The following is a 72,089-nucleotide window of genomic DNA, read 5'->3' as shown; positions in this document are numbered from 1 at the left end:
GGTCTCTCTGCCGCCTAAAGCGCTCCTGTCGGGCGGGTGGTAGCTTCTCCAAGATCCTCTCTACATTTGAGTTGGCGTATAGTTCATGCCTACCCTTTTCCCTCTGCGCTCCCAGCATCCCTACCAGGGACTGCACTCTGATGGACAGGTCGTCCAGTGCTCGATTGTCTGTTGCTGGGGGTAGGCGGTCGATGTGCCTGATCTCCTGGATCACGTAATCCCATATACGTCCATATCTCTGGTCCAACGCTACCAGCGCTGCGGTGTATGGGGTCGTGGAAGTGGCGTAGGCGAGCGCTATGTTGTGCGCGCGGGGTACCTTTAAATGCTTCAGTAGTATCGCGTATTTATGGCGTTCATCAATGACATCCACCAACATTGTCTCCAGACACATGCGGAGCTCCGTATACTGGGCCCGGTTCTCCTGGGTGAAGTCTGGTACCATAGGTGTGCCAATGTATGACGCGGATTGTTGATACATCGGCGAGCGTTGGGGGAGAGGCCTCCTAGGCGAGTCTCCTCCTGCTCCTTGGCGTGGGCTGGTACCGGCTGTGTACCATGGCCCGCTGGTCCAGGTGCTGTTCCTCGGTGCGGGTCGTGCGTCGTGCTCACCCGTGAATAGCGTCGGGGGTCTGTAGCGCAGCTCCGCGGGGGTATAGCCTGGGCTGTACTGGACCTCCTGGTCCGGTAGAGTACTGTGCTGTCGTCGGGCGTGGTTCTCCTCCTCTTCCTCTTCGTCTTCCGTTAGGTCATCCAGGGCTTGTAGTCTCTGATTTAGCCTCTCCGCAGTGTATGCTGCTCCTTCCCGGTGGCTGGGTCTCGCTTGGACCGGTTGGGGAAGGGGGTCTGCGGGGGGTATAGACCTCGTCTGTTGGTCAAGTTCAGGGTCGCTTACTCGGCTAGGGGATGCCGCCCTGGAGTGATGTCTAGACGAGTTCCTGGAGCCTCTGGTGGAGGGAGGGGGTGTTGTCCTTCTGATCAGCTGTTCTATTAGTTGCGCTTGTGCTCTGTCGCGCTCGGCTTTGCGCTTGGTGAGATCCGATTCTCTCTGGGCACCGGTGGCGGCGCGCTGGGCGTCGGCCCGGTCTCTTGCCATATTCTCTTCCATCTGAATGCGTCTTATTTCCAGGCGTATGTGCTCTTCTTCGCTCCGTTGCTGTATCTGCAATCGATCGCGTTCACCCTGGAGTCTATCGCGTTCAGTAGAGGCTTTCAGGCTTACGAGGAATGCCTGCTGTAGTGTCCTCTCTGCCTCGCTGGGAGAAGACGGTTGTATAGGGGAGCCGTCCCTTGGGGTACTCCGTGCGGAGTCTTGGAGCTCTATCTCCACGGTGCTCTCCTCATCTTCTTCCGTGCCGAGTTCTCTCTCGGTAGTGTTGTCTTCCTCCCGGGACTCGTCGGGGACTACTTCTTCGGTATTGGCGGGGTGTAAAGTCATGTCTGGTTCCCCCTGGTCCCCACCGTGAGCTTGGTCAGTTACATTAGAACCCATAGGGGCCTCTATGGTCGGGGTAGCCTGGTCGTTAGGGTTAGACATAATTTTACTTTCTAGTTTTACCGCGTTTACTGTTGGTAGAAGACTAGGTTGTTGACTGACAGCGTAAGCCTCTAGGTACTGAGGGAGCTGTCGTTTGCGCCGCGGGCGTTGTTGGTTAGGAGGATCGTTTCGTGGAGTGTTCATCATAGGCCATTTTAATATTAATAACACTATATTAATATTACACTGATTACCCTCCGGCTCGAAGGACCAATTGTAACTGAGGGGTACAATTCCCTGACTGTATGGTTAGATATGATACTTACTACCACTACCTCTTGTACTTTAGACTCTGGCCACCCAGTACTAGGTATGAATATGTTGAACACTCCCACCTGATAAACGGATCCAACACAAATGTACCAAATCGAAAGTTTGAGTTTTAATACATAGCAAAAGGTATGTACAACGATCACTTAATTACATTTATGATTTGAAATAGTATGCACTTTTATGGCAAATGAGTATTCGTAGGTAGATCAATATCGAATGTCCAATCTCTGATTGCGCAGGAAGCAAATATACAACCTGGAATATTTAGGGAACAATAGCGATGATACTTGAATGATTATATAGCTGGATACACTAGGGGAAGGTTCCGACTGCTTGTAGGACAGCTGGAGGGGGGGGGGGGGGGGGGGTTAGAGAGTCACTGGCTGGATCCCGTCTGGCCGAGGGTATCTTGGGAGAGTCCACAGTTGTGCGACACGGTGCCCAACGATCCTCGATCCACAGATGAATGCAGTTGGACCCTCTGTGGCCGGCGTCCTCCGGTCCACGACGGAGAGACGTGAGGCGACCTCACTGTGCAGAGCGCCGTCTCACCTGTCGTCCTCTCCGGGGGGGGTATTTCCAACACACCGCAGTGTTGGCCTTTATCCATAGAATAATCAAAGTACTCAAAGCATAATCCAAGCCGGGGAAGGCTAGCCGTCGTCGGTAGAATAATCCAATATACAGGTCCACTCGCTCTTTGGCCTGGAGCTCCTCGGGTGCAGCTTCACGTGGGGTCAACCACCCTGGATAAGCGTCCAGCTGATGCCCGAAACGATGGGGGTGCTGATTACTATAGAACTCTTACCGCACGAGGCACTATATATGAATAGACTATTATTAGCTTAATAGAATACGTCCAACTCGACGATATAGTGCCAAATATGACTATTCAAATATTAATATACACGATGTCTCAATGCCGATACTGGGCCGAATTGGCCTTACTGCCCACACGTGGTTCGCGGGGAGGCTTTTGCGTCTGTCACTCTGTTGGAGGGTAAGGAACTGGACTAAAAGAAAGTTCTACTTTAATAGCGCAGTATATATACGCACTATGAATAAATAGTACCATTAGTGGTGCGGTAGACATATTCCTACGCGGAACTAGGACTTGTCCATACATGTTGAGCGGTACGATTGAACCTGGTCTGAGGGGTATGGCGACCTGGCACCAAGGTCTCGTCCAATAGTAGAATGGAGACTATTATGGGATGTTCAGTAGACTAGAAGGGATATTCAATGCATATTGTACAAGGAATATACAAGGGATATCAGGGGATATACAAATACAATTAAATATATATATATAATAAATATATATATTCGGTTTAATCTGATCCTTCAGAACACCAGCGCTCCACATTGCTTTCAGTTTAGCTGGTCGTCCACAGTAATACACATTGGCCGTATTACCGGGAGGGAAGCTGAAGGGTGGGGATCGGGCGTTGTGGACAGCGACTCCTACAGGTCGGTTGGTGCGCCTGCGCAGTAGAATCAGGAAGTGTCGGGGGCAGCGTGAGCCTCCCACGCGTTACTCCTCGCCACTGAGAGATCGAGCTGCGCAGGTGAAAAGATGCGACTGCTGTTACCTCAAGTACCGGAGGGGACTTGTGCTATGTATGACTTAGTCCACATTGCAGCCGGCTTGTGGGAGGCAAGAAACAGCGTTCGTGACAGGGGAGGGTTGAATTGGATGATACGAAATTGGGATGGGAGAAAAATATAGAAAATGGGAGAAAAAGTGGATAAAAGAAAAAACAGTCCAGCTGCAGTTCCGTACTTTAGGTTTAGCTGGGGCCAATCTTAAGTTTCTCAAGTTTCTTTATTAGTTGTCATACAGAAGTACAGAATACTTTGATACAAAATGCTTCTTTCTGTTACATTTTGTATAAAAGTATTCTGTACTTCTGTATGACAACTAATAAAGAAACTTGAGAAACTAATAAATTAAATTAATAATAATTATGAATTATGAGTGAATTTGTGTTTCACGTGTTGTCATAGAGAAACCTCCACTGCTGGGTTCCATCCTAGAGGCTAATCTTTCCTGTGACAAAATGGCATCCAATGTAATAAAAAAAGTCAACCAACGAACTAGATTCTTGTACCGGATCTCCTCTCTGGTAAACAAGAATACCCCGAATACTCTGGCAGGAGCACTCATTCAAGGGTACTACGATATGCTTGCACCTCATGGTACCAAAGCACCTCAAAGGCGCTAAAACCAAGATTACAAAGATCACAAAACAAACTGGTCAGACTACTGCTTGACCTTACTCCTAGAACCCACCTCACCCCTGCCCACTTTGACAACCTAGGATGGCTTAGAGTAGACGACAGAGTACAGCAACTTGCAATGGGCCTGGTCTACAAGATACACTATACGACTAAGGTGTCAAAATACTTCCCAAAGGTCAGTGAATACCACTACCACAACACCAGAGGGAGCTCCACAAATCATGTTAAACCCAGATTCGGCTCAAACAAGGGACTAAACACATTTCGCAATTATGCCACATAAGGAATGTGAATCACTACCCACTTTCAAAACCACTCTCAAAAAGCACCTACGGGAGACTGCAATTCAAAACTGGCCCCTGTAAATGTCTAAACCCAACCCCCTCCAATGTACAGTTTCCCTGACCCCACCTACCCCCCCCCACCCAACCACCTCCAATGTACAGTTCCCCCCACCTACCCACCTCCTCCAATGTACAGTTTTTCCCCCTCAAATGTATATACTCTCTTTTTAGACTCCTTTTGTACTCATAAACAGTACTATATATTTGTAGATCTGGTATGTCATAAATGTCTAGATATACAGTACTGTCTTACCTATATGTCATATGTTATGATGAATTGAAAATGGGGGACTCTGATGTAAACAAGACGAAAGTCTTTCTCTGGTCTGCATCCCCTTAACAATTGTGTGTATTGAGCTGTACTGTATTGTACCCATTCTGCAATCTGTTAATACAATTTTCAATCAATCAATCAATCAATCAATCAATACCTGGGTTGTTTTTTGTATTTACTGCAAAGTGGAGGGACTGGGAGACCCATTATGTTACTGACCACACACTCGATATCAGTGATGACTGTTGGAGTGCTATTATTATTTAACATGCATTTAAAATAAATACATAAATTCCAGTCTATTCTGTAAGCCTATTAATTCACCCAACGCATGCCATGGACGTATCTGTCGAGAAGCGATACTAATACATACTTATACCACCTACCTACACCTAATCGTGGAAGAAGAATGCAAAAATACAAATAAATCCATAGATTCCATCGGGGTGGGGCCCCGTGGGGGACAAAAACATCAACTACATTTCTCTGAAATCATTCTGCCGCTGCAGCATTGGAGTATGAAGACGCCACACCGCCCTCTAGCGGCACAAAGTCAACATTACAATGTCAACGAACGAATGAATGAATGAATGAATGAATGAATGAATGAATGAATGAATGAATGAATGAATGAATGAATGAATGAATGAATGAATGAGAACTTTATTTAACAGATTGCAGAATGGGTACAATACAGTACGGCTCAATACACACAATTGTTAAGGGGATGCAGACCAGAGAAAGACGTTTGTCTTGTTTACATCAGGGTCCCCCATTTTCATTTCATATGGACATTTATGACATACTCAACATACATGACATTTATGGCATAGGGACATATAGGTATTTAGTACTGATACATTTGTGACATACGGTATTCAAATATACAGTACTGTTACTCATAGATCCTGACAGAGTATATACATATGATGGGGAGGGGACTGTACATTAGGATGTTTGTAGTATACATATACGGCGGGGAGAGAATATATACATGCGGTGGGGAGGAGACTGTCTATTAGGAGGAGGTGGGGGTGGGGGGTTTGGACATTTACGGTGGCCAGTTTCGAATTGCCACCTCCCGTAGGTGCTCTTTAAGAGCGGTTTTGAATGTGGGTAGGGATTCACATTCCTTTACAGCTTTGGGTAGGGTGTTCCACATTGATGTGGCATAATTGCGAAACGTGTTTAGTCCCTTGTTTGAGCCGAATCTGGGTTTAACATGATTTGTTGAGCTTCCTCTGGTGTTGTGGTCGTGGTATTCACTGACCTTTGGGAAGTATTTTGACATGTACATGGGTACCTTAGTCGTATAGTGTATCTTGTAGACCAGGCCCATTGCAAGTTGCTGTACTCTGTCGTCTACTCTAAGCCATCCTAGGTTGTCAAAGTGGGCAGGGGTGAGGTGGGTTCTAGGGGTAAGGTCAAGTAGTAGTCTGACCAGTATGTTTTGTGATGTTTGTAATCTTGTTTTTTAGCGCCTTTGAGGTGCTTTGGTATCATGAGGTGCAAGCATAGTCGTACTACCCTTGAATGACTGCTCCTGCCAGAGTCTTCAGGGTCTTCAGAAGCCGTCTGTCTTGCTGAGTTTGTTATTTGAACCGAAGAGAATGGACTCTGTTTTGCCCTCGCTGATTGTAACAGCCAAAATGGATTTAATGTGCAGTGGATTTATGTGACCAGTGAAGAAACACACTCCTCAATGTCAGTTTCAGTATTTAATAAAAGACAAAGATGAAGACACCCTGAAACAGACACAGACAGCACAGTCAGCTGACAAAGTATATCCTGAATACACAATCACACTATAGTAACACATAAATATATATATCTATATAATGCATATATAATATAATATAATATGTATGAGCAGTAATGGTGCATAGCATAGAGCATCTCACATGAATGAGTGAACGAACGTCTCTGCAGGAGGCGAAGTGAAGAATGACAACTAAGATGGCTGCTCAGCGTAGTGCACGGCATATCCGGTTGGATACTGGTAAGACGCTGCCCTCTAGTGGCCGGCGATAAACTCTTCATCCCCCCCAGACCGGAAAGCTAAGGGTCGGAATAGATTAACGGTCTAAATCCTGTATCCAGCTGCCGGACTCGGGCTCGTAGCGCGCAGGCGGCCTCCTCACGCGGCCCGGCCGAGTAGGCAGGGGCAGCGTCGGTGGCGACCGCGGCACCGGGAGCGGCGTGCCCAGGAAGGCACCGGCAGGAGCGGTGAGGTCAGAGGCCGCCTCATCTGCAGGCGCCGTAGGGAAGGCGCCCATAGCCGCGTCGCGGGGCCCATCAGCCGGCTGCTGAGCAAACCCCTGGGGCACCGCGGGCGGGGGCTGACGGGTGGGGGCCAGGGTGGGCACAACGGGTGGGGGCAGGCGTCCCAGGGCAGCAGGTGGCGGCGACGGCGCAGCCGACTGCTGATGGGCGCAGGGTGTGGCCGGTGTGTAGGCGCGGAGGAAACGCCGGTTGCGCAATGTCAGACGTCCCGAACCGTCGACCCTGACCCGATACTGGTCGTGGCCCAGTGACTCCACCACCACACCCGACCTGTCCCATTTGTGAGGGCTCGGGCCCTGCTGGTTCTGGAGGAATACTCTCTCGCCGAGTGCCAACGGGCGGAGCGGTCTTGAGTGAGTCCCCAGAGACTCGGTGGTACGGGACATACGGGTCCGAAGGGCGTCCTCCTTTGCCGCCCATGCCTCGCGCCACAGCAGGCGGATATGCGGGTTCGAGAACTTCTCGAGGCGGTTCACGAAGGAGAGCGAGCCCCGAAGGGGGCGGCCGAAGATGATCTGCGCTGGCGAGAGGTTGCAGTCGGGGTCAGGTGTGTTTCTCAACTGCAGCATCGCGCGCAGGAAGCGGTCCTGATCAAGGCTGCCCGACGGGCCGGTGTTGGACATCAGGAGGCGCTTAGCAGCCTTCACCGCCACTTCTGCCCTCCCGTTCGACTGCGGAAAGCTGACGGAGGACACGCGGTGCTTGACGTGCCATAGGCGGAGGAAGTCCTCAGTGTGGCTCGCCTTGAATTCCGGACCGCCGTCGCTTGAGAGCTCCTCCGGTACGCCGAAGGTGGCGAAGAACGAACGGAGGTGTTGGACCAGGCCTGCTGAGCCTGCCAGGGCAGTACCAGCCGTAGAGCTCAGGACCTCCACCCAGCCCGAGAGCCGGTCCCCGACAACTAGGTAGTGGCGGCCCCCATAGTCGAAGAAGTCCGCGAACACCGCCTCGAACGGAGTGGATGGGGGTGATGATGGCAGGGGGGGTGTAGCCGCCTGTGACGGAGCATTGCGGTTGCAGTCTGCACACCCGTCCCTGGTGGCTTGAATGTCCCCTGACATCCCGGGCCAGTAGACTATCGCTCGGGCATGCTGCCCCATCGCTGAAGTCCCCTGGTGGGCGGCGTGGAGATGCCGAAGGACTCTCTCACGGAGGGATGGGGGAACCACGATGCGGTCCTGATAGAGCAGAACGCCGTCCTGTGCGTAGACGGACTCACAGACTGATGACAGGCTCGCCAGGGCGGGGTCGTTGACGTCAATCCCACCCTCCTGCTCGATGAGGCGGAGGAGGTGGCCAAGGCCCTCGTCAGCCGCTGTCTCCCATGCGAGGAGGGGCCAAGAGACGGCACCGAGCTCTCGTGCATCGTCACGGATGGAGGCCATGAGTGCTGACTCCACGGCGTCATGCTCGCTCGGCAGCCACAGTGATATGCCGTTCGTCGAGCCAGAGGGGGAAGGGTGCCTTGAAGTGGCGTCAGCGGCATAGTTGCTCTTGCCAGGCAGATGCACAATGTCAAAGCGCCACGGGAGGGTGCGCTGCTTGAGTCTAAATAGACGCGAGTTCGTAATATCATCCAGCGTGCGGTCGCCAAAGATCTTCACCAGCGGCTTGTGGTCGGTGACCACGACGAGGTTGTCGGACCCCTGCGTGAAGTACCGCGTCTGTTCCAGACCCCAGGCCACGGCCAGGGCCTCTCCTTCGACAGCCGCATAACGCTGCTCCGCAGGGGACAGGAAACGCGACCCCGCGAGGGTGATCCTCCATCCTCCTGAGCAGCAGTCCGGTATGCCCGAAGCACAGTGACAGTGTTGCTGGAGCAGGAAGTAGCCAATGCCGAGCTTGGACCAGTCAGGGCGGAGGCAGGTACGCTTCTGCATGTCGTAGATCTCCACGCCCTCACGGATGGCCCCAATTATGGCCTGCTTGGACGTCTGGAAGGCCTCCTCCAGAGCGGGGGACCATCGGAACACACAACGTGGGCTGAGGAATGGCTTGAATGGAGCCATCGTGTCACGCAGCTGGGCATAGTTAGCCACCTGGTTAACAAGGCCGAACCAGCTCCTGATATCCGTCGTGGAGCCCGGTGTAGGGAAGTCCCGGATGGCGTCCAAGTATTTCGGGAGTGGTTCGATGGTAGACTCCGCCACCCTGAAGCCAGCGAAATCGACGCACCTCTCCGCGAATTGAAGCTTATCCGGGTTCAACACGATGCCCGACCGGCCGACACGCGTGAGGAAGTCGATGGTCCTCCACCAGTGTTGCTCCAGGTCAGTGTCATAGTGGATGACGTCATCCACACAGCGTTCCTTGCGCTCATAGTCCGAGAGGACGGCGTCGAACCGTCTTAGTTGTCATTCTTCACTTCGCCTCCTGCAGAGACGTTCGTTCACTCATTCATGGTGTCTTCATGAAGAAACACACTCCTCAATGTCAGTTTCAGTATTTAATAAAAGACAAAGATGAAGACACCCTGAAACAGACACAGACAGCACAGTCAGCTGACAAAGTATATCCTGAATACACAATCACACTATAGTAACACATAAATATATATATCTATATAATGCATATATAATATAATATAATATGTATGAGCAGTAATGGTGCATAGAGCATCTCACATGAATGAGTGAACGAACGTCTCTGCAGGAGGCGAAGTGAAGAATGACAACTAAGATGGCTGCTCAGCGTAGTGCACGGCATATCCGGTTGGATACTGGTAAGACGCTGCCCTCTAGTGGCCGGCGATAAACTCTTCAACCAGGGGGTGGCGCTTCTTTTATTTAAGCGTCAGGTACGCCTGTATGAGGAGGAGTTTTGACCCGGAAAGGGCAATGGTTTTTGACCGCACGCACGACGCAGGCCACAGGTCGAAATGTTTGTATCTAATTAGTTATTGTGTTCATTATTATTTTATCAGTTTATGAAGACATTCTGTTTGACGGTGAGGGAAAATAAATACCATTTTCCCAGTAAAGCTGCATGCACGTATCATTGGGACAAAGGACTGTTTTGGTATCAGACCAGGAAGTAGAACGGCGCGTCAGCCAGTCTAGCTACGGGATCAAAACTGCTCAGTAGCCAGTGATGTACCTGAACGCGTTCAATGAACGATCGTTCATGGTTTTGATAGTCTATCAGTGAGCTGGATGCAATCCTACCTGGAGGGGAGAGAGCAGATGGTGGAGGTAAAAGGTACCCTATCCCCCCCCCTCACAGTAAGCTGTGGTGTTCCACAAGGAAGCATACTAGGTCCGCTACTGTTCCTAATTTATGCAAAGGACATGTCGTCAGCTTGTGACTGCAACTTGTTCCTGTTTGCGGACGACTCAGCCCTGCTGGTCTCTGACAAGAACAAGTTACAGGTTGAAAAAACCCTCAGCTCAGCACTAGGCAAAATCTGCATATGGCTCGCTGATAACAAACTATCATTACACATGGGCAAAACAGAGTCCATTCTCTTCGGTTCAAATAACAAACTCAGCAAGACCGACGGCTTCTCAGTTACAGTGGGTGACAATATTGTCACAAGGAAAGAAGATATTACCTACCTGGGTTCCATCCTAGAGGCAAATCTTTCCTGTGACAAAATGGCATCCAATGTAATAAAAAAAGTCAACCAACGAACTTGATTCTTGTACCGGATCTCCTCACTGGTAAACAAGAATACCCTGAAGACTCTGGCAGGAGCACTCATTCAAGGGTACTACGACTATGCTTGCACCTCATGGTACCAAAGCACCACAAAGGCGCTAAAAACAAAATTACAAACATCTCAAAACAAACTGGTCAGACTACTGCTTGACCTTACTCCTAGAACCCACCTCACCCCTGCCCACTTTGACAACCTAGGATGGCTTAGAGTAGACGACAGAGTACAGCAACTTGCAATGGGCCTGGTCTACAAGATACACTACACGACCAAGGTACCCATGTACATGTCAAAATACTTCCCAAAGGTCAGTGAATAGCACGATCACAACACCAGAGGGAGCTCCACAAATCATGTTAAACCCAGATTCGGCTCAAACAAGGGACTAAACACGTTTCGCAATTATGCCACATCAATGTGGAACGCCCTACCCAAAGCTGTAAAGGAATGTGATTGTGAATCACTACCCACTTTCAAAAACACTCTAAAAAAACACCTAAGGGAGACTGCAACTCGAAACTGGCCCCTGTAAATGTCCGAACACAACCCCCCCAATGTACAGTAAATTAGCAAGTATGATCTTGTCAATATTCCAATGTACAGTTTTGTTTGTACAGTTGTACAGTGTCCCCCACCCACCCCTCCTACCCAACCTCCCCCTCCCCACTCCTACCCAACCCCCCCCCCCACCCAACCACCTCCAATGTACAGTCCCCCCCACCCCCACCTACCCAATCCAATGTACAGTTTCTACAGTACATCAAATGTATATACTCTTTTTTCTGGACTCTTTTTGTATCACAAACAGTACTGTATTTGCAAATCTGGTATGTCATAAATGTATAGATGTAGCAGTACTGTCTATCTGTATGTCATGTATGTCATATATGTTACGATGAATTGAAAATGGGGGACCCTGATGTAAACAAGACGAAAGTCTTTCTCTGGTCTGCATCCCCTTAACAATTGTATGTATTGAGCTGTACTGTACTGTACCCATTCTGCAATCTGTTAATAAAGTTTTCAATCAATCAATCAAAACGCGTTCGTATTTTGGGCGAACGTGAACTGAACGGATGTTTTCCCCCCTTTGAGAATGCGTTCATTCTCAGCGCTGTATAACGGCGTTCAAAAGTGCGTTCATTCTCAGCACTATATTATAACGGCGTTCAAACGTGTGCCAGATTTCATATGCCTTTCAGCCAAAAACCCGAGTAGGGTCGAGCTGCAGCCTCGGAGCCTCGGTCCAGATTGGGCAACTTCCGCCCTGCCACAGGATTATTACTCCCGTGACAGGGCAATGCGCTGATTGGCGGAAAGTACGGAAGTATCTCGAAGTACGTCTGACGTACGTCTGACGTTTCTCTACGTCCGTTAGCGAACGTGTTAATTGAACGTCAAAATCAAAAGCAAGTACGTCTGCGCTGACGAGAGGGGGGGGGGGGGGGGGGGGGGCTTGTATTGATCAGGTTAGTAGATATTGTACCGATCAGGTATTACATTCCTGTACTGTTGTTTATACTCTGCTCCTGTGTTGTAACCCAACCCCCTCCAATGTACAGTAAATGACCAAGTATGGTTTTGTCAATATTCCAATGTACAGTTTTGCTTGTACAGTTGTACAGTGTCCCCACCCACCCACCCACCCTACCCGACCCCCCCCCCCCCCCCCAACCACCTCCAATGTACAGTCCCCCCCCCACCTACCCAACCTCCTCCAATGTACAGTTTCTACGTCAAATGTATATACTCTCTTTTCTGGACTCTTTTTGTATCACAAACAATACATTTGCAAATCTGGTATGTCATAAATGTATAGATGTAGCAGTACTGTCTATCTGTATGTCGTGTATGTCATATGTTATGATGATGAATTGAAAATGGGGGGGGGGGCTTGTATTGATCAGGTTAGTAGATATTGTACCAATCAGGTATTACAGATCATATCCGCATGAAATAAACTAAAATGTTAAAACCCATTTAGACTGTTTCTCATTCCTGTACTGTTGTTTATACTCTGCTCCTGTGTTGTAACCCAACCCCCATCCAATGTACAGTAAATGACCAAGTATGGTTTTGTCAATATTCCAATGTACAGTTTTGCTTGTACAGTTGTACAGTGTCCCCCACCCACCCCTCCTACCCGACCCCCCCCCCCCCCAACCACCTCCAATGTACAGTCCCCCCCCCCCACCTACCCAACCTCCTCCAATGTACAGTTTCTACGTCAAATGTATATACTCTCTTTTCTGGACTCTTTGTATCACAAACAATACTGTATTTGCAAATCTGGTATGTCATAAATATATAGATGTAGCAGTACTGTCTATCTGTATGTCGTGTATGTCATATGTTATGATGAATTGAAAATGGGGGACCCTGATGTAAACAAGACGAAAGTCTTTCTCTGGTCTGCATACCCTTAACAATTGTGTGTATTGAGCTGTACTGTATTGTACCCATTCTGCAATCTGTTAATACAATTTTCAATCAATCAAGACCCGCGTCGCGGGCACTGCATTCCGTTCTCAGAATGGATTTGACTCGAGAGAGATCATCAGCAGGCTATATATGATATTCAGACTCTAGATCTATTTGCAGAGCCAGATGAGATGAGGCAACCTGTGCGATTGGCTCTTGACAACTAATTTTGCACGTACTGTATACAGTATGTGTGTATGCGCGCACTGCGGGAGGTGGCCAGAAGCGCGCAACTAGCCAACTACTATTATTACTACTATATTAATAGTCTATTCCATTATATAGCTATAGGTGCTGTATGATGACAATACATTTGATTCCTATCTAATTTTGATCCATCGCAAAGCGTTCCAGCGCTTGAATACGGCGGGGGATCCGCTCTATACAATGCAGACCCACGGCTCTCGTATTATAATGAGCCCGCGAGGCGTGTTATTATTAGAGTTAATAATATTGTATATTGTTTACACTGCCTTTTTATTCTATTTTTACTTCTCCACTGTACTATAATTATGTGACCTGTACCTCTGTCTTCTACTACCTGTACCTCCCCTCCCCCCTCTCCATGCTGCTGAATTTATCTTATCTTATGAATACAACGTTCAATTAATGTTCGCTAACGTAGAGAAACGTCAGACGTAATTCGAGATACGTCAGACGTACTTCGAGATACTTCCGTACTTTCCGCCAATCAGCACATTGCCCTATCACGGGAGTAATAATCTTGTGGCTGGCCGGAAGTTGCCCAATCTGGACCGAGGCTCCGAGGCTGCAGCTGGACCCTATTGAAAAACCCAGTTAAATCACACCGTAAACAGGCTTTAAAATAATGCTGAAAACCACCCAATCTGGCAACCGCTCTGGGCGGGGCTTCGGGGAGTCTGGTAGTAGAGCAGCAGCACTAGCACTTTCAGAAGGCGCTGCACTCGCTCAGAGTCAGACTCTACGGCAGGGGTAGGCAACCCTAGGCACGCGTGCCTGCATAGGCACGCGTGCCTGCATAGGCACGCAGGGGCATTTTCATAGGCATAGGGGGCAGCATTAAAAAAATATATATATATTTAGCTTTGAAATATTATAGTGAAATATTTTGCACTGTTGTCGCATTTATCTTGTTGAAATCCTCCCACAGGTTCTTTTTACTACCACATATTTAATTGAGACCCTTTATTTGTTTATTATTTCAATTTAGCTGGAAATACATTGCTACATCATTCAGTAACATTTGCAGAGCCTTATAACAAAAACATTATTACGGTCACCATTGTGACCAGTGGGATTAATCAACACATTTTATTATTTATTTTTCTATTTCATTGAACATTGCACATGTTAAAAGCCATTTTTTTTACTCAAAATGTGAGTATTACCAAGTCAACTTGTGTTCTTAAAACAATGACAATAAACATAGTTTTATTAGGTTGAAATAATGTGGTTGTGTACTTATTTTTCTGTTAACTTATTATGGATTGAAAACTGAAAACCTTAATGCACAGTAACTGAACTCAATATTTTTAAGTTCTGGTAACTTATTATTATAAAAAAAAAATACAGTGTAGTCTTGCGATCAATCAACTTATTTACACGATATACCTCACATTCACCCTCCATTCACATCCTGGTGTTCTCCTGGTGTTCTCCATTAGGCCTGTAGGTGGAGCTATGACAGCACATGTACAGTACACACACTGATGGTGTGTGATGTGTCCAAAAATGAATGGGCAAATGTGAGTGAAATGGTCGCACTGTATGCAGCTGTTTGTCTGCATTGCATCCCCCCCCCCCCCCAACTCAGATTTAGGGTTGATACAACCATCATAATAATATTGTTAATAATAACAATAACAATAATGATGTAATAATGTAAAAATTATCATTAAAAAGACCTGATTATGAGAAAAAATAATTACGATGCATGGAATATTGTTGAGGCACACTAGTTACAACTATATTTCAAACAGGCACTCCATGTCAAAAAGGTTGCTGACCCCTGCTCTACGGCGTCAGCGTATGAGCATTTAAAAGAGTTTTAGTTAAAGTCAGTGTAATGTATGGAGTTTAATCTCGTCGCCAATTTGTCGTGTATGTTGTCTATTTAGTATTTACACAACTACATAATACAAGAATCACGGAGATGTTGATAGCGTTGAACCCATGGCTTTAATGACGTACCCCCAACCCTGCAGTACATTTATATCACCTGTGCGTAACGTAAGCACGCATGACCAGAGGGGCATATGTAGACTAACGTTAAGTAGTCCCTGTACTAACTCCATACATTACACATCCTCCCCCTTTAGCTTAACGGTAGGCCTATATATAATAACAAAAAATAAACAAAATAACTATGATATTATGTTTTCATATTCATGTCTGAATACACAACAACATGGCCTTTAGGCTACAGATCAAGTCTCTGAGGCGGTTTACGCTGCCTCTCTGGGTAGCGCCTCACTGGCTCGCTTGAGAGCGGGGAACCAGGCTGTGGAGACATCGCAGGTGGTGAGGTATCAGCACTAGAGCTCTCAGTTTCGGACGGAGCTGCGGTGGGTGGTGCTGAGTAAACTGGATTGTCTGAGCAAACTGGATTGTCTATTTCCTGCTCAGGTGAGTCCAGGCCAGGTGACACACTGTTCTGTACCTGAGTGTCCAGGATTTGGTCAACATGACGTCTCCATAAATCATCTCCCATGTCCACAGTATACATCAGTGGTCCATCACGTGAAGTGATTGTTCCGGTGTTCCACTTGTCCTTCCGATAATCACGAGCGAGAACCGTCTGTCCTACTTTGAAGCTCCTTGTTGGTTTGTCATTAAGATGTTTGAACTGTTTGTCCTCCACATCACGTCGCACATCTGGTTTGAGAAGGTCCATGTGAGATCTTAGGTTTCTTTTGAGAAACAGCATAGCTGGCGTCTGGTTGGTAGTGGCGTGTGTGGCATTGCGATATGCAAAGAGGAATTTGTCGATTTTGTGCTGGATCGGTAGATCTTCATTATCCATCGCTTTGATTGCTTTCTTGAATGTCTGCACAAATCTTTCTGCTAAGCCATTCGTGGCTGGATGGTATGGTGCAGATGTGAAGTGCTTGATTCCATTTTTCTTTACAAACATCTGGAATTCATCTGAAACGAACTGGCGTCCATTATCTGTGCATATCTGTTGTGCTAAACCATTCCTGGCGAACACAGTCCTCAGCACAGAAATGGTCTTCTCAGATGTAGTTGACTTCATTTTTATCACTTCCGGCCATTTTGAATGCGCATCTACAGCGATCAAGAACATTGAGTCTTTGAATGGTCCTGCGAAATCAAGGTGTACTCGCTGCCACGGTGATGATGGCCATTCCCATGGATGTAGAGCAGCCTGTGGTGGTGCATTCTGAATCTTCTGACATCCGGGGCAGCTCTTTGCCATGTCCTCGATTTGCTTATCGATTCCTGGCCACCACATATAACTGCGGCCCAGGCTCTTCATCTTTACGGTTCCCAGGTGTCCTTCATGTAATGCTTCTAACACTCTGGTGCGCAGCTTGGACGGAATCACTACTCGTGAACCACACATCAGCGTTCCCTGGCACACTGACAGTTGCTCTCTCCTCGCTGAGAATGCTGGATATATTGAGTTACCGTGTCGTGGCCACCCCTTCACAGTGATGTCATAGATCTGTGACAGTGTGGGGTTGTTGCGTGTCTCTCTTTGGATGAGAGCGTTGGTCACTGGCAGCTGGTTGACGATTGTGGTGTGAAACACCTCTGCTGGGTCTACAGCTGCAGCTGTCTCTGCGGTTTGCAGGGGTAGACGTGACAGTCCGTCAGCATTCCCATGCTGTTTCGTCCCCTTGAACTCGATGTCATACTGATGTGCCCCCAGGAAGAGTGACCACCGCTGTAGCCGCTGCGCCGTCATTATCGGAACGCCTTTCCGGGGATTGAAGATAGATATGTGAGGCTGATGGTCTGTCAGAAGCGTGAACTTTTGACCATACAGGTAGTGGTTAAACTTCTTGACCCCCCTGTCATGTACAGAGGTCTAACGACCACACAGGATAGTAACTGGGCAGGCGGTACATGAGCAGAAACAACCCCCTCAGTATAAAATGCTTTTCAAAAACAGTCCCGGGTAGGCAAATAGTAAACACAGACGTTTTCAAATGGCAAATTGGATTTATTATGTGTGGGGCTTCCAACCCACGGCCTGTTCCCAAAGGGGAAAAGGGGATGTTATCAGTGGGGATTTCAACCCAGATCACACAAAGGGAAAAAGGTAAGGGGAAAACAGACACGGTACACATACAGACAAACAAACAATAACCAATTGCACTGTGCGTCCTTCATAGAACTCCACCACCATTTAGGATCGATCCACACCCCAGTGGTCACTAATACCGCCAACACTATATCATTTCCAAAACGCAACAGCTAAGAGGGAAGGCAGCCTCCTCACTCCACTGAGACGTGGCAGTGACTTCCAAAGAGGGCCCCGTGTGTGTGTCATCTTCCAGGTATATATCCACTCATCCAACTAACTGCCCACAGGTGTAATCAAGCAGGTGCAATCAGCTCAATCAGGAGGATGAGTGGTATCTGGGAAAAGAGAAAAGAAACAGAATTAACAGATGACACATCACACAACCAAGAACAACATAACCCATACTCATGATACTAATCTGATGTTCACATGGTCTTCCAAATACAGTAATAATGATAATGACCAACCCACATACGTCACACCCCCATACGAGACTGAGGGCCTCTCGGTCAATTTGAGCGTAGTTGCGCTCAGCTTTAGTCAATGATCTTGAGGCGAAGGCTATTGGCTTCTCTGAGCCATCTGGAAATGTATGTGACAACACCGCTCCAAGGCCATAAGGTGAGGCATCACATGCTAATTTAATGGGTAAAGACGGATTGAAGTGAGCGAGCACCTGTTCTGACGTGATGAGACTCTTAGACTCCTGAAAAGCCTTCTTGCAGCTGTCAGTCCACTTCCAGTGTGTTCCTGCCTGCAGCAGCGTGTTCAGAGGGTGCAGCACAGTTGATAGATTGGGTAAAAACTTGTGGTAGTAGTTTACAAGTCCAAGGTAAGAACGGAGCTGAGACACATTCTCTGGTGGTGGTGCTTTAAGCACAGCTTCAATCTTGTCCTGAGATTTGTGTAGGCCGTTCTTGTTGATCACATGTCCGCAGTAGGATATTTCCTTATTGAAAAACTTACATTTTGGTTGGTTAGCTCGAAGTCCATATTCCTGCAGCCTTGTGAGCACCTGTTCCAGGTTTGATAGATGCTCCTGATCATCCTTGCCGGTAACAAGAATGTCGTCAAGGTAACACTGTGTACCTGGGACTCCTTGTAGTACCTGGTCCATTGTCCTCTGCCAGATAGCTGGGGCTGAAGCTATACCAAACACAAGGCGGTTGTATTGGTAAAGGCCTTTGTGTGTGTTGATAGTCAGATACGGCTTTGATGAATCCTCAACCTCCATCTGAAGGTAAGCTTGAGCCAGGTACATTTTAGTGAAACGTTCCCCTCCTGACAGGGAGGCGAAGATGTCCTCTATACGAGGCAGAGGATACTGTACGGTGTGGAGCACTGCATTTACAGTTACTTTAAAGTCCCCACAAATGCGCACTTTACTTTGACTTCCTGGCTTTGTGTCTGTGTTTTTCTTCATTACTGGGACTATGGGCGTTGCCCATTCACTCCACTCCACCTTGGACAGCACTCCTGTCTGTTCCAAGCTTTTCAACTCCGCTTCTACTGCAGGGCGGATTGCATAAGGCACGGGCCGGGCTTTATGAAATTTCGGGCTTGCATTCTCCTCTATCTCAATCTTTGCCTTTATACCTTTTAGTGTTCCCAGTTCCTTCCCGAACACTTCATGTGCCTCTGCGAGTATCTTTGACAGTCTCCCAGACGTGGTGTTCTTCTCATCTCCTGCTGACACACACAAAGATTTAACAGCATGCCAGTCCAGTTAAATTTTTCTGAGCCACTCACGGCCAAACAGCGGAGGACCCCCATTTGGTATAACATACATGTCCAGCTCCTTAGTTTTGTCTTTGTATTTCACTGTGACCCGTATTTTCCCTTTTGGAGCCACACTTTCTCCGGTGTAAGTCTTCAGCAACACCTTTGTAATTTTCAGAGCTATCTGTGGATACAGTCTTTTGTAGTCGTTCTCAGAAATCACTGATAAGGCGGAGCCTGTGGCCAACTCCATTTTGAGTCTCGCTCCTGCCACTTCTGGAGTGATCCATATTATTTTACGTGCATTTGTCTCTTTCATGCGATGCAGCTCTAGACATCCTAAGTCACTGCTCTCTGAATCACTTTCTTGTTCATCTGAACTCTCTTCAGTCACTTTATGCAGCTTTTTGTATTTCCCTTTGGGTGCTGCTTTCCTGCTACTTTGCGTTTTGTCAGAGTACTGTTTTTTTCCTGATTTGCACACTCTCTCAATGTGACCTTGCTTTTGACATTTTCTACACTCTTTGTCTTTGAACCAACATTCATCTGGATCGCAACGAAAAAAAAACAAGCTAAGGCCGTATCGTTATGGTCAAATAAATCACACCAAATCTCTCTAAAAATATTAGTATATTGTTGCCCGACATTTCCAATGCATAACAGATAGTGGAAATAACAAGGGAAATGCCACTGATGTTAAGTTGGGTGTTTTAGCTTTCTTTCTGCACAGGTGCTCGGCAGGACAGATGGGGCTCTGACGATTTCAATACCAACTGGGGAAACGGCTAGTAGCCTTGGTATAAGTATGAATGATACGCCATTTATCAATCCCTGTCTGCACCGGTATCAGGAAGTGTGAGTGATTTTTAACTCAAGTAGGTAAAAATAGTTTAGACAACAGAGAAACTTGTTCTTTCAAACGGTAATTGCAGGAGTGTTTGAAAGTGGTGAGAATGGCGGTTACACAGGAAGTTCACCTTAGTGGAACATTGATAGAAACAACTGAAGGTTTAGAAGCAATAACAATAGCAAAAGTAGACAATCTGTCTATTTCAATAACTGGAAATGTCACAGTAGAAGTGAAGAAGCCATGGCCAAAGATATTCAGGCCTTTACAAAACCTTGTATTTAAGTATAAGAAAGGATGCCGTCATAGATTGAGAAACCACTATGGCGCGACCCCGGTCAGTCGCCTTTGGTTTAGCTCCGCGACGATTGTGCAAATTTTTAGCTATTATGTTTGTTTTTTCTACTTTTTTTTATTAAAACATCACTGGCGGGTATGTCATACGACCGCCAGACACTTATGGACCTAAACTCCGGACTCAAAGAGGAGTTTGGAGACACTTTATGCCCAGAATGGCTAACAGAAATCAAGCGGGAGAACGGCAACAAAGGAAACGGCAGAAAGAGGCATAGAGGAAGACGAGGAGGTATCAGGCTTAGATTAAAAAGATCTGCTTACCGTCCAGCAATTCCATCCATCTTTCTGGCGAATGCACGTTCGTTGGAGGGAAGGATGGACGACTTGAGAGTGAGGGTCCGATTCCAACGGGAGATGAGAGACGTTAACATCATGTGTTTCACGGAGACATGGCTCAAGCCAGCGACGCCGGACAACAGCGTCTCTCCATCGGACAACTTCACCGTCCTGAGAGCAGATCGCACGGCAGCCTCTGGGAAGAGCATCGGAGGTGGGGTCTGCATCCTCACGAACAATCTCTGGGTTAATCCCAAAGAAGTACATGTCCTCTCAAGTTCATGCTCCCCAGATATGGAACATCTCTCAATCCTGTGCCGTCTGTTCCACCTACCCCGTGAGTTTACCACGGTCATCATGTCCGTCGTATATATCCCCCCACAGGCAAATACTGGCAAAGCGCTGGTGGAATTACACGACCACCTCAACAGACAACAGATAAAGCATCCGGAAGCCGCGCTGATAGTGGCTGGTGATTTCAACCAGGCGAATCTGAAGAAAGTGATGCCGTCCTTTTTTCAGCACATCGCCTGCTCCACGAGGGGGAGGAACACACTCGACCATTGTTACACCCCGTTCAGAGCCGGCTACAAAGCTGTAGCGGCTCCGCCATTGATGGGTGCTGCAAGCGCGAGCGATCACGACTCCATTTTTTTAATCCCTGCATACAAACAAAGATCACGTGACGCCGTCGTGTCACGTGAGACAAAAAAGTGGTCTGACGAATCAGAGGCCACGCTCCAGGATGCGCTCGAAGACACGGACTGGGACATGTTTAAAGGAAGCACCTGTGACGTCAGCGAGTACGCTGATACCGTGGTGAGCTACATAACAACAGTAGCTGACGGTATTGTCCTCACGAAAAGGGTGCGGGTTTTCCCAAACCAGAAACCTTGGGTGGACAGCACTATTAGAGCAGCCCTGAACTCTCGCACCACGGCTTATAACCTGGGCAGAGAGTCAGGAAATATGGAAGAGTACAAGGCTTCAGTCTACACTCTGCGCAAGGCTGTTAAACTTGCTAAGAGGACATATGCTGATAAACTGGAGACACAAATGGCACAAAACGACACAAGAGGCTTGTGGCGGGGACTGAAGACAATAACTGACTACAAAGTCAGCGCCCCCTCAATGGGGAGCGACGACGCCTCTCTCGCGGACAAACTCAACTCCTTCTACGCTCGGTTCGGTGTAGACAGTGTCGCCGCTAGCCCTCTGGCTAGTGACATCACTGACGCACCGGCTGTTGTGGAGGGGGGGGGCACCCGCGGGGGGGCGGGGGCGCTCTCTCGTTGTCGGAACACAGTGTGAGAAAAGCATTTATGCAGGTGAACACCAGGAAGGCTGCTGGCCCAGATGGTATAACAGGACGCATACTTAAGTCCTGTGCCAACCAGCTTGCCCCGGTGTTCACCGCCATATTTAATCAATCCCTGGCGGAGTCAGTGGTCCCTGCCTGCTTCAAGATGTCTACCATCATCCCTGTACCAAAGAAACCCTCCCCAACATGTCCAAATGACTACAGACCGGTGGCACTCACCTCTGTGGTCATGAAATGTTTCGAGAGGCTGGTCAAGGACCACATTTGTGCCTCCCTCCCCAGTGATATGGACCCTATTAAAGGAGCTCCCGTCTTATACGGAGCTACTGAGAAATCTTGATCCTGTAGTTAGACTGGCTGACGCGCCGTTATATTCCTGGTCTCATACCAAACAGTCCTTGTCCCAATGACACAATGCAGGCAGCTTACTTGGAAAATGATATTTATTTGCTTCACCGTGCAAACAGAATATCCTTGTTTTTGTTCCTTAAACTGATTAAATGATAATGAATACGATATCTAATTGGATACAAACATTTCGACCTGAGACCTGCGTCGTACGTGCGGTCAAAAACCATTGCCCTTTTCCGGGTCAAAACTCCTCCTCTTACAGGTTCACCTGACGCTTAAATAAAAGAAGCGCCACCTTCTGGTCACATAAATCCACTGCACATTAATCCATTTTGGCCGTTACACACCGGCCCCTAATTGTTAAGGCAGGCAGACATAACAATTCAAAAAATAAATAAACAAAACAAATAAGAGCCAAAACATGTCATGGATCAAGTGCATCTACATTTCATGAACCAAACACAGTTTGGTCACCGGCCTTACAATGGTGCTACTTTTAGTCCGCAATTTCACAGACCGCACCAGACCTTGTTTGTCTGGAAAGACCTCTAGAACCCTGCCAAGTGGCCAGGACCCACGAGGAGCTGAAGAGTCCATGATGACCACAATATCACCAGCTGTCAAACTCCTTTTCCTCTGGTTCCACTTTTGCCTCTCTTGAAGCAAGGGCAAGTACTCACGTACCCATCTTTTCCAGAAAAGATCTGAAAGATACTGGACTTGCCGCCATCGTCTTCTTACATACTGGTCATGTGGATCGAACACTCCAGGTGGCAAAGCTGGTTTACCCTTCAAGAGAAGAAGATGGTTCGGTGTAAGTGGCTCCAGGTCGTTGGGATCATCAGAGAGCTTGGTTATTGGACGGTCATTCAAAATGGCCTCCACTTCACAAAACACTGTATGAAGCCCATCATCATCCAGCCTCTGCTGACGTAGGACAGAACTGAGAACCCTTCTCACCAGGCGGATCATCCGTTCCCAGACGCCACCGTGATGTGAACCTGCCGGTGGATTAAAGCTCCAACGTATTCCAACTTGTGCCAGAACTCCATGGATCTTGTCTTGATTCAAAACGGCCAGAGCCTCCTTCAGTTCTCGTTCTGACCCAACGAAATTGGTACCATTATCGGACCGTAAGTGCGTCCTCTCCTGCTGATAAAACGCCTCAGAGCATTGATGCATGCGTCTGTGTCCAATGACACCGCGACCTCCAGATGGATGGCCCTGCTTGCCATACAGGTAAATATGACTCCGTACCTCTTACAGGTTGATCTTCCTTTCTTCACTTCGACTGGTCCAAAGTAATCTACCCCTGTGTTGGTAAAAGGTGGTAGGTCAGGAAGGATTCTATCTGCCGGAAGATCTGCCATCTTTTGCTCCACTGCTCTGCCATTGTAGCGTTTGCAAAAGCTGCATTCAGCGATGATCTTCCTAACAGCTGCATGGGCGTTGGTGATCCAAAATCTCTTCCTCATTTTGGACAGTGTGTGAGTCCTTCCACCATGTCCCAGATTCTGGTGTACATGCTTGAGAATGAGCATTGAAACATGCTGGTCCTTGGAGAGAATGAGCGGATGTTTAGCTTCCTCTGGCATTGATCCTCTGCTCAGTCTCCCTCCAACTCTCAAGAGTCCATCTTCAAACACTGGATCCAGCTTATATATGGGACTCTGTCGACTCACTGCTGCCTTCCCAGATGTTAAAGCAGCAATCTCTTCACCGAATCGCAGTCGCTGACAGTAGCCAACGATGGCAACCTCTGCTCTCTGCAGATCCTCCAGCGTCAAAGTGCCGCTCATAGATGTTGCTGTGAGCTTTTGACTTGCAGCCTGCTTTCTCAGACGGCTCTGTTCCAACAACATGACCCTCAACCTGAGGAACCAGGCAACTGCAGTCTTCAGCCTCTTCCAGTCTGAGAAGTAAGAAATTAGCTGGTAAGTAGGACTGGCTATGTCACCCACACTGATGGCGTTTACTGTTGCCTCCTTTTTGACCTCCTGGTCATTTGAATCCACTGAGACGTCCAACACAGTTTTGGGCCACTCCACTGCTGGCTTCCAAAGAAATGCAGGACCTTCAAGCCACCTGCTGCCATTCAGGAAGTCCAAGACCCTCATTCCTCTTGCCGCATCGTCAGCTGGATTGTCTTTGGAACAGACATGTCTCCACTGTGAGGGTTCAGACCTTTCTCTGATGGTCGAGACCCTATTGGCTACAAATGTGTGGAAACGCCTGTCCTCATTGTTAATATACTTCAACACTGAAGTGCTGTCAGTCCAAAATACCGACTCCTCCAACTGGAACTTCAGCTCTGCCTTCAACAGTGAGTCCACTCTGACAGCAAGGACAGCAGCCGTCAACTCCAGCCGAGGAATAGTCACAGCTTTCAGTGGTGTTACTCTGGCTTTGCCAAGTAGAAAGGTAACCTGGATGTGGTTTTCCTGACTCAACATCCGGACATACGATACCGTTCCATATCCACCTTCACTGGCATCGGCAAAGTGGTGTAGTTGGGCATGTCTGACCTTCCCAAAAGCCACTGGCTTAATGCACCTATTCGTCTGGAATGCAGCCAGCTGCTCCAATTCCTCCAACCACCTTTTCCATTGGTGTATGATGTCCCGTGGCAAGTCATCATCCCACCCACATCCTCTTCTGCAGAGTTCCTGCTGCATTATTTTTGCACGCAAAGTGACTGGTGCCAGGAAACCTAGAGGATCGTATACTGAGTTGGCAATGGACAGCATACCACGTCTGGTGAGAGACTGTTGTTTCAACTCGATCTTGAACCTGAAAGAGTCCGTCTCCACACACCATAGTAGGCCAAGAGCCCTTTCCATTGGAAGTTTGTCTCTGTCCAGATCCAACTCCTTTAGATCCTTGGCCCTTTGCTCTGCTACGATGGACTGTAAAACACCACGACTGTTGCTGATCCACTTCTCCAAGATGAAGCCCCCCTTGCGACATAGAACAATAAGATCCGTTATCATCTGGATAGCTTCTTCTTCAGTCGCTGAGCTCTTCAAACAGTCATCCACATAGAAATTCTGCTTGACAGATTGGGTGACTTCAGCTGAGAACTCAGCCTGATTATCATCAGCAGTTTTCCTCAGGGCGTAGCTTGCGCAACTAGGGGATGATGCAGCGCCAAACAGGTGCACAGTCATCCTGTACTCCTCAAGGTCCCTAGTGACATCTCCCTCTGGCCACCAGAGGAAGCGCAGAAAATCCCTGTCCTCCTCAGCGACCTTCACCTGGTGGAACATGGCTTGAATGTCACCCATGAATGCCACTGGTTCCTCTCTGAAGCGAGTTAGCACTCCAAGCAGTAAACTGGTAAGGTTAGGACCCTGCAGAAGTTCACTGTTCAGGGATGCTCCTTGGAATGTGGCTCCACAGTCAAACACCACACGGAGGTTTCCTTTCCTCGGATGGTAGACACCATGGTGTGGGATGTACCACACTTTTCCTTTCTCACCATGCAGTTGTTGCTGCGGTACTTTCTCTGCATAGTTCTTCCCAATAAGCTTGTTCATGTATGCTGCATACTCCTGGTGCAAGCGTTTGTTGTTTAGGAACCGTTTCCTCAAACCTTGGATCCTTTGCCTAGCGACTCCCACATTGTTGGGCAGACAGACCTCCTTGTTCCTAAAAGGCAATTTCAAACAGTACCTCCCTTCCTGAAGCACTGCTGAACTTTCCACAATTTCCAGAAACCTTAAGTCTTCTCTGGACATTTCCTTCTCCTTCACAGCTACTTCATTGAAGTCGTGATTGTACTGATTGGCCAGCATTTCTTCTAGTCTGCACACTGAGATCCTGTTGACCATAGCAGAGGGAAACTCTGTCTCCACAACACCACTGTTTCCATTCAGTGGACCATTAACGACCCATCCCAGCACCGTTCTTATAGCATACGGGCCATTCCAGTGACTGTTGACGACCTCCCAAGGTTCCAATATCTTGGGAGCGTTGGTTCCAATCAACAGGTCGACATTTGCTTTTAGGCGTGGGATGTGTACGTTGGACAAATATGGCCATTCCGACAGTTCTTCGGGTGTCACCATGTTCTCAGCCGTGACTGGCATTTTCTTCTGTGTGAGAACTTCCGGAAGAACATAAAAGTCATCGCTGTCCAAACCAGCTATCTCCAACCCAGTCAAGGAGTAAGCTGGAACAACTGTCATGTCAGTCCCATGGTGCTCAACAGGAAGTTGGTTCTTCTGCCTGTGATATTCAGCCTCTGCATTAGGCGTTCAGAGCAGAATGTGGCTGAGCTACCAGGGTCTAAGAAGGCGTAAGTTTGTATGATGGCATTTCCTTTTGCTGCTTTCACACGTACAGGGAGAATGGATAACACACACCAGTCCTTACCGGCCCCTGTATGTCCACATGTTTGCAGTGAAGTTGGTTGCTTTAACTGTTCTGGAGAAGATGGTTGCCTTTTAATGTGAAGCAGGGTGGGGTGAGTTTGACCACAGACTTTGCATTCCAAGCGCCTTTCGCAATCTCTGCTCATGTGACCAATACATAAGCATGCAAAGCAAACTCCCTTTTCCCTCAGAAAGTGTATTTTCTCCTTGTGCTGCTTTTCCTGAAGTTGTTTGCACTCCTCCAATGAGTGACTGCGAGCACACAAAAGGCATCCAGCTCTCCTAGCATTCATTGTTCTTGATGTTGGTGATGTTAGCTCCTTGGCTCTCTCCGATATGTCCATGGTTGTTACTGTGGTGGCGACAATATTTCCTTTTACTCTGTTGGGTGGATATGATTTAAACCTGGTGAGAGATTTTGTGCCAACCACACCAGAATTTGAATCCTGTATGTCACCAAACAGAGGGTCAGAAAGAATACTGACGCGTCGCTCCACAAACCTGATCATATCACCGAAGTGAGCTCTTTCCTGTGTATTTTCCATTATGCCATGAGCCGTACTCCTCCATTGCTCCCTCATCTTAAATGGCAGTTTTGATATAATGGCCCTCATGTTGACAGGCATGTCCAACTCCTGCATGTACTGAAGCTCCTCCATTGCATTGCAGCAGCCACGCAAGAATAAGGAGTAGGCTTGAAGTGCCTTGACATCCTCCGATTTTATTGTTTGCCATGCCAAGGCCTTTTGCATGTAGGTATTTCCTATTTTGTACTGGTTTCCAAAGTGTTCTTTAAGAAGACCCTTTGCCACTGCGTAACCACGCTCAGGAGCCATATGCTGGCAGCTACGCACCAATTCTTGTGGCTGTCCTCTTGTGAACTGCTCCAGATAATACAAAGCATCAGCTTCTGTTGCCTTTTCCTCCACTCCTTGTTCAAATGATTTGATAAATGCCCTATATTGGAGAGGGTCACCTTCAAAGGTTGGGATATCTCGTGGTGGCAGAGACCTAGAATGCTGTTGCTGCACCAGAGCAGCAGTTATCTCATTTAGCCTCTCCATGATGGTAAGCATGTTTGCAGGTTGGTTTGAATTGATTTGAACATTGTCAGTTGTTCCCATTCTGCTTTCCTGTTCCTTGTGGTTGTGATTATATTGGCGGTTAGCAGCAGTGCTATGCCATTGACCACGTTCCTTTGGTCTCACATCCACAGGCTTGTTTGGTGGTATTGACAATTGTGTCAATTTACTTCGTTGTGTTAATGTCCCAGGTTGATATTCCCTTGCAACAGGATTTAGCTTGTGGTGTTCCCTTTCAAAATAGGAATTCATTGCATTTGAAGGTGCACGAGATGAACGCTTACTTTCAGAGGAGTGCAACACGGCCAACCTTGCAGTGGTTGCAGCCAATTCAGTGTCCACCTCCAGTTGTTCCTTTTTTCTTTTCAACTTTAGTTCCTGCTCCTTCAACTGATGCTCCTGCTCCTCCAAAGCATGTTTTTCTTTTAGAGAATCAGCACGAGCGAGAAGTGCAGCTCTATCGGCTTCAGCTAAAATCCTGGCAGATGACCTGCTACTTGTTTTTGAGTATTTGCTCACAATGTTTGACACACTGTCATTTGGAGCAATACCATCATCAATTAAATGCAAATCACCTTCAGTTGTTTTACCATCATTTTCATGTACATTTGTTATATCTTCAATATTTGAAACCCACAGTTTTGCATTTGAAATACACTCATTGATTGACAACATTTTTGCTTTAAACCAGATGTCTTGTTCTTCTTTTTCATCCTGTAACGTATAACCCAACAGATTGTCATGTATGCATTTCGCCTCATAACACACCTGACTCAAATCTGTAAGAGCATTCTCTACTTTTTCCTTCTCATTATTTAACATGAAACCAAGAATTGAATCTTTTATCTTGGCTGCCATGTTAAATTTACGTTTTCTGCTGGCATCCAATTTGCCACAATGTTCTGCAACAGCCTTGGCAGTCATTTTAACGACACGTTTAACGACACGGAGCGCGCTGTGGTCTCCATGGAAATGTTTGACGCCGCTTTGCGCGTCGCCATGTTATTAGATTGTCTGAATTAAAACGAGACGGCTGGTGACGAGTCGCGCAACATAGTCACTATAAAAAAGGTCCGCGTAGTCAAGTGTTATTCCTCTTCAGCAACCATGGATTTATGCTCAACCCCAAGTTATGTGTGCACACAATTTTACATGGCCATGTATTTATATAGCGCTATACTCCTACCTCCTTGCGTTGGGTACCATGATGTCGCTCACAAATCAGTACTCGCGGTCCAGTACTGTTCCTCAGCCAAACTTCGGGTCAGCACCGGTGTCTTCCTCGTCCACGAACGGCTGCAGGCGGATCCGCGATGCAGCAGCAACAGTAGAATCCTCTTCCTCCACACAACAACAGCAGCAGCTCCTTGCCTTCCTCCGGTGGAGATTCTCCGACGTCCCCTAACGCAGCGAATCTTCCCCAGTCTCCAAGCAAGAGTCCAAACTGGTGCGCGGTTTTTGACTAATATTAAAGGAGCTCCCGTCTTATACGGAGCTACTGAGAAATCTTGATCCTGTAGTTAGACTGGCTGACGCGCCGTTATATTCCTGGTCTCATACCAAACAGTCCTTGTCCCAATGACACAATGCAGGCAGCTTACTTGGAAAATGATATTTATTTGCTTCACCGTGCAAACAGAATATCCTTGTTTTTGTTCCTTAAACTGATTAAATGATAATGAATACAATATCTAATTGGATACAAACATTTCGACCTGAGACCTGCGTCGTACGTGCGGTCAAAAACCATTGCCCTTTTCCGGGTCAAAACTCCTCCTCCTACAGGTTTACCTGACGCTTAAATAAAAGAAGCGCCACCTTCTGGTCACATAAATCCACTGCACATTAATCCATTTTGGCCGTTACAGACCCTATGCAATTTGCATACAGGACAAACAGGTCCACTGACGACGCGGTCTCCCAGGTACTGCACAGCACTCTCTCCCACCTTGACCGTCAGAAGGGGGGCTATGTGAGACTGTTGTTCATTGACTACAGCTCAGCGTTCAACACCATAGTCCCCACCAGACTGGTGGACAAGCTGATCGAGCTAGGTCTGAGCTCCGCCCTGAGCGCCTGGGTACTGGACTTTCTGAGTGAAAGACCCCAGGCGGTCAGGGTGGGGGGTCAGACCTCCAACACCATCACCCTGAGCATCGGGTCCCCCCAGGGCTGTGTTCTAAGCCCCCTGCTGTACTCACTCTACACACACGATTGTGTGGCCAAGTTCAGCTCCAACTCCATAGTGAAGTTCGCAGACGACACGGTGGTGGTGGGGCTGATCTCGGACAACGACGAGAAGGCCTACCGGGAGGAGGTTGAGGTACTGGAACGCTGGTGCCAGGACAACAGCCTGCTCCTGAACATTGGTAAAACCAAGGAGCTGATCGTGGATTATAGGAGAGGACAGCAGGAGACACACACACCACTGATGATTAATGGGGCTACCGTGGACAGGGTGAGCAGCTTTAAGTACCTGGGGGTCCACATCTCAGAGGATCTGACATGGTCAACACACATAGACACAGTAGTAAAGAAAGCGAAGCAGCGCCTCTACCACCTGAGACAGTTAAGGAAGTTCAGAGTATCGGGGAAGATACTCCAGTCCTTCTACTCAGGAGCTGTAGAGAGCATCTTGACCGGAAACATCACTGCCTGGTATGGAAACAGCACGGCACAGGACAAGAAGGCCCTACAGAGAGTGGTGCGCTCAGCCGAGCGTACCACGGGTATTGCGCTACCTCCCCTGCAGGTTCTATACAACAAGAGGTGCAAATCCAGAGCCTGCAGAATAATGAAAGACCCCCACCACCCCAATAACAGCCTGTTCCAGCTGCTGAGGTCAGGCAAACGCCTGCGAACCCCAGCTACTAGGACGGAGAGGCTTAGGCTCAGCTTCTTCCCCCAGGCCATCAGAGCCTTGAACAATGAACATTGAGTGCCACAGAAACTGAACTATCCACACACAAGCACACACAAGCACACACACGACACGCACGCTGTGCACGCTCACACACTACTAAAGGTACCTAGCATGTCCTATATGCTCTGTAAATACTATGTACAGATACCGAGATGTCACACCATGTTACCTGTCACCTGTTTATTGCACAATGTTGTTTTTTTATTGGATTCTATTATATGTTGTACCACTGTATTTTTATTGGATTCTATTATATGTTGTACCACTGTATTGCACATCGTCGCAGGCAAGACCACCCGCATTTCATTGTATACTTGTATGCCGTGACAATTAAAACTCTTGACTTGACAAAACAAAAAACAGAAAAAGAAAGCACGAAGAGCGATGAAACGAAATAATGCCGATAATGGCAGCAGGCTGACAACCTTTGCAGACACTCCCGTAGAAAGATTAATGCCTGAAGTTAATCTGATTGAGTTGGATGTGATGGAATTCCTTCCGGTGACCAGTATAACAGAGGGACTGGAAATAATGACTTTGATTCCAATACAGGAGGTCTTACAGGAGAAAGAACCAGAGACAACGGTATTACTCCAACCAGAACCGATCCACGCTGGAGTGTCCATTGCAGGTGACTGCAGTTTAACCAAGGGACAAAGAAAGCGACTGAGAAGAGCGGCGTTGTTACAGCCGTCCCACGAAGTCCACTCTGGCCGTACGGCTGGAACAGAGACCGACAGCAGGTATGGAAATATACACGAACAGTTTCCACAGCCCACCCGTTTCCCATGTCCAGTCGTCCCCCGACACCAGAGCCAGGATGAGAGGCGTGGGCCGGTGATGAGGAGCCAGACAGCGAGGGCCAGGGTGGAGGAAGAAAGGATGACGTGCCTCTCTCCAGAAAGACAGAGAGCATTCACGGAAGCGTCCGAAAGACATGAGACAGTCCGTAGAAAACTGTTGGAGACGCAGCTGGCGGTTGACCAAGTTATACGCGAGAGGGAGATGCTAGAACAAGAGCTGGCGAAACAGACTGTGATCATGAGTGATGTAATTTTGGAAGTTATGTTTCGTACTGCAGAACAAGGACTCAGTGAACAAGAGAAGTCACTTGCTCTGTTACCTGAACGGGGAGCGGAGCAGCGAGGGAATGATGACAGCCGCAGAAGGGGTGAGTTTCCAGGCCCCTCCCAACAACAAAAGGCCCAAGGAGCGGCGGCTGAAAAGGACAGGTATGCCCCTCTCTCCTCCAGGCAACAGGACATGCAACCAGAGGACCGGAGAGGGGTGGACCTGGCGGGGGCTGTGGGATGCCAGCCGAGAGACTGCTGGGGTTGTGGTAAACTGGGACCGCCTGGATGGCCGGCATCGGCTGAGTGCTGGCGTTGTGGAGAGATCGGCCATCTCGCTCGATCATGTGGCAAAGGGTGGCGGGCTCAGCAAGAGTCCATCAGACGGCGAGAGTCCAACATACAGCAAGAGTTCATCAGAAAACAGACATGCTGGGCATGCGGAATGTTGGGACATTTTCAGGAGGAGTGTGTAAAGAGGTTGTGTCTGCAAAGGCCATAGGTTGAATAAGAGCGAAGCGGGAATGCACAAGCGAAGCTAAAAGTGCTTGAGAAAGTAGAGTTATTAATAAATTAAAATGGAAAATGCGACTGATTAGAAAAAAATAGAAACGAAGATACATAGATAGGTTAAAAGGTTAGATTATGTGTGCAAGTTACTAAAACGGTTTGGAAGACTAACAAGGGTAAGTTGGGGCTGTAGAGGGATGAAGTAACTGGCAAATTGCATGGGCTAATCATACTAACAAAAATGATGGTTTTAAACAGGAACAATGGAACATTTTTAATGTTAGACAGAGTTAATAACAAAGGAATATTTATAGTAGTGATTATACATACTTGATCCAAGGGTGGTCAAGGAGACTTATTTATGCCTCTAGATAATAGTTTAATTCTGTTTGATGGGTGTGTTGCATGGAGACACTCACAATTTTTGTTTATTTGTTTGCAATTTTCTTTGTTTTTGTTTGACACTCTAATATTGTCTAATATAATGGGCTGGAAACACTAAGGGTGGACGAGAGCTGGTTCATGATTTTGTTTTCCGCTCATTGAGAGTCCAGAAGTAGGATCTGGGGAGTTGTGTCACGTTTTTGGGTATGGTAAGTGTTGGGGGAACGTGTTTCTCTGTCCAATAGGTAAGCTCTGTAGGTTTTGGTCACCATTGGCCGAATAGTTTTCAAGTAGGGTGCAGACATGTGAAATTGGTAATTGGCTTATGGGGGACTCTGCACCGGCTTGTTGAAGGCTGGCGGAGTGTGTGGGATGTGTGTTTAAAGGGACTGTGGTTTGTTACCATGCACATAGGTTCTGTTGGTGATTGGCCTCGTCTAGAGCTGGCTGTCCGGACCGAGGGGGCTGTCTGGAAACAAGGTATTGATAGTGTTATAAATGGTTATTCCACTCTCAAGGGTGGAAGTAGTGTTGTGTTGAACTTGAGATATTTGATCTAGTAAATTAGTACAGCACAAAAATGAACGAGACAAAGGTGATTTGATTGAATATTAACCTGAGAAGCCGTGGAATATATAGATAACTAATTTGGAAAAAATGTATTGTCAAATACAGAACAGTAAAGATGTATCTGAACGAAAATGAGACCTTCCAATCCATTGTGTGTTTGTAAAATAACAAATCCAAAAAGCAAAAAAGGACAGAGGGAAAATCGGTTCCTTCTGTGGAAAATCGAAGCAGTACCAAGAACTGCCCACAACAAAGAAGAAACTGTGGTTAGCACAAATTACAACGAGGAGCAACGGTCAAAACGATTTAGCAGTAAAGACCTCAGGAGGTTTGAACAGGGATAACTGACAGGGATGAAAGCTAATGATAATTGAGGCCTCAGTGGTCTTTTCGAGGAAAGAATTATTTATGTTTGCTTGTTTGAATCTCCCTCGATTTTTTAGAGTGTTAATCTTTTCGGTGTGATGTATTAATCTTTTCTTGCAGAGTCAATTACACAAAATAGACACATTGAAGCTAAGAAAACATGGATAAAATAGTCTAAACAAAAAAAGCTGTTATTGAAAGGGTGTTTCCTTGTAAAAGCAGGAACAACTTTCTTAGTCTGATGTCATATTAATAACTGATATTGTGTGTGACTGGGGAAGAAGCTAAGGGAAAGAGTGAATGATGATTTTGTAACTGTACAGACGGAAATGGTTTTGGTAGTTCGATTTGTGTAATTTTTGGATTTTTTGAATTTTTAAAAAATATTAGCAAAAATGATAATTATGGTTTAACATGTTTAATTTCGAAAATATTGGTGCTATATAGTGGGTTATGAAACCCACTAAGGGTGGAATGTCGTATATTATTTAAATAAAACATGTAAAATATCAATGAAAATGTACATGTGCAGGACGGAAATACTGTGGTAAGAGAATGAATCAAAAATCAGCTCTCTGTCTCCTCACCGAAAAAGCCAGACCTCAGCAAACAGCTGTTAACAGTCACCATCCCTCGTCAAAATAGGTTCTAAAAGGCCTTAGAGATCAGATAGGTAACACCAGACCACTTGGCATCTCCCCTTACAACCGATTTGACTGACTTTAGGTCATACATTAACAGCCTCAGGGCTATTAAGCAGAATGTCACCAGACACACATTAACTATAGAACAGATAGACTGGATGGTTGTAGACCTTGAGGAAATAGGTAAAACTGATGGCATTGTCAGATAGATAAGTTAGATGGCCTCAGGTTAGACATTGCAACACACATTTACTAAAAGCAACCATTAGTTTAAAACTAAACAAAATACTTAGTGTTTCATAAAACTAAAAGAAAGGTTATTACTAAGAGAATAGACATACCATCAGTAGGATGTAACATTAAATAAATTACATAAGTAACATGGGCATAACTCGTAAAACTATTAGGAAACGGTAGTCACAATAAAGAATAACTCATGACACAGGACTCCTTATCGATTAATCAGAGACCACGTATTCTATTTTCTGTTGAAGGACAAATGCTATTCTCTGTGCCCGGAGAGCCATGTAGACACTTCCCAAATAAGGTAAAAGGAATAAATAGAAATAGGCTGTAGAAAGTGTCCTGTAAGGGTTTGGCCCGTGTTGCTACACGGACACATTTGTATGTTGCACGTTAGTTCCTGACTGACCTAGAATGAAAGAGTCAACATGATCACATCTCTCCGTCTATTATTATCTGTGAACTAAAGGTATAAGGTTTACACAACATGGTGTCAGAAGTGGGATCACTTAGTAAGAAGACGAACTATACAAAATAAAAATAAAAAAGAGAGACGACGACGAAATGGGAGATGAAGCAGCCCCGTTGCCATCGCTGCCACAGTTGGCTCCGCCAGGCAGGTTCGACTTCAATAACATTAACGAATGGCCGAGATGGATGAATCGGTTTGAACGCTATAGAATAGCGTCTGGTTTGGATAAACAGTCAGAAGAATTCCAGGTAAATGCCTTCATGTATGCGGCGGGAGACGATGCCGAAGATATATTAAGTGTTTTGCCGCTCACAGAGGAACGAAAAAAGAAATACAAAGACGTCACGGATGCGTTCAACGCACATTGCGTCAGTAAGAGGAACGTCATATTTGAAAGAGCATGTTTCAACAGAAGGAACCAAGAACCGGGTGAGAATGTTGAATCCTTTATCACTGCTGTACACACACTGGCTGAACATTGTCAATTTGGAACCCTAAGAGAAGATTTGATAAGGGACAGGATTGTAGTAGGCATAAGAGATGCCAAGCTATCAGAAAACCTGCAAATGGATGCAGATTTAACTCTGGAAAAGGCAATGACTAAAGTCAAGCAGAGTGCAGCAATAAAGAAACAACAGCCCGTCTTAAGAGGCACTGAGCAGCAGGCAGCTGCACAAGTGGAGGCCATACAAAAAAATAGATGGCAGAAAGCACAGCAATACAGAACTGACACACAGTCTCCTGGATGTGGCAGATGTGGAAATGTAAAAAGACACATGTGGAAAGAATGCCCTGCCCGGGATGCTGAGTGTAGAGTGTGTCATAAAAAAGGACACTTTGCAAAGACATGCAGAACAGGAAAAGGGGTCCATGACATCACACTGGCACACACAGAGACTTCTCAAGATGAAGAGGAGGACTTTGCGTTCCTGAACGTAGTGAACCTAGAGGAACCTGAAGATGAATGGCTGGAACTGTTAGAGTTTAATGGACAGGAGGCCATATTCAAGCTGGATACAGGGGCCCAGGTCACAGCGGTGCCGAGCAGCATGCACTCAGTTGAAAAACATGGAAATCTACAGCCACCACAAAAAGTACTGTATGGACCAGGAAAATACAAGTTAAATACAAAAGGCTGCTTCAGTGGTGAGCTAACCATTAAAAAGAGAACAACAGCACAAATAATCTATGTTGTGGAAGAACTAACCAGGCCCCTCCTAGGCCTTCCTGCAATAGAGGCGCTTGGACTCATAAAGCGGCTGCACACAGTCGCAGCCCAGCAAGAGGATGTCAAGGTTCAATACCCCAAAGTATTCTCAGGCTTAGGGAAGCTAAACGAGCCCTACAAAATTGAGCTAGAGCCCGATGCTGTCCCATACGCCCTGTCAACTCCACGTCGTGTGCCCTTGCCCCTACGAGAGACAGTGAGAGCAGAACTGGAGCGCATGGAGAAGATGGGGGTGATTTCCAAAGTGACACGACCCACACCGTGGTGCGCAGGCATAGTCGTGGTTCCCAAGCCGACTAAAGGAAAAATACGGCTGTGTGTAGATATGACACCTTTGAACAAATATGTCAGAAGAGAGAGACTCATCCTCCCAGCGGTGGATGAGACACTTGCCATGCTTGAAGGGGCGAAGATATTCACAAAGTTGGATGCTACTGCTGGCTTCTGGCAAATCCCGCTGGCAGAGGAAAGCAAGCTACTCACAACCTTCATCACACCGTTCGGGCGGTATGCATTCAATCGCCTCCCGTTTGGGATTTCATCGGCCCCAGAGCATTTTCAACGCCGTATGTCACAGATGATAGAAGGCTGCACAGGTGTCTAGTGTCATGCTGATGACATACTGGTGTACGGAAAGGACATACAGGAGCATAATGAGAGATTGCACAGGGTCCTAAAGACACTGGAGGCAGAAGGCCTGACACTGAACAGTGAAAAATGTGAGTTTGCAAAAAACAGCATAATGTTTCTGGGTCACCGCATCACAGCAGACGGGGTGGCCCCGGATCCAGCTAAGGTCAGAGCAATCTTGGAGATGCCTGACCCTACCGACGTCGAAGGAGTGAAAAGACTGATGGGGATGGCCCAATATATAGGCAAGTTCTTACCTCATCTGGCCTCATACACTCGCCCAATCAAAGACCTGTTGTGCGGGAAGAATGAATGGGTCTGGGAGGCCCCACAAAAAGAAGCTTTTCAGAGACTGAAAGCGGAGTTAATTTCCCCGCGGGTGTTAGCCCCGTACTCACCTACAGCAGAGACGTGCGTATCAGCCGATGCCTCATCCTACGGTATCGGAGGCGTTCTGACGCAACAACAGACAGATGGGATATGGAAGCCGGTCGTGTTCATCTCTAGGAGCCTGTCAAGCCCAGAGAAGAATTACGCCCAGATAGAAAAGGAGGCGTTGGCAGCCACATGGGCATGTGAGCGGTTGTCATCCTACCTTCTGGGGGTCAGATTCAGGCTGGAAACTGATCATAAGCCACTAGTGCCATTGCTGAGTAACAAAGCACTAGATGAGCCCCCACCCAGAGTTCTGAGGTTTCGGCTGAGACTGATGAGATTCACATACGATATTGTACATGTGCCCGGTAAGTGCTTGATAACAGCAGACACATTGTCGAGAGCTCCTGTCAAGCACACACTCACACAAGAAGAAATGGACAGGGAAACAGAAGTCAAAGTGTTCGTGGATGCAGTTGTGCAAAGCCTCCCAGCCACAGAAGCTAGGCTGAGGAGCATACAGGAGAAACAGGGGGTTGACCCTGTCTGTGCAAAGCTCATCAGATACTGTAAGACAGGTTGGCCTGAGAAGCATGACCTTCCACCGGAGTTGGGGACATACTGGCCAGAAAGAGAGAACCTCACACTGGCTGGTGAGCTACTGCTGCGTGGTCAGAGGATCGTGATTCCCCAATGCATCAGACAGGAGGTGCTTAATGACCTGCACGCTGGACATCAAGGAGTTGTCAAGTGCAGAGCAAGAGCACGCCAGTCAGTCTGGTGGCCCGGACTGTCGGTACACATCAATCAGCTGGTGGAAAAGTGTGACACATGTTCACAACACAGGGCAGAACGCAGAGAGCCCTTGGTCCCCACACCAGTGCAAGAAAGGCCCTGGCAGCGGGTCGCTACTGACTTGTTTTTCTGGGAGAAGAAGACTTATATGGTGATTGTGGACTTTTTCTCGCGATATATAGAAGTTGCCCATCTTAAGGTAGCTTCGGCGGAGACAGTCGTGGCTGCGCTGAAAGACGTGTTCAGCCGTCACGGGACACCGCAGACCCTGGTTTCAGACAATGGGCCCCAATACAGTGGGTTACCCTTTCAGAGCTTTGCGGGTGAGTATGGTTTCACCCATGTGACTAGCAGTCCACGGTATCCACAGGCAAACGGAGAGGCTGAGCGGGCCGTGGCTACAGTGAAGGGGCTGTGGAAAGGAGGAGGCGACAAGGCAAAGGCGCTGTTGGCATACCGCGCCACGCCCCTGGAGAGCGGTTATTCCCCTGCACAGCTCTTCATGGGGAGACAGATTCGCTCCAACATACCACAACTCCCAAAGACTCTACTCCCTCGCTGGCCAAACATCAGAGACTTCAGGAACTCGGAGATGCAGGCAAAAGAGGATCAACAACGTCGCTACAATCTACGTCACGGAGCCCGTCCCTTACCTACGCTGCAGTGTGGCCAAAATGTGTGGCTCCCCAAAGAGAACAGAGGAGGGACTGTCATACAGCAGGCGACAACGCCCAGGTCATACATCGTACAGACGGACGAAGGACAGTTGAGAAGAAACCGTGCTCACCTGCGCACTCTTCAGCAACCTGCTCCACAGGCAACAACACCTGAGATACCTGAGCCTAATGTGGAACAAGATAACTCAGAGACACACCCATACCAGCCAGCTCAAAGTGCCAGTGACATTAGAAATGACAGACATTCTGATAACACCAAAGTGCCCTATGTGACCTCCTCTGGCAGAGTGTCACGTCCTCCAGTTAGATTGGATATGTGAGAGACGGGGGGGGGGGGGGGGGGGGGGGGTTGAATGACAGTTTGAAAAAAAAAAAAAAAAAAAGAGAGAGGAAAGATGATGTGATTTGCATCTGTTCATAATCTCAGTAAGAGATGCAAGACAAGAGTCTTGGTGAGATTATTGTTTGAAAATGTTATGCAAATATTGGATGCCTATTGTAGTGTAATACTTGAAAATATGATGTTTTGTTATTAAGGGAATGGGAGATGTTTCTTACTAAAAGGGGAAGATGTCCTGTAAGGGTTTGGCCCGTGTTGCTACACGGACACATTTGTATGTTGCACGTTAGTTCCTGACTGACCTAGAATTAAAGAGTCAACGTGATCACATCTCTCCGTCTATTATTATCTGTGAACTAAAGGTATAAGGTTTACACAACAGAAAGTAGGGTTCTCCCTATTTTAGACTGCATTAGGGTCACGGTGTAACGTTGTCTCACAAGACCCAGATGACGTGTCACTCACAAAAGGAATTCCTTTTAGAAGGAATTGGGCCAATAGGAAAGCCCGATCTCTGGAGTGACGTCACATGACAGGCAGGGAAAAGGGTATTCTCTGTCTCATTTAAACTGCAGGGAAGCGGACAGAAAGAAACTCAACACTCGAGTGCTGAGAACCGGAGACTCGAGCGCTGAGAGCCGGACACGCACAGTGCCACGAACACAGAAGATGACAGAGGATCGCATCACAGCGAGGACTCCACCGAGCCGAGACGAAATCAAGCGCTCCCTGCCCTGAGCGCTGAGAATCACGGAAACCAGAGTTGCCTTGGCAACCAGCACCAAACTAAGAAGGCCTCGGGTTGCAGAGACAACCAGGACCACACCGGGGAACGCTCTGATCGGCCGCAGCTGATCAGATCATGGACCGAATGCTCCACCAAAGAGACGATTAGATATACAATGAAGACCCTGTACTTGTTTGATTCATCGATGTGTTTTATTAAGAATGAAATAAACACCCCAGTTGTTTGATTCAGACCACCTCGTCTGCGCTTCCTTCCTGGCTATAACCGAACTACATTGAAATGCAAACGATGGAGAGAAGGGTATAAACTATACGATCACAGAGACTAGAATGAATGAAAGACACTTCACAAGCTTCCTGTGGCAGTTTTATCGTTACAATGCAGTAGGTTCACAATACATGATATACGTGTTTGACGTATAGCCGGATGTGTGGGGGACTGAAAGTAACACCTGTGTGTCTCCTTGCATCTTTACGAAGAAATATAGAACAGAAAAACGTAGTCAATTTCCACAGAAGTGCATTGTAGAAATTTTCTGAGCAGGGTTAAAGGGCAAATACAAAAATAAAGATGTTCCTATCACAATATGTAATATTTGTAACTTGAATAAGTAATAAATACAGAAACAGTTATTTAACTATATGTAAAGGAGTAGTTACATTTATTTTACATTATATTTACATTTATACAGTCTTTGGCCCTTTGAGGGCAACCATAATGCTGACATGGCCTTAGGTGAAAATGAGTTTGACACCCCTGCATTAAACCATGAAGATGCTTTAAAAAATAATTAAATTAAAAGTTTCTAAAAATGTACTAAGAGTAGTCTACTGACACACTAATACTTTTTAATTTTTTTTAATTAAAAATAAAATAATCTACTGTAAGACAATTTATATAAAAACTCTTGGGTGCCTAAGACTTTTGCACAGTACTGTGTTTTCTATCCACTTTAGCTAAACACACACACACTTTATATATACACACTACTGTGAGACAATAATAATCACACAAAGGGATAATGGCTTATAGCAGACTTAATGATTTTATAATATTTCAGATAATGAAATTAAATGTTTATCATCAACTATCCAGTTAGTATTTATATTGTAACGTTTGGCCACTTTAAATCATTGAACGTAGAGAGAGAGAGCATTTGAGTTTGAGTGTTCTAATGTGCCGTAGTTGACCACACCACAGGCAAAATGTAGCCAAGAGTAAATACCCTAACCCTATCAAAACAGCAGTCAAAGTGTATATTTTCAGCATATCTCCGCGCATTGCACCGGAAAACTGACAATTTAGCCATGAGAAGAAGAAGCACTCGTGAAATTGTTGTAGTCCTAAGAAAGAGGAGACCCAGGGCTTTCGATGGACATCTAAATTTCATAAAACTACACTACCCAGCTCACACCAGCCGCCGACAACGGAAGTCCAACCATTTTTCTCTTCGTGTTTATATCTCACAGGTCGAACAAACCTCAACGTTATTGCCATAAAATACAACGTATATTGTGTCTTTACCTTTCTGTGAATGTCTAGAAAAAAACTGCGTCGCAATCCCGTAAAAGATGGCGGAGCTATGGACATTATACAAAAGTAACTGTACTTACAGTAGATTTAATTCACAGTCTTTGCTGCCTTGTAACGGGCGCCTGGTGGTACTAAATCCAGATTTGCCCGATCCATAGATGTATGACGTGGCCATAATAAGGTAATCTATAGGCCTGCTATTCTATATTATATATTCATATTTCAAATGGCATGTGTCCAGAGGGAAAAATGTAGTACTGTATCTAAAAAAAACAAAAAAAAACTGTAAATCATCTGCACTTTGTTCATTTGTTACATTTTTCCCTTTTGTTTAATGTTAGCATGGTGTTATTCACCATCAAAGATGGGGAAAAAAACAAATAATAATTTATATTCTCCTTTGGTTCATTACAGTTTACTCAAGCATAACAGACACAATATTTCTGACACTGGGAATACATTCCCTGAGATCCATAGATGTCTCTAGATACCAATAACATGCAAATGGACCTTGTAGAAGTGGAGCAATCTTCCATTTACTTGCGTATGTACTTTTAGGCAAATCTTCTGAAAATATGGCTTAAGACTAAGAGGTTAAGGAGCTAATTGAAATCGATACTCGTTAGAAGCCCTCCGAAGTAGAGCGGGTAGCATAGTTAGCACTTCACTCTAGTAATTCTCTCATAGTGAGGACAGAGGGAGGCTAGTACAGTAAGTGGTGTGTTTATTTTGTTTGGCTATTAGGCCTTGAAGGATTTGGGGTGCTTTTTCAATGTATGTGATGTATAGATTGGGGGGAGATGACCACAGCTAAAATGGTGAGATCGAAATGTGCATGGAAGACGGTGATAGAACAGTGGTCCAGTAGCCAGCAGAATGTTTAGCAGCCAGCCGAATGTTGACATTCCTGGTAAGAACAAATTGATACGAGCGAGGGGGAGGGGTGACATCTTTGATGAAACAGTAGAGAAACGTTTTGAAATGTGTGTAAAGGTTAAACGCGGTTGTCATGACAGCGCGGCACATGACAACCAGAGAAGGGGTGGGCTTATCGTTGCTATGACGAAGATCCTATAAAGCGGACAGTGGTTCCGGGTAGGGCAGACAAAAGGCAGACTAGAAATCTGGGAGACCAAAGAAACGAATCCCACAGGAGGGAAGGGACCAAGAGACTCTCTCCTCTTATCACAGAGGGGGGGGGGGGGGGGAGAATGCCACATCATCATTAGCTTCGGCTACCACGAGGATGGTCTTGGCTAACGAACAGGCCTGACCACTATTGGACTGAATAACAAAAGGACGATAGACGAACACACCGAAAGATCATTAGAATAGACTCTTCAAGGACAATACAATCTGTTAACATCTGAGCTGAGGTTTCTGTCTATAGCAATAAAACAACGCTTTTCCTCATAAGGTATTTCACGTTGTCGGAGTGTCGAATTCTTACGGAGGTGGAGATTTATTATGGTTTGCGGATTGTACTAACGGGGAGAGATAAGGATCTTATCTGCCAGTATAGGAGACGTCAGGACCATTAAAATGACACAACGCAGAGGAATTGAATGGAGAGCCAAGCAGACGAAGACGTGATACTGGCCAGTTTGATCAGGATCTAACAGTTGGTGCCGATGACAGCCGGATTTGCAAGAGATAAAAACAACGGGAACAGTTGGTTGCCGATGATGACAGCCGGATTTGCAAGAGATAAGAACAACGGATAAAGACTTTTTCAATAATGGGGCGACAGTGGACAACAGTCATCGTGTGTGGGAGAATCATGATCGAGCAAGGCCGGCCAGCCCTGGGAGAGAGCGTAGAGTCGAGCGGTCATGAGGCGGACCAGCGCTGTAGGAGAAACAGCGCTTAGGAGAAAGATGTGAGTTCACTGGGCACACACGGTTGTTTTGATATTTTAAGCCAAATAAAAACGAACAGATAGTGCATCCGTAAATAAGTAGCGACAGAGAAGCCAGCTGTGATAATATGTGCAGAGAGCCATGGTGTTTTGAAAAACCAAGATGGGTTTTATCTACAGGGAATGAAAAACAAACGGGCCGGTGAAGGAAGGCAGTGTTCTAAGGGGTTAATTCCATTTCTGTTGGTCTGTAATGTAAGGGTTGTTTTCCTCGCAAGAAGCGGGAATGCGGGACTGTGAGTCGGGAGAATCTACCTACATTTTTCAGACCTACCGTCATTTGGCATTCAGTCTATTTTTGACCTGTTCAGTACTTGCATGTTAGTAGATCATCTATTGTCATGTGACCTGCAGACATCATTATGACCTGTTTGGCCGACGAGACTCTAAGAAACAGTTGTTTTGTTGTTAGGCCTTGAAAAAGGAGGGCAGCGGCCGTTTGTTTGAGAGAGTAGCCATTATGAGCGAGACAAGATGGCCGCAAAAGGGGCCACGAGGAGGATGATACAAGATGGCCGTGAGCCACGAGGAGATAACAGATAAGAACCAGGAAGTGACACGTCAACTAAAACACCATAGAGGAGGAGTAGGTCGCCACCTAGTGGCGGAGGGGGGGATAGTGCTGGGGAGTTTTCATTACCCATAAGGGAATATTTAGATATAAGTCTGTACTACCATCTAGTGGCGGAGTGGGGGAGTGAGTCAAGTTAGAGAATCTACTGCAGCACAGAGAGTGGATCTATTATAATAATAATATTAGATATAGAGTTTAATTATACAATGGATTAAATAAGAATTGCACAGAAAGATGGTGCAGTTATTTGAATGGGTTAATTATGGAATAAAGAGGGAGTTTGAATTCTAGTGGGGCCTTCTCACATCTAATAGATAGGCAGGGTCTTCAGAAGACACGTCACCAGAAGAACTGGCGCACGCTGGGGGTCAAACTGGGATGAAGAGTTGCGCGGAGTGGGTATCGGAAGCTGCAAGTGTCACGCCGGAAGACAACAAACAGGGAACCGCCCTGTAAGATGGAGAATAGGTGTGGAGAAGGTGGTAGACTAATAGCAAAACAAGGGAAGTCGAATGTACAGACGACTGCTGGTGTTGTGTTTCTGCTTTCAGCGGGGGGAGACACCGACAGCGGTGGAGATGACCAGGAGACAGACTGGAGGAGGAGGAAGCCGCAGGGGCCAGGCACCGCAGCCTGGTACACAGATCATCCACGACGAGAGAGAGGAGACGGCGGCGGTGGAGGAGCAGATGTGGAGAGGACAGCCAGAGACACTGAGCAGTAGCAGACCAGGGGAGACATTTTTGCCTAGGGGACCGCGCCCTGGGAGGGGGACCAGCTCAGGAAAGGAGCCGTCACTGAAAGGGGCCCTTGCCCTAGAAGACGGGACCGGCCCAAGATGGGAGGTGTACTGTAAGAGGGAAGGGAGCGCTCTGATTTGGACGTGGGGTACCTAATAGGGGGGCCGAAGGGTTTAGGTGTGTCGTCTGAAAAGTTGCAATCTGTGTTTTTCTCTGTCTCTCTCTCTCTCTCTCCTCCATGACCGTTGTTTATCCTTTCTGGTTTGGGTGTGATGCGGGTAATGGAAAACAAAAGGAAAACAGCAGACGGCGGGGCCCTAATTGTTATGAGTCTATTTTTGTGTATAATTAATTGAAAAACCAAGTAGTCTGTTGATTCTGAAGGTTGATTAAGAATCAAAGGGGGGAATGAAGGATTTGGGGTGCTTTTTCAATGTATGTGATGTATAGATTGGGGGGAGATGACCACAGCTAAAACGGTGAGATCGAAATGTGCATGGAAGACGGTGATAGAACAGTGGTCCAGTAGCCAGCAGAATGTTTAGCAGCCAGCCGAATATTGACATTCCTGGTAAGAACAAATTGATACGAGCGAGGGGGAGGGGTGACATCTTTGATGAAACAGTAGAGAAACGTTTTGAAATGTGTGTAAAGGTTAAACGCGGTTGTCATGACAGCGCGGCACATGACAACCAGAGAAGGGGTGGGCTTATCGTTGCTATGACGAAGATCCTATAAAGCGGACAGTGGTTCCGGGTAGGGCAGACAAAAGGCAGACTAGAAATCTGGGAGACCAAAGAAACGAATCCCACAGGAGGGAAGGGACCAAGAGACTCTCTCCTCTTATCACAGAGGGGGGGGAGGGAGAATGCCACATCATCATTAGCTTCGGCTACCACGAGGATGGTCTTGGCTAACGAACAGGCCTGACCACTATTGGACTGAATAACAAAAGGACGATAGACGAACACACCGAAAGATCATTAGAATAGACTCTTCAAGGACAATACAATCTGTTAACATCTGAGCTGAGGTTTCTGTCTATAGCAATAAAACAACGCTTTTCCTCATAAGGTATTTCACGTTGTCGGAGTGTCGAATTCTTACGGAGGTGGAGATTTATTATGGTTTGCGGATTGTACTAACGGGGAGAGATAAGGATCTTATCTGCCAGTATAGGAGATGTCAGGACCATTAAAATGACACAACGCAGAGGAATTGGATGGAGAGCCAAGCAGACGAAGACGTGATACTGGCCAGTTTGATCAGGATCTAACAGCCTGTTGGCCCAGAAGGGGAAGGCGTTTTATGCAAATGACATGTCGTCAGCTTGTGACTGCAACTTGTTCCTGTTTGCGGACGACTCAGCCCTGCTGGTCTCTGACAGGAACAAGTTACAGGTTGAAAAAACCCTCAGCTCGGAACTAGGCAAAATCTGCATATGGCTCGCTGATAACAAACTATCATTACACATGGGCAAAACAGAGTCCATTCTCTTCGGTTCAAATAACAAACTCAGCAAGACCGACGGCTTCTCAGTTACAGTGGGTGACAATATTGTCACAAGGAAAGATGAAATTACCTACCTGGGTTCCATCCTAGAGGCTAATCTCTCCTGTGACAAAATGGCATCCAATGTAATAAAAAAAGTCAACCAACGAACTCGATTCTTGTACCGGATCTCCTCTCTGGTAAACAAGAATACCCTGAAGACTCTGGCAGGAGCACTCATTCAAGGGTACTACGACTATGCTTGCACCTCATGGTACCAAAGCACCTCAAAGGCGCTAAAAACAAAATTACAAACATCTCAAAACAAACTGGTCAGACTACTGCTTGACCTTACTCCTAGAACCCACCTCACCCCTGCCCACTTTGACAACCTAGGATGGCTTAGAGTAGACGACAGAGTACAGCAACTTGCAATGGGCCTGGTCTACAAGATACACTACACGACCAAGGTACCCATGCACATGTAAAAATACTTCCCAAAGGTCAGTGAATACCACGATCACAACACCAGAGGGAGCGCCACAAATCATGTTAAACCCAGATTCGGCTCAAATAAGGGACTAAACACGTTTCGCAATTATGCCACATCAATATGGAACGCCCTACCCAAAGCTGTAAAGGAATGTGGATCACTACCCACTTTCAAAACCACTCTCAAGGGACACCGACGGGAGACTGCAATTCAAAACTGGCCCCTGTAAATGTCCTAACCCAACCCCCTCCAATGTACAGTCATTTACCTAGTATGGTTTTGTCAATAGTCCAATGTACAATTTTGCTTGTTTGTACAGTGTCTCCCCCCCCCTCAATGTACAGTTTTGCTTGTTTATACAGTGTTTCTCCCCCCCCCCCCCAACCACCTCCAATGTAAATTACCCAGTATGGTTGTCAATATCCCAATGTACCCAACCCCCCCCCACACAACCCCACCCAACCTCCTCCAATGTACAGTTTCTACGTCAAATGTATATACTCCCTTTTATTGACTCCTTCTGTATCACAAACAGTACTGTATTTGCAAATCTGGTATGTCATAAATGTATAGATGTAGCAGTACTGACTATCTGTATGTCATGTATGTCATATATGTCCTGATGAATTGAAAATGGGGGACCCTGATGTAAACAAGACGAAAGTCTTTCTCTGGTCTGCATCCCCTTAACAATTGTGTGTATTGAGCTGTACTGTATTGTACCCATTCTGCAATCTGTTAATAAAGTTTTCAATCAATTCAATCAATCAATCAATTCTTAATGGAGAACTAGCGATTAACCACTTGTGGTCCAAAAAGGAAGCAGCAACAAAGCATTGATGCTATTACTGTCTTGTATGGTATGACACAACATTAACCACGTACTCCGTACCATGCCACCTCACATGCACTCAGGTCCATGTTTGATTGATTGAATTGATTGAAAACTTTATTAACAGATTGCAGAATGGGTACAGTACAGTACAGCTGGGTGGGGGGGGGTTGAAGTGGGGGGGGGGGGTTGGGTAGGAGGGGTGGGTGGGGGACACTGTACAACAACAAAACAAAACTGTACATTGGATTATTGACAAGACCATACTTGGTAATTTACTGTACATTGGAGGGGGTTGTGTTAGGACATTTACAGGGGCCAGTTTCGAGTTGCAGTCTACCTTAGGTGTTTTTTGAGAGTGTTTTTGAAAGTGGGTAGTGATTCACATTCCTTTACAGCTTTGGGTAGGGCGTTCCACATTGATGTGGCATAATTGCGAAACGTGTTTAGTCCCTTGTTTGAGCCGAATCTGGGTTTAACATGATTTGTGGAGCTCCCTCTGGTGTTGTGATCGTGGTATTCACTGACCTTTGGGAAGTATTTTGACATGTACATGGGTACCTTGGTCGTGTAGTGTATCTTGTAGACCAGGCCCATTGCAAGTTGCTGTACTCTGTCGTCTACTCTAAGCCATCCTAGGTTGTCAAAGTGGGCAGGGGTGAGGTGGGTTCTAGGAGTAAGGTCAAGCAGTAGTCTGACCAGTTTGTTTTGAGATGTTTGTAATTTTGTTTTTAGCGCCTTTGAGGTGCTTTGGTACCATGAGGTGCAAGCATAGTCGTAGTACCCTTGAATGAGTGCTCCTGCTAGAGTCTTCAGGGTATTCTTGTTTACCAGTGAGGAGATCCGGTACAAGAATCGAGTTCGTTGGTTGACTTTTTTTATTACATTGGATGCCATTTTGTCACAGGAAAGATTTGCCTCTAGGATGGAACCCAGGTAGGTAATATCTTCTTTCCTTGTGACAATATTGTCACCCACTGTAACTGAGAAGCTGTCGGTCTTGCTGAGTTTGTTATTTGAACCGAAGAGAATGGACTCTGTTTTGCCCATGTGTAATGATAGTTTGTTATCAGCGAGCCATATGCAGATTTTGCCTAGTTCTGAGCTGAGGGTTTTTTCAACCTGCAACTTGTTCTTGTCAGAGACCAGCAGGGCTGAGTCGTCCGCAAACAGGAACAAGTTGCAGTCACAAGCTGACGACATGTCATTTGCATAAATTAGGAACAGTAGCGGACCTAGTATGCTTCCTTGTGGAACACCACAGCTTACTGTGAGGGGGGGGGATAGGGTACCGTTTACCTCCACCATCTGCTCTCTCCCCTCCAGGTAGGATTGCATCCAGCTCCACGGAAACCAATTGCTTTTAGCTTGTCAATCAGAATGGTGTGATTGACATGTGCATAGACACCGACACGTTGTATATAACGCACTGTATCTATGGATGGCGGATCGTGGGTCCGTAAGCCCAGAGGCAACCAGCTGCAACCGCAGCCAAATACAACACCGTCGGTGAAGCGTCAACGGCACGTTGGAGTATAGATTTGACTTAAGAGACGCCAGGATCAGAATGAGAACAGTGTTCATACGCTGGGTAGAGCTGTTGCTACTGCCAGGAAATGTGCACCATTCCTTCCATTTGCATTGTTTAATCAGATTGTTTGTGCTTTGGTTTTGTGCCACTTGGATTAATGTTCTGTAGTGTGGGCTTCTGCTTCAAAACAGTTTCTAAATAGGTTACAAGTGGTACAAAATAAGGCAGCAAGACTCGTTCTTGGTTGTTCATATAGGACTAGTTGTGACATCCTCCGGGCACGACGCAATTAACACAAGTAGATTTCTTGAACTGATTTTAATGAAGCTTGTTCATTCTCCATCCAAACCGTAAAATCTGTATAACATACAAATGCATACAAAAGATACCATTAACATTGAAAGTCCATTAAAACCATGGTCAGAACATCACTGTAACATATACCAAAATCATCATCCAAAACAATCAATACCTTATTGGCTGCGTGCCAGTATAAGAGAACATCGATGCGTTATGGTAGTATGTCTTTGATCCTTATCTTGGAAGATTGTCTTGTTAAGTTGTCTTGATGGATTGTCCTTTGCTTATTAAGATCGACAGGTAAGTCAATAATCCATCCAAGTTCATTGTCTCAACTCAAGAGAAAGAAGGCGGAAACACGTCACCGGATACCAGGTGTGCCAAGTCTCGTGAGATGAAATAATTGTGCAAACAAATAGAAAAATAGTGCGCCACTAATATATATCTTATATAAACCAATAAGAAATACAGTGAAATACAATTGAGTGTATTATTACTAATATACAAAAATAAGCATATAAAATTGATAACGAAAATAACTATATTAACCAACTGTTAACCATAGCTGCAGTTACACTCCCACCAATTACACATACTAATAAATGTGGAATGTCTTATTGTACATACTTATAGAATGTGGAATTTCTTATTGTGGATACTTCAAAGGATATGTCTCTAAGATCAATTGGATTCAACCAGGTAAGTATCTCTTTCCAGTGTAAGACAAAACAAAAAACTCCTATTTCAGAGTAAAGGCAAGCAGAAAATGGGTAAGTGCCAAAACAGCTTAATGTTGAATAACTCACTAGTGCTCTAATCTGCTTCTATCAATGTAATGATCTTGTGTATTAGTCTCTCTAAATACACTGTACTGGTTGTGGCTTTCCCTTTGCTATCGTGTATGTGGTGTGGCTTACTAGCAGCTTCAACTTTCTGACTCTACCATCTTGTCCTGGGTAGACTTCAGTGACTCTTGCTAGTCGCCATTCGTTGCGTGGTGTCAGTTCATCTTGGAGAAGGACGATGTCGTTGACTTTAGAGTTCCTTCTGGTTTTACACCACTTCTGTCTCTGTTGTAGGTTGAGAAGATATTCTTTCCTCCATCTTGTCCAAAACTCGTTGGCCAAATACTGAACTCAGCGCCACCTCTTTTGTAGGTACAAAACTTGTTGTCCAGGTGGGGGCAGAATGATTGTAGATTTCATCGTTAGAATGTGGTTTGGGGTTAAAGGGTCAGGTCCGGATGGGTCGTTCAGAAACTCAGCGGAGAGCGGCCTGCTATTGATTATGGACATGACCTCGTACAGGTACGTCCGGAGAGAGGTGCTGTCAAGCCATTGTGAGGACTGGTCCAGAATGGTAGTCAATATGCTTCTTATCGTTTTTTTTTTTTTTTTTTACTTTGACCAGTCAGCTGGTTCTTTTCGCGTTTATCGCTTTTTTCTGGTCAAGTATGACCGACAGAAACAGGTTGAATGGGGTATAGATGGGGGGAAAGACACTCTGAGAAAATACGGCGAGTCCGGGAGTCGAACTCGTGTACCCCAGATCCGTGACGCGCACGGTTGTCCCCGACGCCGAAATAGCGTTCGAGGTACGCGGTGAGCTACTGGAGCTCCCCTCTTCTTATCGTTCTTATTTGCCTCTCCCATACACCGCCCATGTGGCTTGCCGCTGGAGGATTCATAAGAAACTCACATCCCAGAGCCTTCAGTCTTTCTTCATTCATTCCCTTCATAAGTTCTGTAAATTCTCTTCTCGCGCCAACAAAATTGGTTCCTTGATCGCATCTGAGTTGGCGAACGTTTCCTCTGATCGCAATGAATGATCCGAGTGCATTGATGAATGAGTCTGTAGTCATATCATCAACCACTTCTATGTGAACGGATCTTGAACATAGACAGGTGAGTATAAGTCCATATCTGTTTAGATCTTTTCTTCCTTCTTTAACACAGATTGGGCGTCTTGACCTACACGTCCTCCCACCTTGAGGATCCCGTCTTCGTCCAGGAAGGGACTTAGCCTTTGTAGCTTACTTTCTTTGGTCTTGGCAAGTTCATGCTTTTGCTTGAGTCCTTTTATCTCAGCTGGGAAGGCCTCTTCTTGAGCAAGCTTGATGATAACAAGCTCAGCTTCTTTTCTTTCTTCGATACTTGTATTCTCGTTGGTGCGTTCTTTTGTATATTCGGCACCTGACACATCTGCAGAGGTGCGATGAGACAGTGCTGCTGCATCCCATGGTCCACCATCCATTAGCTCTGAGTGCGTTTGTTAGGTCAGGACCAGTGAGCAGATGGTCGTTGAGGGAAGTCTCTCGGAAGCGGGCAGAACAGTGAAATACGACGTGTATTTTTCCTGGCTTCTGCGGATGATACACCCCGTGATGAGGTATGTACCAGGCCGGGCTGTTGTCTATCTCTTCCTCAGGGACTCTTTCTGCATCACCACGGGAGATGATATTCTCCATAAAGGTACAGTAGTCCTTGTAATAATTTCCATCTTTGTTCAGTCTTCTTTCGAGACCTTTCAGACGGTGGATAGCGCTGATCTTGTTGTTAGGTAGCTCTGGTCGTTCTCCTTTGAACGGCAGGGGCATCTCATAGTTTTCCTTCTGCGTGATATTTTCTTTCAGCTTCGACAGGAGCTTCAGGTCATCTTGTGAGATGGGATTATCTTCCTTGGACCTTTCTGAGAAGTCGGACTCGAGGACCTTTAGGCTTTCTGTAGGGGTCACTTCTTTCCCTTTGAGCCGATTTACATAGTGTACTTCTGTTTGAAGGTTGATTGAAGACTCAACATCCGGTGTCACTTGTTTTACCTCTATATGATGACTAATGGGGATTCTGTTTGAACTTCCTGCATCTGCCAGGACCCTGATGAGCTCTGAAGTACTTTCACCCAAGAGGGGGACTACAGTTCTTGGTGCAGAGAGCACATACGGGGAAGGAGGTCTTGTAGGAGCAGGCATTTGGTTGATTGTTCTCCTCTCACTATCCACTTTGATGTTTAGCTTCTCTTCTTCTTTTTTCGCCACTTGGTCGTACACTTGGATTCTCGCTTGGGCTCAGGCCATGTGTGCGGATCGGAGCGTGAGCGGCGCGGGGAACGGAGCGGGCGGTTTTGACATGAGCGAGGAGTGGGTTTTAAAATGGGTCGGCGCGACGTCCGGAGCGAGAGTTCTCCTCCGCTCCAATCCACTCCGGGCCGCTCACAGTGGTTTAACACTGATGTAATAATATACATGTAGTACAATGCCAAAGAAACAGATGGCGATGTACAAACATGAAGGCCATTTTCAACCAATGAGAATTGAGAAGGGTGAACCTGTGATATCCTGTTCAGGCTTTGTCACTCACAGGATGTTAGAAAAGTATCGACGCCATTGTTGTTGTCGTTAGCTTACATGCTAACGTTAATGGCAGCGACCATAGCATTGTGGCTCGGCTAACTATCATCGCTTAATAGAGCTAGTGAATGGATAAACAACGTTATTTAACATTGCAGAATGGGTACAATTACAATGCGGCTCAATACAAACAATTGTTAAGGGGCCCAGGGGGTGTAGACTGTTGTAGTTTGAGCTAATTTACACCATGCTCAAAATAATAATAAAAAAAAAAAAACAGAGCGATCTGGCGCGGGGAGCGGCAGAGCGGCACCTCGATTCAAGGTGAGCGGTGAGGGAGCGGAGAGCGACTTGGGGGGCGGGGTCAACATGCGCGATTAGCGGAGCGGACCAAGCTTTAAAGAGCGAAGAGCGGATTTCTCGGCCGCGCCGATCCGCTCACGTGGCCTACTTGGGCTGCATTTAGACTTTTCATTTCCTCCAGTTGCTGTACTCTTCTTTTCCCTTCATCCAGGGTTCTTTGGAGGGCTGTATGCCTGTCCTCCAGGGCTGTATGTTCCTCTTCCAGCCGCTGTATTTCACTCTGTTCTTGGTCTTGCTCTTTTGTTAGCTTGAGAACAGCTTGGCCTGCAGCAACATCGGCAGCAGCTTATTGACGTCTTACTGTGATCCTATTTGATCGTACAGAGGTCTTCTTTGAGTTAGAGAAGTAAGAGTTGATGCTTGCGTGGAATAGAAAACCGGCTTCAGGACAGTCATCTTCTTCTTCGGGTGTATGTCCATCCAGTAGGCTTGAGGCTCTTTTGCAGATGAACCGGGACATTTGGGAGCACAGATCGACTCTCCGACGGGTTTCCTTATCTGGCGTTTCAACTTGTCGTAATTCTTCATATGTGTGCTGGACGTCAGCGGAGAAACGACAGGTATCAGTAATGACTGTTTCGAGTTCCTCAGTTACTGTCTCAGTTTGCGATAGTATCTCCTTGGCGCCTCTCACATTTATTTTCCATCTCTTATATACGTATTGGAACCTTCGTTGGAGTCCTATAATTTTCTTCTCTTGCATCTCTCTGCCCTTCTCTGTCAGAGTTATGATTCTTCCACTTTTTCTTGTATTCCTTTCAGCAGTGTCGCTGTCTTTACACTTTTCGGGCTGCTCTTGGGAATCTTCTTTGTTTCTGGGTTTCTCTTTAACCTGTTCGATAATCTGTTCCTTTTGAGCTATTGTGTCATCTTCTTGTTCTAGCTCAGTAATCTCTCCTTTACGTGACATGTTGAAGGCTATGTGTAAATGTCAAGTTAATATGTGAGGATAATAAGTGTATAAGCCTTACTATTATTACTTGAAGTGCGATTACTTAATTAATTGCTTAGTTATAAATGTAGACTTAATTAACCAAGCTAGTTTACTTATTTAACTAGGCTGGTAGACTTATTTATACCAGGCCAGTTGACTTATTTATACCAGGCTAGTTGACTTATTTAACTGGGCTGGTTGACTTATTTATACCAGGCTAGTTGACTTATTTAACTGGGCTGGTTGACTTATTTATACCAGGCTAGTTTACTTCTTTAACTGGGCTGGTTGACTTATTTATACCAGGCTAGTTTACTTCTTTAACTGGGCTGGTTGACTTATTTATACCAGGCTAGTTTACTTCTTTAACTAGGCTGGTTGACTTATTTATACCAGGCTAGTTTACCTCTTTATCTAGGCTGGTTGACTTATTTATACCAGGCTAGTTGACTTATTTAACTGGGCTGGTTGACTTATTTGTACCAGGCTAGTTTACTTCTTGACTTATTTATACCAGGCTAGTTGACTTATTTAACCAGGCTGGTTGACTTATTTATACCAGGCTGGTTTACTTTACTAATGTAGGCTGAATTCCCCTTTAATCTATATGTATCAAATAAGGTTGATCAATGAAATTGCACTTTTAAACCTCAAAGCTCTTATTTCAATACATGCATGATTTGAATGGGATCTAAACTACAGAAAGTAGGATGCTTCAAAAAACATTACAAAAATACATGGACAAAGGCGACACCTTGTGGTTGTGTCTCACTTCTCTCACCCTTCTAATACATTTACAATAATACCCTTTGTTAGAACACTAAACTTATAAGTGTTCAACCTAATGGCTTTCTTGCAAATATAGCTCTGTGCAACTGTTTGCCTTGTTAGTACATCTACAATATTACCCTTTGTTAGATCACTACTTCTTATAAGTGTCCAACCTTATGGCTTTTCTTGCAAATATATCTCTTGATGCAACCTTTTGCCTTTTTAGTGGTGGAGAAAGTGAGTTGAAACTTTACACAGATGCCGTCATTCCAGATGCTGTTGTTTGATGAGCGTTGACTTGAACACCGGCACCATCTTGTGGTTTTACACCGTAGTCCATCCCATGCGCTGCTCCTTGATGAGCGATGAGAAGAACACCACCGGCGCCATCTTCCTTCCACTTGCTTCGCATAGACAGTTAAGATTTTACTGGCCTGCTCCTTAAGATTTTACTGTGACAGCACAACACAATTAACACAAGTAGATTTCTTGAACTGATTTTAATGAAGCTTGTTCATTCTCCATCCAAACCGTAAAATCTGTATAACATACAAATGCATACAAAAGATACCATTAACATTGAAAGTCCATTAAAACCATGGTCAGAACATATGTCTTTGATCCTTATCTTGGAAGATTGTCTTGTTAAGTTGTCTTGATGGATTGTCCTTTGCTTATTAAGATCGACAGGTAAGTCAATAGGCGTGTTCGAGATGGATTTCGGTTTGCCTCGAAAGTAGACGAGAGTAGCCGAGTCAAGCCGGGTGAGGAGTTAAAAAGGCGGACACTTCAGATTTCACGAGAGCCTCTCGCCTAGTCTCGCATGGCAGATACGCTTTCACACACCTGTCCAGCTCATTATAATGCGATGGCCGTGTGCAAAATTAGATCAGATTAAAATGTACAGCACACCATATACTGCTATAGTGGAATATACTATTCATATATCATAATGTATAATAATAATGTAATCTTGTTGCGCGCTCCTGGCCGCACGCACACACAACACACTGCTGAATAATTCTGTTTTGCATCAATATATATATGTATACTGTGTATATTGAAACAGAATTATATATACAGTATTGAGGCAAAACAGACGACGCATGTGTGTATCCCAGTGAGCAAAAGACGTCTTTTCAACCAAGCGTTTTTGCATAGCTCTCGTATAACCGGGCCAAATCGTGTTTTTTGTAGACGTATTTTAAACTATGTACTAAGTATATTATTTCAATGCATTCACATCTGAAAATATTATCAATATGGACAGAGGCATCCTGCAAACGCACCTACAAATATATGAGCACGATATTTTCGAAGATTTTATGTGACGTCTATCCATCGCTCGCATTTAGCCCAGGATAATCTTGTCTAAGCTTAGACGTATTTTAAACTATGCACTAAGTATATTATTTCAATGCATTCATATCTGAAAATATTATCAATATGCACAGAATCTCCGAATCTCAGTGACCCAGATGTCCTGAGGGGCGTGAATTTAGCGAGGTGAGTGTAATGGGGAAGCCCGTGAGTCTGCTGTGCAGATGGTTTGCCATTTGATCAGCAGGTGGCGCTGATAGTGCACTGCTGGGAAACCTGACTGATCACAATTCTGCATGATTAAATAATGATTAAATTCTTCTGACTGTGTGTGTGTGTGTGTGTGTGTGTGTGTGTGTGTGTGTGTGTGTGTGTGTGTGTGTGTGTGTGTGTGTGTGTGTGTGTGTGTGTGTGTGTGTGTGTGTGTGTGTGTGTGTGTGTGTGTGTGTGTGTGTGTGTGTGTGTGTGTGTGTGTGTGTGTGTGTGTGTGTTAGGGTGACCAGATACAAAAAGTCCAAAAGCAGGACAACAGTAAGATTTTGGTGAGACAAAGTGGGACAGATAGATAATGTAATTTTTTTTATTATAATAACTCGTCTTCACAGAATAGATAAAGGTTAAATCTAAATAAATACAAATTAAATACAGAATTATATCTCTCCACATTCATCTTGGCACTGGCAGCCGGCTTGTTACCACCTAACATCTGTTTTAAATATTCAAACTTTATCACTTGACAGGAATGTCTTGTGTTCGATATTTTTTTTTTGCTTCAAAAAGAGGGACATCCTCTCAATATGTGGGACAGTACAACCAAAAGGGGGACACCTGGTCACCCTAGTGTGTGTGTGTGTGTGTGTGTGTGTGTGTCTATCCATATCTCTCATTTAGCCCAGGAGAATCTTGTCTAAGCTTAGACGTCTACCAAACTCTCCTCCAAAAGCTTAGACGTTTAAAAACACGCCTGGAATAGACGTCTACCAAACTTTCACTTTTCACCCCATTCTAGACTGATTTTAGACGTCTATGTCATGACGTTGAAACAACGTCTAAACATAGACGTTCAAAACACGTCTAAGCTTAGACGTTGAAAACACGTCTAAGCTTAGACGTCTACCAAACTTTCACTTTTCACCCCACTTTAGACTGATTTTAGACGTCTATGTCATGACGTTGAAACAACGTCTAAGCTTAGACGTTCAAAACACGTCTAAGCTTAGACGTTCAAAACACGTCTAGAATAGACGTCTACCAAACTTTCACTTTTCACCCCATTCTAGACTGATTTTAGACGTCTATGTCATGACGTTGAAACAACGTCTAAGCTTAGACGTTCAAAACACGTCTGGAATAGACGTCTACCAAACTTTCACTTTTCACCCCATTCTAGACTGATTTTAGACGTCTATGTCATGACGTTGAAACAACGTCTAAACATAGACGTTCAAAAAACTTCTAAGCTTAGACGTTCAAAACACGTCTGGAATAGACGTCTACCAAACTTTCACTTTTCACCCCATTCTAGACTGATTTTAGACGTCTAAGCGTAGACGTTCAAAACACGTCTAAGCTTAGACGTTCAAAACACGTCTAAGCTTAGACGTCTACCAAACTTTCACTTTTCACCCCACTTTAGACTGATCTTAGACGTCTATGCAATTGTACATATCTAATTTAAATGATTAGAAGCATTATGGTAAACTTTATATTACCAGCTATACGTTAATATAATTAACCAAGTTCACATTGTGAGATGGAGAGTTCAGTGTTCTGATGGCCTGGGGGAAGAAGCTGAGCCGGAGTGTCTCTGTTCTCGTAGTGTGTGTGTGTACGGCGTTTGCCTGACCGCAGCAGCTTGAACAGGCTGTTGTTGGGGTGGTCATCTTATGTTATGATGAATTGAAAATGGGGGACCCTGATGTAAACAAGATGAAAGTCTTTCTCTGGTCTGCATCCCCTTAACAATTGTGTGTATTGAGTTGTACTGTGTACCCATTCTGCAATCTGTTAATAAACTTTTCAATAAATCAATCAATCAATCAATCAATCAATGAGTGGTGCTGAGAGGGAGGGGGCAACGCGGAAGTCTCGTGTAATCGCACGAGAGTTGCCCGTTTTAACACGGGTTGGAAACCCCGTTCCAGCTGTTCGCTGTCCTCAAGCATGGTAATGTCTGTCTCTGTTATTTTAATAAAATGTGGCCAAGTCCATTACTATTCCCTCTCGAAACGTAACCGGGTTGACTACTATATATCTAATGGCATGTGTAGTTGGTTCATACGAGTGTACGTGCTTGTATTTCTATAAAAAAATTGTTAGATCTTACATGTTGCACGCGCACTACTATCAGTGATTCAGTGATGGCTGCCCCCATGCTACCGCGTTGAGGCCTGCTAGCTAGCTGCTATTATGTAGAATAGTGTACAATTAGGAATACTGTCACTATTTTATAAAAATCTGCGCATTGTTGTGGCCATCATAGGCTGTATTATTTAGCCTCAGATTGTTTATGTTCATGGTATTAACCGCGCTAGTCTCAAAGCTAGGCTATCATGTTAGCATATGCTAACGTAAGCCCCAAGAGCCATATGAAATCCGTGTTCACGGAATCGCGGACGGAATCGCGGAATTAGCCAATAAAAATGGAATCAATTGCAAAACGTGGAATATTGCAGAATTTGGCCTAATCTGGACTGAAATTCCGTTTTTGGGTGGAACATTTGGTGCACACGCGACCGGGGAGGCGGACGCTATAGCGGGTTACACACAACACAGCAGTCTCCAAGCGTCTCGCTGCTTCGGTGTTAACATCGTCAAGAAGCTAAGAAATTCCCCAATAAGCCCTCAATTCAGAGCAGAACAGTATCCTAATGACTTTTATGCCTCCGGTGATAAGGTGTTTTGCTAATTCTGTCAACGTTCCGTGGACTGGACCCGCAAAAACACTTGCGACACTATTGTGATTAAATAGCTATAACGTTAGAACATGATAGCTTCTAGCTAAATCTAGTGCACCCATCCATTTGTTTACTGCAAACGATTGTAATTACACACTGTCCTTTATAAACTAAATACACTTAAATAGCTATGTAACGTTATAGGACTATAGATGGAAATGATAGCTTCTAGAAGTTCTAGCTAAATCTGGTGCACCCATCCATTTGTTTAATGCAAACGATTGTCATTATACACTGCCCTTTATAATCTAAATAAACTTAAATAGCTATGAAACGTTACAGTACATAGGACTATAGATGGAAATGATAGCAAAATAAAAAGCAAAATACAGAATTCTGAAATATAAAAACGGAATTTGGGAAAAATTTTTATGGAATTTGGAAAATAATAAAACGGATTTCATATGGCTCTTCTGACACTAGCTGTGTAACATTACTGTCGCATATCTCGCCGGTAGGAATAACTATAGATATATATGGGAATAACGACCAAGTGGCTACGCAACCTAATAGGAGATCTTGCAAGTGTACCCCCACAGTTATCTTATTTAGCCCATGTTTAGCTAACAACGTTAGTCCCTGGCTTTATAGACAGTCTCCTCCCCACCGCATGTATATATTCCCTCCCCGCCGTATGGATATTTCTCTCCCACCCACCCACCCCCTCCTAATGTACAGTCCCCTGACTCCCCTCCCCATCATATGTATATACTCTGTCAGGATCTAGGGGTAACAGTACTGTATATTTGAATACCGTTTATGTCACAAATGTATCGGTACTAAATACCTATATGTCCCTATGCCATAAATGTCATGTATGTTGTGTATGTCATAAATGTCTATATGAATTGAAAATGGGGGACCCTGATGGAAACAAGACAAACGTCTTTTTCAGGTCTGCATCCCCTTAACAATTGTGTGTATTGAGCCGTACTGTATTGTACCCATTCTGCAATCTGTTAAATAAAGTTTTCATTCATTCATGAATGGGGAATATGTGTCGCTCACACCATGTCATTGATTGATTGAAAACTTTATTAACAGATTGCAGAATGGGTACAATACAGTACAGCTCAATACACACAATTGTTAAGGGGATGCAGACCAGAGAAAGACTTGCGTCTTGTTTACATCAGGGTCCCCCATTTTCAATGTCAGATATGGCAACTGCAGCTTAAATTATGCTGTGACCGGCTGCCAATATCCTGTGTTACTAAATCGAATATACTTGTATTGAGAATACACTTGTACGTTAGTCTAGAGGTCAAATACTTATGTTAATCCTTATTTAAAATGTAACGTTCTGTTGCATGTGTCCAGATGCCGGGCGTCAGTGAAAGAAGTGAACCAACAGGAGTTTGTTCGTGCCCTGGCGGCCTTCCTGAAAAAGTGAGTTGACTTAATTAATTTCCTCCAAGGGGTGTGACAGTCACACTATTAAAAGAATATAAAAAAAAGCATATTCCACAGGGCCTCCTGTTATGATAAATTTCTTCTGTCACCAGGTCAGGAAAGCTGAAGGTGCCAGACTGGGTGGACCTGGTCAAGCTGGCTAAACACAAGGAGCTGGCCCCTAATGATGAGAACTGGTTCTACACCAGAGCTGGTAAATTGTGACATCATCCCACCATCTCTTGTTTCCACTGCTGTTGGTATTAGTTGATTAACGCAACTAGTGTTAGCTGTAACATTTGATGGCTGACGTAGCAGCTCTAATGTTTGCAGGGCTGTACACTGCGACGAGATGATCGCAAATTGCCTATTAATTTGGCCGTTGCGAGTGAAAAATAATATCTGGGAGCAACATTGTGAGTAGTGATTTCAACCTTCATTCGCATTTCACTCCTAAATTAATCAATACAAATTGGATAAAAAAATGTGTAAAACTTTAGCCTACAACCAAGGCTGTACAGTGCGACACAATGTCGTGATGCTATGAAAATTGTCGTTGAGCTGAGCTCTCATCAAAATCAATGGAGGACTTTCAGGAAAGTAAAAAACGCATAGCGCTTGCCGATTGGTGCTAAGAACAGCAGGGCGGGTGCAAGCGATGTGACGTAATTGGCAGACTCGACTGTCAATCAAAATTATTCTGTTGCCGGCTGAATGATTGAATGAATGAAAACGTTATTAACGATTGCAGAATGGGTACAATACAGTACAGCTCAATACAACAACAGTGGACTGGAGGATGAAGACTAGAAAAAGACTTTCGGCTTTTTTACATAAGGGTCTTCTATTTTCAATTCATCAAAACATTTAGAGACATACAAATATACAATAGTTTCATAAAAATGCTATTTATTGATTGATTGATTTAAAACTTTATTAACATATTGCAGAATGGGTACAGTACAGCTCAATACATACAATTGTTAAGGGCATGCAGACCAGAGAAAGACTTTCGTCTTGTTTACATCAGCGTCCCCCATAAACGCACCCGTGTATTGAAGCTTCTGTAGCTTGTCACAGAAATATTCTGTACTTGTTTCAGATGTACCCCAGACAAGGCCCACTCCCAGGAGAGACAAATTTCCTCTGCCTGAAAAGACTAAGATTATAAATAGAATTTACCATATTATAAGTTATTGCTGGTGTAAACATTCTTACAGTTGGGTAAAAATGCCTAGACACTGGTGACCGTTGTTTCAACAACTAACAGTGATAAAATCTTAGCATGTAATTTGAGTTTATTCCTCTGTGAAGTATGGGAGAATACATTAAAACGCCCTCAGTCACAAACGGTTTGAGTTGTTTTGCACAATATTTGCGGTTATTTGAAGTACGGAATGTTTTCACTACATTTAACTAATAATTGTCATTTATATCAGGGTTCCAGAGAAAAGTGATGGAGACCCTCCTGGAAATCAAGGATGATATCAAAAAACTCCACAAAGAAATTCATCCGGATGGGAGGGTCGACATACACCCCTGCCAGACAGAGGAGGCGTTGAACCTGCTTGAGGAGGACCTTGGGAGGGCGGACATCAGGACAAAAATGGTGACTTTTAAATCTTTTCCTAGGATAGGGATTACTGACTCATATGTTCAAAGGATTTAAATTGTATTGTACATGATGTTACATTAATATACATGTCATTTGGTTTTTTCTTATTCAGATATCCACATTGACGGGGATCGGGGGAAAGAGTGTCCGCGACTGCACTAACAAGATGATGGACAGGTATTTATATGCATGTACAAAGATGCAGGTTGAGGCAGGCAGGCATGCGTTCTCACTTTCTGTGTTTATGTTTGGAAAGACCAGATGAAGTCAGACGCGTATATTATATTGATAGTAAATGTACTGAGGATGGACAGATGATGTTGACATTTAAACAAAAAATACAATGCATAATAAATGTGTTCATGATCATCATGCAACAAAAAACAATGGGAGGAAGGGGTTTTATGAAACTGGTGATACACTTGTAGTCCTAGTACAGCTTTTCCCTTCAATTTGTATTTGTTTTGACTAGTCACTTGTTGAATTGCTTGAATTATTAATGTCATGACTTTCTCTTAGAGACTCATGACAAATGCAGTCATGTCCCGTTTTAATTTAAAAGGGGGTGGTCTACGAGACAAGAGGGCCTTTAAGGAGACTGCCCTCTACCGTATATGTTGGAACGGATAACGGAATTTAAAAAATGTCTAGAGGCAGAGAGCAGAGGAGAGATAGGAGAGGTATTGTATTTCATGACTGTTGGGAACTAGGCTTAATGTAGCACCTACTTCCACGGATGAAGCTAAGCTAGGCTAACGGTCCAGGTGTTCCCTAAGCCTAATGCAATGCATGCATGTCTAACTCCAGGGAAGATGTTTAATAAGCTAATTTCCCAAAATGTTGGGAGTGTTCCTTTAAGTTGCCTTAATGTTCAAAGGCTTAACCTGTTACAGTATATTTATGTAAATATATATATAAATGTGCGAATTGGCTATAATAAGGTAATTTATACGCCTCCTATTCTATAATAATATTTCTAATGGCATTGGTCCGGATGGGAGAATTCAGTACTGTATCTACAGAACCTTCGGTTTAATCATCTTCCCTTTATTAATTTCCTTCGATTTTTTTGTACACATGATCTCAAGAAGGTACTGAACGAGATCAGTGGCAGTTTTTAATGTTTGGTCATTATTAGCATGGTGTTATTCACTGTCAAAGATGCAAAGAAAAATCTTAATTAATATTCTCCTTTCTTCACAATTTAAGCAAGCCTAGTAATAGACACAATATTTCTGACACTGTGATTACGTTCCCTGACGTCCATAGATGTCCCTAGATACCAAGAATATGCAAATGTCCTTGTAGAAGTGGAGCAATATTTTATTTACCTAGTTGCCTTAATGTTCAAAGGCTTAACCTGTTACAGTATATTTATGTAGCTAATATATGTAAATATATATATATATATATATATAAATGTGCGAATTGGCTATAATAAGGTAATTTATACGCCTCCTATTCTATAATATTTCTAATGGCATTGGTCCGGATGGGAGAATTCAGTACTGTATCTACAGAACCTTCGGTTTAATCATATTCCCTTTATTAATTTCCTTAGACTTTTTTGTACACATGATCTCAAGAAGGTACTGAACGAGATCAGTGGCAGTTTTTAATGTTTGGTCATTATTAGCATGGTGTTATTCACTGTCAAAGATGCAAAGAAAAATCTTAATTCATATTCTCATTTCTTCACAATTTAAGCAAGCCTAGTAATAGACACAATATTTCCGGGGGTCATCCCTACTGCTGTAACCTACTAATGCTTACCACTTGTATCTATTGCTATGTCCGCCCATCACAATCACGTGAGTTGTCTCCCTGTCTCCCTGTCAGTGGCTTTCCAGGAGTGTTGGACGTCCCGTGCTGAAGACCGGGAGGATGCGACCCCCTCTGCGCCTCTCCGGCTGTCTCGAAGTGCCGAAGACTGGGAGGATGCAACCCTCTCTGCGCCGCCCCTTAGCTCAAATAGATCCGCTATCAGCTCTATCTTTAATCTTCAAAATGTTCAGTTGCTATGTATGTGTGTTGGGCCAGCCTTTAGTATTTTAAAATAAAAATAAATTATAAAAACTGCTAACTTTTGACTATTCCATGTTATTGATGTGTTAATGTTTAAACAATGCATTTTCAACGCTCATGCTTTAATGTAAAGTTTGGTAGACGTCTATGTCATGACGTTGAAACAACGTCTAGGCTTAGACGTTCAAAACACGTCTAAGCTTAGACGTTAAAAACACGTCTGGAATAGACGTCTACCAAACTTTCACTTTTCACCCCATTCTAGACTGATTTTAGACGTCTATGTCATGACGTTGAAACAACGTCTAAACATAGACGTTCAAAAAACGTCTAAGCTTAGACGTTAAAAACACGTCTGGAATAGACGTCTACCAAACTTTCACTTTTCACCCCATTCTAGACTGATTTTAGACGTCTATGTCATGACGTTGAAACAACGTCTAAACATAGACGTTCAAAACACGTCTAAGCTTAGACGTTAAAAACACGTCTGGAATAGACGTCTACCAAACTTTCACTTTTCACCCCATTCTAGACTGATTTTAGACGTCTATGTCATGACGTTGAAACAACGTCTAAACATAGACGTTCAAAAAACGTCTAAGCTTAGATGTTAAAAACACGTCTGGAATAGACGTCTACCAAACTTTCACTTTTCACCCCATTCTAGACTGATTTTAGACGTCTATGTCATGACGTTGAAACAAGGTCTAAACATAGACGTTCAAAACACGTCTAAGCTTAGACGTTGAAAACACGTCTGGAATAGACGTCTACCAAACTTTCACTTTTCACCCCATTCTAGACCGACTTTAGCCTAGACGTCTATGGGCCATTTAGACGTCTTTTAAACGTCTATTCAACGTAAAATTGCTCAGAGGGATGTGTCTGACAGCTTGAAGTTTATCATGATGATATGATGATAACGCATAACATAATAAAGTTTTCAATCAATCAATCAATCAAACGTCTCATAGACCACCGCAACACTTCCGGGATTCTGAAATCGGGGAGGAGATTGCGGGGGGGGGGGGGGTCAAATGAATGAATGTGGATGAGAGCCTTGACATTAAGTGATTGCAGATACGGCTGTGGGGGTGCTAGAGACATGATCAAATAGACTTGTATGCGCCTGAGTCTCCTGAACACGGCGCGAGACATTCCTAATCGATCAGAACTAAATTGGCAGCGAAAAAGATCGTTTTTAAGCATCGATTTCCCCATGCACATGCGCAGATTGGCCACGGAGTGTGACGCAACGCACATCCACCTGGAATGTTCCATTAGAGGGGCATTAGAGGGGGTGTTGTGTTGTGAGAATGATAAGATAGAATTAAATATACAGTAAAAGGAATACAGTATTGTATTGGAATGCCCCCTCCCTCTGGAATGCCCTCCCCAGCCATATCCGTGATGCAAACACCCTGACATCTTTTAAATCAGCCCTCAAAACTCACCTTTTCAATCTTGCTTTTGACCTCTAATTCTGTCTGTGTTATTTTATTTTATTTTTGTCATGTATTATTTTTGTTCTGTTTTTTGTTTTGCCATAGTTTGTCTCTCCTGCCCATGTAAAGCGTCTTTGAGCACCTGGAAAAGCGCTATATAAAATAGATGTATTATTATTATTATTATTATTACAAATATACAGAAGTCTACAGTAAGTGTAATATTGCAGTGTTGTGCATTTATAATCAGTAGTTTAGGCTATATAGTAGGCTAATAACAGCCTATTCTAGTCTAGCAGGTGCTGGTATAGACTAGTGCACTGCAACCTTGCCCAAGCCCGACGGGGCCCTACCCGACCGACAGGTTCGGGCTGGGTAGGGCTTTGTTTTTAAATAAATAATTCGGGCTCGGCCGGGCCGGGCAGTGCCCTCTTTAAAAAAAAATTATTGCGTCTTTTTTTCTTTTTTTGCACGCTCGCTATACTCATATAACTAGGGTTATAGGATAACCTTAAGTTTCTGTTTCATTTTCGCGTAACGTAACTTAGTGCTGTCATCAGAGAGTGAAAGCCTTGTGTCTGAGGAGTCCAGATGTATTAGTTAACAGATAAAATTGGATGTAATTACCGCAGCCTGGAGGGAGAACTCGAGTGGAGTGCTGCAGGTGGACGATATCTTTTGAAATAAAATGTTCCCCTTAAATTGTAACCCCCATCTTGCACGTTGAACAATCTTTGAATATTTCCTGGGAGTTTATAATTTTTTGCTTTGTACATTATTTGTGCAGTTTGATACATTACAATATCAGTACATTTTAATAATTGACTGTAAGAAAAGTGAATGAGTATGCCACTATGAATTGAAAATGGGGGACCCTGATGTAAACAAGACAAACGTCTTTCTCTGGTCTGCATCCCCTTAACAGCTCCTTGCCAACTGACTCTCACCCTTATAAGACACATAGACACGTTGCAAAATAAGTGAGTTCACTTCTTGGTATATCGGTCTGTGCTGTAGCCTGCGGTGCGGCAGACCGTGGGTTCGAAACTCCCCGGGGCATCGAAGTTTAAGGTGACGATATGACGACCGTTACATTGGTGCCGACTGACCCGGATGCCTTGGGTGGAGTGAGTTTAAGGAGGGTGAGTGTAACGGATGGTACCGCGAAGCGCAGTCACGAATCGATGGACTTCCGATGTTGTGAAGTGACTGGGGCGAGTAGCGGTACTATGGGTTAAACTCACTCTCACCCTTAAAAGACACACAGACACGTTGCAAAAGAAGTGAGTTCACTTCTTGGTATAGCGGCCTGTGCTGTTGCCTGCGGTGTGGGAGACCATGGGTTCGAAACTCCCTCGGGGCATCGAAGTTTAAGGTGACGATGTCACAACCGTTACACAAAGCTAGAGGAACAGGCACACATGGACATGTACACAAAGCTAGAGGAACAGACACACATGGACATGTACACAAAGCTAGAGGAACAGACACACATGGACATGTACACAAAGCTAGAGGAACAAACACACATAGACATGTACACACCGATAGAGGAACAAACACACATAGACATGTACACACAGATAGAGGAACAGACACACATGGACACGTAAAGCTAGGAACAGACACACATAGACATGTACACACTGTGCCGCCCATGGATGCATGACGAGGTCTCCGAGTTCTTTAATTACAGATGGCTTGTTTTATTGATGCAAATTCTTGAATGAGGCTAGCGGAGCTAGCTAGCATCATGTGACTGTAGCATCATGTTCATCACCACCGTAGAATTACAATGCAGGAAATAATGACAATCAATATTCATACATTCAGTCAATAGAATTACAAAAACAAAACGAAAATGTGTGAATAAACTCTACTAACCACTTTGGCCTGCTTGCAGCTCAATGGGAGGGGGTTTATCTTCAAATCTCTAGTATTTAGTCTTTTAGCTTTGACAAAATAAAGTGCACAAATCTGCTGCACTGTCTTCTTCTACACGTCTTGGCACGCTCTGCCTGATCTGATCAAACTACGGCCAGTCAGAGTGTGAGACAGGAAGTGATCCGTCACATGAAATAAAATGAAATATAAAAATAAACATGTGCCCTCTATAGGCGACAGCTGCATTTACACACACAGATAGAAGAATAAAAATAAACATGTGCCCTCTATAGGCGACAGCTGCATTTACACACACAGATAGAAGAACAGACACGCATAGACAAACATAATACATACTACAGTACACACACACACACCTACAATGCAAATACACATACATATTGCCATGAAGCAGGGAACACACACACATGCACATGTACGCGACACATGTATGACCATGTAAAGAATGTCACTATTAATTATGTTCTGATTTTTATTAATGTACTTTTGGTAATGATGATATGTAATGACCACCTTTAAGTAGGAAAGCCTAACCAGGGACAGGGCTCGCAAATTAGCCGACCAACTGGCCCCGGTATTCACTGACATATTTAACCTGTCCTTAGAACAGGCTGTCATCCCCACCTGCCTGAAGAAGTCCACTATCATCCCTGTACCTAAAAAATCCAAGCCTGCTTGCCTCAACGACTACCACCCTGTAGCTCTCACCTCCATAGCCATGAAGTGCTTTGAGAAGCTAGTAAAGGGCTACATCTGCTCCTCCCTCCCCATCAACCTGGACCCCCTGCAATTTGCATACCGCCCCAACAGGTCCACGGAGGACGCCATAGCCCATGTGCTGCACACAGCAGCATCACACCTGGACAAGAGGCAGGGGAACTATGTGAGAATGCTATTCATCGACTACAGCTCGGCATTCAATACCATAGTCCCCTCCAAACTCATAGCCAAGCTCAGGGACCTGGGCTTGAACTATGACCTCTGCCAGTGGGTCTTGGACTTCCTGACGGGCAGACCCCAGGTGGTGAGAGCAGGCAACTGCACCTCCTCATCCATCACCCTCAACATAGGGGCCCCCCAGGGCTGTGTTCTGAGTCCCCTCCTCTACTCCCTGTACACACACGACTGTGTGGCACAGCGGCGCAACAACACAATCATCAAATTTGCTGACGACATAGTAGTGGTGGGCCTGATCTCTGCAAACGACGAGAGGGCCTACCTGGAAGAGGTCAAGGTCCTGGCGGGATGGTGCCAGGAGAACAGCCTCTCCCTGAACGTCAGCAAAACAAAGGAGATGATTGTGGACTTCAGGAGGTCAGGGGTCAAGGACTACAGCCCCCTCAGCATCGACAGGGCACTGGTTGAGAGTGAACAGCTTTAAGTACCTCGGTGCCCACATATCCGAGGACTTGACATGGACCACACACATTGACAGTGTTGTGAAGAAGGCACGACAACGCCTCTACTTCCTCAGGCGCCTAAGGAAGTTCCAAGTCAGTCAGAAGATCCTTAAGAACGTCTACTCATGTACAATAGAGAGCATACTGACTGGCAACATCACCTCCTGGTTTGGGAATAGCACTGCACAAGACCGAAGCAGACTACAAAGAGTGACACGTTCAGCCGAACGCACAATTGGAGGGGGGCTCCCCACCCTCCAGAACATTTACAACAAGCGGTGCAGGGGTAAGGCTAAGAGAATCATCAAGGACTCCAGCCACCCGAACAACTGCCTCTTTGAACTGCTACGGTCAGGCAAGCAATACCGGAGTCTCAAGGCGAGCACAGAAAGACTCAGAAGAAGCTTCTATCCCCAGGCCATCAGGCTGCTCAACGAACAATAAACACTATACAACAACCATCAAATGCACACAGCACACACATCCACACGCACACACTCACTTTAAACAAACAAACACACTGCAGCACCCACTCTCCACACTTTAGATCACCTAAACACACTTTATATTTATATTTATTGATAAAGGATTTGCACTACAACTCGTACACCTTACTGTAAATTGTACCTAAATTGTACCTCATCCCATTTCTGCTTTGCACTATATAGTATTGTATATTAGTACACTGCATAGTATATTGTATATTATATGGTAACTCAGTTACGTCTATTCTGCATCGAACATTGTACATATGTCTATACTGAACACTGTGACAATTTTTTACTTCTAATTTACATGCTATACTATGTTATTTCATACTTATGTTGTCTAGCACAGTCTCTGGAGCATAACAGTAAGAAGCATTTTGTATAAAAGTATTCTGTACTTCTGTATGACAACTATTAAAGAAACTTGAAACTTGAACTTGAAACTTAGCCGTGGCTAGAAATCCTACATGCAATAAAAAAAGTCAACCAACGAACTTGATTCTTGTACCGGATCTCCTCTCTGGTAAACAAGAATACCCTGAAGACTCTGGCAGGAGCACTCATTCAAGGGTACTACGACTATGCTTGCACCTCATGGTACCAAAGCACCTCAAAGGCGCTAAAAACAAGATTACAAACATCACAAAACAAACTGGTCAGACTACTGCTTGACCTTACTCCTAGAACCTACCTCACCCCTGCCCACTTTGACAACCTAGTATGGCTTAGAGTAGACGACAGAGTACAGCAACTTGCAATGGGCCTGGTCTACAAGATACACTACACGACCAAGGTACCCATGTACATGTCAAAATACTTCCCAAAGGTCAGTGAATACCACGACCACAACACCAGAGGGAGCTCCACAAATCATGTTAAACCCAGATTCGGCTCAAACAAGGGACTAAACACGTTTCGCAATTATGCCACATCAATGTGGAACGCCCTACCCAAAGCTGTAAAGGAATGTGAATCTCTACCCACTTTCAAAACCACTCTCAAAGAACACCTACGGGAGACTGCAATTCGAAACTGGCCCCTGTAAATGTCCTAACCCAACCCCCTCCAATGTACATTAAATGACCATGTATGGTGTTGTCAATATTCCAATGTACAGTTTTGCTTGTACAGTTGTAGTGTTTCCCACCCACCCCTCCTACCCAACATTTTCCGTGAACACCAACATGCGGGAGCTAGAGGCTGAAAGTGTAGTGGTATGTGCCTGCTTAGAGGAACACACCAACATCATGGGAAATGCACCTACCGTCTTCTATCCGGCTGCAACTATAGCCTAGCTTAGCACAAACTAATGGAAGCGGATACGGACCACTAGCCTAGCTTAAAACTCAGGGAGAGGTGTTTTTGGCCAACAGCTAGTGCTCCTTATCCGCTTCCATTTATTTGTGCTAAGCTATAGGCTAAATTGCTCTACTGAACGCACAGAGAGGACATTGGTATCTATCTTCTTGTCTGATTCTGGAGAAGACGGTAAGCACGTTTTCCATAATGTTGACGTGTTCCTTTAACCACTTTCACCCTGCCACCCACTCTGCCAGCTGCACCTTGTCCAAGCCCATCTTGCTGAGTGCGCACTCTGTGCACCCACGCCACGCCCCAAACCGCCAAGCGTGGCGTGTTCATTCTCTGCTCTATTCTCTATGTCATCAATAAAAAAAAATTGTATCCACTTTTTCTCCTTGTGTTTTTCTCCCATCCCAATTTTTGGTCGTTATACCAATTCCCCCCTCCCCTTCCTGGTCGTTGCTCGCATGTGCCCCCCACTGGTCGGTCTAGGGAGCCCTGAAGTCTATCACATGCAAAAAATTTCCTGGTGGGGGACCCCCCGCTTAAAAAGTGGCCTGACTGGGGCTATATTTCGCGCTATATCTCCCGGTATGAATTATTTCCCCAGTCCGGCCCTGACTAGGGCTGACCCCTATTAGTCGATTAGTCGACTAATCGGTCGAAAGGAGCCGTAGTCGACTGCCAACCTCTTAGTCGAATACAAAAAAAATATATATATATAATATATATATATAAACATTCTCTTATTTTTTTTTATTTTTTTAAATTTTTATCATTCTTTCCAAAAGAAAAGAGGCCTAGAAGCGTGGCTAACGGCCTACGAAAACAGGCACAGAGGCACTGAAAGAGGATTTCACCCATCTAATGAACACACTAGACTAGACAAATATCAAGATGTATCCATCAGTGGACCAATTGCATGCTTTTGCAGAGGACAAGAAGCCTTCAGTCGACTCCTTCAGACATTAAGCACCCCCCACAGCCCAAATGGAATGATACAAAAAAGAATTAAATAATAATAAAGCGAGCAAGAGCATATGTATGTAGGGTATTAGATAGCAAGTATTAGGTATATATCTCGTAAACTACATTTATAATGATTCAAATGGTGATTTCATTGGATGTTTACTGTTAATGCTTGTGAGTCTAATTTGTTGTTATGTTTATGTTTAAAAAATTTATATTTTTTATTATAAGTTTGAATCCCAAGAACAGGCTTCGGGGACAGCCTTTACCATACATATTATTTATATTATTCAAATGGAACTCAAACATGTGCCGTTGTGATGTCACAGTATGATGTCATAATAGCACATTCTAGAACAGACCTGGGCATTGTACGGCCCGCGGGCCGGATACGGCCCGCGGGATGATTCTGACCGGCCCGCGAAAGATTACATGATAATAAAAAATAATTTTTTTTTTTTTTTTTTTACTTTTTTTTTTTCATGTCAACGTTCACACGCACAATATACGCTTAGGAGACATGCTCAGAAGATGTTGGTTCTCTTTGGATCCACCTACATATGTGAACAGACATTCTCAGTCATGACGTTTACCAAGTCCAGGTACAGATCCTCTCTCACTGATGAACATCTGGCAGCTGTGCTTCGCATCTCCACCTCAGACATGCAACCTGACTTTGATGGACTTGTTAAAGCTCAACAGAGACTGGATTTCTCACACTGAATGAAAAAAAAAGAACTGAAGAACACTAAAATGTGGAAATATAACAAGTCAAATGGGACACTTGATATTTTTTTAATT

This window comes from Notolepis coatsorum (assembly GCF_963971535.1).
Source record: "Notolepis coatsorum genome assembly, chromosome: 4".
Classification (NCBI taxonomy): Eukaryota; Metazoa; Chordata; class Actinopteri; order Aulopiformes; family Paralepididae; genus Notolepis; species Notolepis coatsorum.
This window is presented reverse-complemented; position numbering follows the sequence as displayed.